A 72089-nucleotide genomic window follows, 5' to 3' on the forward strand; every position below is an offset into this window, starting at 1 on the left:
TGCATGGAGTGCGCTTATCGCACCTATTGATGATCAAAGGCGGAGGGTGGTCAGAAAGTTTGCTCGGCGAATAGAGTTGAATTGGAGAACACCTTACCTTGAGATCCATGAAAAATTCTTTTTAGATTTAGAAAAGGAAACTGGGAAGAAATTGATATAACCTTTTTGTTTACTTCCGGTGAAACCTTTGTTCATTTTATTCATTATTTCTTTCCTTTATTATTGTTATTGGAGTATTTTGGACTCCTATAATTCATTTAATTCAGTTATTGAATAGTCTTTGCTCTTGATTATCTTTATTTGTCTTAAATATTATTGATAGACTAAAACCTTGGATCTTGTGACGGATCGCACCCACGGGTTGTCGGGCGGGTAACCGAGACCGACGGGTGGGGTGTGACAGAGTGGTATCAGAGCCTTGGTTTTACAAAGTCAATAATATATAATACAAGTGTTAGATGAGCAATCTGAGTCATAGATCCAGAAGTGACTCAAAAGAATTAGAGTGAATAATTGAACATCTTTCGTTAGAAACAAAATGAGAAAGTAAGTGGATTATCTTTTGCATAACTTACTATAAGTCAAGTGAAATACATTCTCACTTTGTAATTATCAAGAAAGTGCATAAGAGACAATAATACAAGTGCAACAAACATAACTGTATTTCATTAATAAGATAAAGCTTTACATAATTTGGAGCGTACTCTACGCTTTACAAAATGGTAGGAAATGAACATGTGCTGAATAAAAACTACAATAAACATATCTAAACCTTAAAGTCAGTACTAAATCACATTGAATCAAAACCTAAGCCTATCTACTGCTGTGGTGGTGGTGGTGGAGCTAGTCTCATCTGGCAGAGTATGTCAAGGCACTCTGCTATCTGGCCCCTCATCTCTACCTGCCCCTGCTCGAACTAGTCCATTAGAGTGAATAGACCTCTAGCCCAAGGTGGTGTGACCTCCGAAGTATCCTGAGTCCCGGATGTGCCTCCTGTCTCGAACTGGGAAGGTGGTGGCGAGTCTGCATGATCCTCATCATCAACCTCTACATCCATGTCCTCCGGCTCAGCTGGCATCTCTGGTGAGTTTGGTCCGCCCAGTAAGTGCATCTGAGCGACAAACCTGTGACCTATTGTACAGCCATGCCCAACCGGGACAGCCTCCTCTCCCTCTAGGTCGACCCCAAAGTGCTCGAAGATCCGCGTCAAAAGTCGCCCGTATCCAAGGTTTGCTCCCCTCGGATGAGTCACTCGATAGATCATGGCATTTTGGATTATGTAAGCCAAGTCTATCTGGTAGCGAGTGTACACTGAGAAGGTCATCATAGCCTGCATGAGTGAAATCTCACTCTAATGACCTGCCGTAGGCAGCAAGTTCTGTGCTATGATCCGGGAGATGATCCTGCATGAGGGATACAGCTCGGTCACTGACTCTACCCCGCTGCACTCCTGTGGGTAAATGCTCGAGAAGACGAGAGCTTTATCCTCCCAGTGAATGACATCGTCTGACTCAGCCCCCGGCTCGAACCATCTCCTGTCGCCGTGGATGTATGGCACGTCTAGGATGTGTGCCAGCTCCTCTGTGGTGAAGCGTATGTCTGTAGTCTTCACCCGGCTCTCTATCACTAGCCTAGTGTCGTGCTCTCCATCCATCTCTCTGTGGAAGGTCAGGTTGCTGTAGAATAACCTGACTAGCTTGGGATAGGCATCCTCGTTCAAAAACAAGGTACCTCTCCAGCCCACAGCCTCAAATCTACTCTCGATCTGGAACTATGCTACCTCTGAAGTCACTACTGGTCGACCATGCTCGATCGGACGCTGACTGAAGTGGCCAAAGTACAGCTCTTGTGCCTCCAGCGATCTAAAGTAGTCTGGATGGACTGGGTCATGTGCGTCACCTCTACCTCGACCACGACCTCGGCCGCGAATGGGTACTCTCCTACCTCCGCGGGCAGCCATCTAGTGAGAAAATCTGTTTCTGGGCGAAAAGAATACAAAATGAGAAGCCATGAGATGTCCAATAATTACCTATTAGTGTAAAAATGCATAGTGAACAGTAGATCTATGCCTAGACATGTTATGGAAAGTAAAAGAAACATTTTTGCACAAAAGAAAACCTAAAAATAGTTGCACATTGTAATTCTTTGCATGCAAACCATAGAAATGAAGGGTTTTATGAGAAGATTACCTGTGTAGTGTGTAAGCGTCGCGTGGGAAGTAGATCCGAAGCCAACGGAGTCTCCAAAATACTTTCCTAACCCTTAGCACGAAATCCCCAGAGCCCAAAATGTGTTTTGAGAAGTGTAGAAGTGAAATGGGACCCAAAAACCGTATTTGAAACGTTGCTGTCACGCGTATTTTGGGGCGGTCGCTACTGGCGGTCGATTGATTTGAGCGACCGGCTCAAGCGACCGGTCCAGTTACTGTTGCACAAATTTTTGGATTTTGGCTCTGTTTTGTTGATTTTTGGAATTTGTGCATGTTGCTGCTCCTGTTTGTGAATGTTGGCCATGTTGTGGAGTTATTTTGACTTGTGAAATCTTTTCTGGACTTGATCATTGAGTGTTGCTAATTTCTGGAATTCTTTCGCAGAATGGTTCAATTAAGGAATCGTGCTGTTAATGGTCAAGATGGAGAAGAAGGTGGTGAGAATCAGAACCGTGTTGAGATACCTGTAGTAAACACTGGAACTGAGCCTCCCCGAGTTGAAATTCCTCCCACTGGTGGAAATCCTCTGCAGGCACCGCAAGTAGTCTCTATTCAGGATGTGATGAACATTCTGGGAAACATGATGCATCAGCAGCAGAATCAGTTTACTACTATGATGCAAGGTTTTACGACTACTCAGCAGAATGCCCAGTCAGCTCTTAACCCTAATGGAGTTGGTACTTCTGCAGCTGGTACTTTTGTGGACGATTTTGCCCCTGGTCCGCATGCAAGGTTGATGGAGCATTTCTTGAAGCTTCAGATCCCTGCTTTTACTGGTATTTCGTCGAATACATTGTTCCCTAACAAGTGGATCCGAGAGATGGAAAAATCTTTTCGCAACCTCTGTTGCAATGAAGCTCAGAAGATTCTATGTGCGAACCGAGATCGCAAAGCATGAAGGCCGATGCGTGGTGGAATGCTACCAGACCTATTTTGGAAGCTTCGCACCCGGTTCTTACTTGGGAAATTTTCAAGGAAGCATTTTGCAAGAATTACTTTCCTGAGTCTATGAGAGATGCTAAAGAAGCTGAGTTCATGGCACTCACACAAGGACCTGGTACTGTTCTGGAGTACCAGAAGAAGTTTGAAGAATTGTTCTACTTTGCCCCTGATGCTTTCAAAGGTGACCGTGAGAAGGCAAAGAAGTTCTTCAAAGGTTTGAGGCCGTCACTGAAGACTTACCTGGCAATTCATCCGATCGTGGATTATGCTGAGATGGTACAGAATGCGAAGAAGGTAGAAGATAATGAGAGAGAGAATTATCTGCTCCAGCGTTCTGTTTCGAACAAGAATCATTTGGGTGACCGTAACCGGAGATTCTCTAGGCCTGCTCCTTATACTGCCCCTTCGTTTCAGCCTAGAGGAGCTAGTTCCAATTATAGCTCTGCATCGAGCTATGGTTCTAGTGGTGCACTGGTGCGTCTTGTTGCAGGTAGTCAGGGTACTGGACCGATCTATGCTAACCCTCGTCCAGTGGTTAATAACCAGAGACATGCATATCCTTCTTCAACAGCTCCTGTGAGTGGTAGGGATTTGATCTGCTTTAACTGTGGAAAGCCGGGTCATTATTCTGGTAACTGCACTCAGAAGCCGAATTCTCAGGTGTCAGCTTTGAAGCCTGCTTCAAATGTTCCCACTGGAAAAGTGTTCAGTGTTGTTGGTTCAGAATCTGAGACAGATCACGATGTTGTGACAGGTATTATTTCAGTATCATCTACCTCTGCTTTCGTATTATTTGATACTGGTGCATCGCATTCATTCATAGCATCTTCTTTTGTGAGTCGTATTCCTATTACACTTGCGAAGTTGGAAAGGAGACTAGTTATTAGTACTCCTACCAGATCTGTTGTTAGATTAGATGAAGTGGTTGAATCTTGTTCCGTCGTTATTGCTGGTAGAACCCTTGAAGCCCGTTTGATCAAGTTAGACATGTCTGATTTTGATGTGATACTTGGAATGGATTGGTTATCTAAGTATGGCGCGGTTATCCTTTGCTCGGAAAGGAAGGTACTGTTTCATCCTAAGAATGATAGTCCGTTTGAGTATCAAAGTAGTCAAGGGAAGGTGAGCAAGAAGATAGTGGCTGCGACTGTGAAAGTCAGGCAGTGGACTAAGAATGTTGGACTTCTTTCCTCTTCTGTGGATGTCTCGGAAGGTGTGAAACGGTTGTCTGATATTGAAGTTGTCAGGGACTTTCCTGATGTTTTCCCTGATGATTTGTCTAGTTTGCCTCCAGAGAGGGAGTTAGAGTTTTCAATTGATCTAATTCCTAGAGCAGCTCCTGTGTCAAAAGCTCCTTATCGGATGGCTCCGACTGAGTTGAAGGAACTTCAGACTAAGTTAAATAATTTGTCAAGCAAAGGGTTTATCTAACCCAGTGTTTCGCCTTGGGGAGCCCCGGTGTTGTTTGTGAAGAAGAAGGACGGTAGTATGCGAATGTGCATAGACTATCGGGAATTGAACAAGTTGACGATTAAAAATAAATATCCTCTCCCTAGGATCGACGACTTGTTTGATCAGTTGAAAGGTGCCTCTGTGTTCTCGAAGATCGATCTGAGATCTAGGTATCATCAGTTAAGAATGAAGTCTAGTGATGTCTGCAGGACTGCATTTAGGACTAGATATGGGCATTACGAATTCCGAGTTATGCCTTTTTGTCTTACTAATGCACCGGCAGCGTTCATGGATTTGATGAACCGAGTATTTCAGGATGTCTTAGATAAGTTTATCATTGTATTTATTGATGACATTCTGATTTATTCAAAGAGCGAAGAAGAACATGTTGTGCATTTGAGTTTTTCTTTGCAGCGTTTGAGAGAGAAGAAGTTGTTTGCCAAGTTCAGCAAGTGTGACTTTTGGTTACATAAAGTTATGTTCTTAGGTCACATTGTTTCTGCTGATGGTATTAAGGTTGACCCTGCAAAGGTTCAAGCTGTGGCTGATTGGGACCAACCTAAGTCAGTCACTGAAATTCGAAGTTTTCTTGGTATGGCGGGTTATTATAGGCGCTTCATTGAGAATTTCTCTAGAATCTCAGCACCTATGACAAAGCTTACCAGAAAAGGAGTCAAGTTTGAGTGGAAGGAAGCCTGTGAAGAGAGTTTCCAAGAACTCAAGAAAAGGTTAACTAACGCTCCTGTGTTGACGATACCAGATGACTCTGGAGGTTTGACAGTGTATACCGATGCCTCTAAAGTTGGTTTGGGTTTCGTTTTGATGCAGCATGGGAAGGTGGTAGCTTATGCTTCTAGGCAATTGAAGAACTACGAGCATAATTATCCTACTCATGACTTGGAATTGGCAGCTGTGGTTTTTGCTCTGACGATTTGGCGTCACTATCTTTATGGTGAAAAGATATCGATTTTCACTGACCACAAGAGTCTCAAGTATTTCTTTACTCAAAAGGAGTTGAATATGAGACAGAGAAGATGGCTAGAACTGGTGAAGGACTATGATTGTGATATTCAGTATCATCCAGGAAAAGCTAATGTGGTTGCTGATGCCTTAAGTAGAAAGAGTAATCGAGGAAATTTGGCTTTGACATCTCTCAGTAAGCCCTTATTGTTCTCCGTTGTAAGATTTGGACTTGAGATTTTGTTAGAAAGTTCTGGTGCTATTTTGGCAGTTGTGTCAGTTCGACCGAGTTTGAGGGACCGAATTGTTGCTCTACAGTCGACTGATCCGAATTGAAGAGGAAGATTGACTTGATCACTTCAAAGACTAAGGACGTGGAAGATTTCTCCCTAGCCTTTGATGGTGCTCTTGTTTTTAGAGGAAGAGTTTGTGTTCCTGCTGTGGAAGACCTTAGAAGCGAAATCTTGACTGATGCTCATCAGTCCATCTTTACTATTCATCCCGGAAGTGTGAAGATGTACCATGATATGAAAGGGTATTTTTGGTGGTCTGGCATGAAGAATGATGTGGAAGATTTCATTGCTAAGTGTGGAACTTGTCAACGTGTGAAAGTTGTCCGGCAGCCTTCGTCTGGCCTTCTGCAACCTCTTCCAGTACCTAGTTGGAAGTGGGAAGACATTGCTATGGATTTTGTCACTGGTCTGCCCCGATCTGGAAAAGGGAATGACTCGGTGTGGGTGGTAGTGGACCGATTAACCAAATCGGCACACTTCATTTCTATGAAGATCACCTATTCTATGGATAAGTTGGCCCGACTCTATGTTGATAATGTGGTGAGACTACATGGTGTTCCTGTTAGCATTGTGTCAGATAGAGACCCGAGGTTTAAGTTGCATTTCTGGAATAGTTTGCAGAAAGCTCTGGCTACTCAGCTGAATTTGAGTACTGCTCATCATCCTCAAACTGATGGCCAATCGGAAAGGACCATACAGATTTTGGAAGATATGCTTAGAGCGTGTGTCATAGATATGAGTGGTAATTGGGATGACCATCTAGCCTTGGTGGAGTTTGCTTATAATAACAGTTATCAGTCTACTATTGAAATGGCCCTGTTTAAAGCTCTGTATGGAAAGACTTGTAGAACTCCTCTGTATTGGGATGAAGTTGGGGAAAGGCGTGTTCTTGGCCTTGATCTAATCGAAACCACCGGCACCATGGTGGATATGATTAGAGAAAGGATCAAAACTGCTCAGTCTCGACAGAAGTCCTATGCGGATAAAAGAAGGTCTGACCTTGAGTTTCAAGTTGGTGAGCGTGCATTTTTGAAAGTTTTGCCGATGAAAGGAGTCATGCGTTTTAATGTTAAAGGAAAGCTTAGCCCTAGGTATATTGGTCCCTTTGACATTATTGAAAAGGTTGGACCAGTAGCTTATCGGTTGGCTCTGCCTCCGTCTCTTGCTGGTGTGCATGATGTATTCCATGTATCTATGCTAAGGCAATGCTTGACAAGTGCAGAGCAGTTGCTCCAGCATGAACCGGAAGGTTTGAGTGCGGATTTGACGTATGATGAAGAACCGGCTGAGATTTTGGATCGGAAGGACAAGCAGTTGAGAAATCGGACTATACCTTTGGTGAAGATCAGATGGAAGAATCACTCCTTTGAGGAAGCATCTTGGGAGAAAGAAGATGAGATGCGGTCCAAGTATCCTCACCTTTTTGGACCTTCAAGTACGTTGTAATTTCGGGGACGAAATTTCTTTTAAGGAGGGAGGAATGTAACAACACCCATATTTCTAACCCGAGATTCGTATTCCAGGTCCGAGAACCCGAAGGTCTAGTCGGGTGAACTTGTGGAGTGTCCAGATTGAAGTCCATGATCCATACCCTGAACCCATGGGTCTGGATCCTTTATCTGAAGAGCCTGCCTTGGTTGGATTTTGGAATTCTGGAAGTCAAGTGTTGTTCGGAGATGTCCGGAATGAAGATAAGATCTCCCCCATCTCTTCTTTAGGGCTAGGTTGGCCTTGGGTATCAACCCCCTAGCAAAAGCACCCTTGTATGGCAAATTACATGGGGGCGGTTGCTAGTGGCGGTCGATCAAACCAAGCGACCGCCTGGAGCGACCGCCCAGTCTGTTTTCGGGAATTTTACCCTATTTTGCCCCCTGACTTCTATAAAAGGCAACCCTCGTCTAATTAACAAATACTTTATTCGTGGTTGCTTATTTGGGAGGTTAGACGGCTGCAGGGAAGATCCGAAAGAGACTCTGGAGTGCTAGCTGTGACTTGGAGATCAGTCCTTTCCTTCTCTGACTCACTCGCGTGAGGTAATGAATTAATCCTTTGTTCTTTACTCTCTTTATCCGTTAAATTAGTATTAACCCATCCCCTCGTCTTTGTGATTACCCCCTTGGATATTTTTAACTCTCTTTTTAATCTACTTGAGAGGAATTAACCGTAAAGGAAACCCTGTTTTCGTGAGAAGGTTAATCCGGTCGAGGGGAGAGTTATGGGTAATCTATTGATGGTAATGGTTAGTTTTCCCTCACCCTTTTGGCTTAGGGAGTGTTAGATTTGAGACTTAGATCAAGATTACTCGAAATCCGGATTGAAAATGAGTAATCAGAGGCCTGAGTTTCGGATTGAAACTCACTGTTTTTGGGGCGGTCGCTCAACCTAAGCGACCGGCCCAAGCGACCGGCTGGTAAACAGAGACCAAATGGTTTTTGGTTCTGATTCAAATTGATTCATTTAACTTATATGTTATTGTAACCCTGTATATAGGTAAATACTGTTTGAAAGAAAAGTCATATAATTGTTATCGGATTTCATTTTACGGACAATCTTATTATATGCAGGTAAGGACAATTCATCCTATCTCTTAAATAGACTTATAATATGTTAATCTAGTGTATATTTGAAGTCATATTTCTTTATATATGCTGCTGTTTATATGTCTTGTATAGAAATCATATTACTTTACTGTTGTTTGTCTTACTTATATACATATTGTGTTGATTATGGATGTTATGGATTGATGGTAGTTGGTATATGGTTTTGATGGATGAGGTATCTATTTTGGGATATCTTGGCTAGGGATATCAGAAGGCTATGGAATGGGACACATGCCTGCTAATGTCTCCAGCACTGTCTTTACTATTTGATGGCATTATTTAGGTAGAGTCTAGATTTGCATGGTTAGGTACCCCACATGCTACTACCCTTTCGGTAGGGGGATTGAAACCGAGTGACCCGTGATGACAGTGAGGTGACATTGTGGTCCACTGTTAGTCCTATAAATGGTAGGGTTGCATATGTTAGGGTTGGGCTCATGGATGTCCAAGGATCGGACCGGGTGTCGTGAGGAATCATGAGAGCATCCGCCCCAATAATATGTGGATGACCATAGGGTTAAGGAGTGGAGTTCAACAGCGGTAACCAGTCCGTGAGAATTCTTTCTCCTAGGTTGCGAAGGATACTGAACTGAGTTGGTTGGTGCCATAGGGGATGTATCTGGACTTCATGTAGACATGTAACCAGTATGACCTTGCATTGGATTAGAAACCTCGACATGCGCCAGTACTCATTACCAATGGTCGTGGTAAGAGAGTGTTGACTTAACCCCCAGCCATGGAATTGAGAGCCAGGTGTGGATTTTTCCTTTTTTCCCAGGATCCCTACAGAGGTAGCCAGTCCTTGCCGGATCAGAGTGATGAGACTTACCTAGAGGAGGGCTGGTGTATAACTTAAAGCATGTCAACTATTAGAGAGCTGCATAGTTAGAAATCATAGTATCATTCATGTTTTGCATTCATTCATATTATTCATGTATCTTGGCATTTTTGGATAATTGATGGGATTGTGATTGTTTCTTACTGAGTTCTCTAGAACTCACGTCTTTATTTTGTATTGTTTATTAGCCTGCACAGAAGAAGGAACTTTACAGGAAGATGGACTGGTTTCCTATGAAGGAACCATCCCGTATGAAGAAGATGTGGCACCGTCAGTGGGAGATGGAAATAGCATGTGCGGGAGCTCCTTTAGCTGCATGGAGTGCGCTTATCGCACCTATTGATGATCAAAGGCGGAGGGTGGTCAGAAAGTTTGCTTGGCGAATAGAGTTGAATTGGAGAACACCTTACCTTGAGATCCATGAAAAACACTTTTTAGATTTAGAAAAGGAAACTGGGAAGAAATTGATATAACCTTTTTGTTTACTTCCGCTGAAACCTTTGTTCATTTTATTCATTATTTCTTTCCTTTATTATTGTTATTGGAGTATTTTTGACTCCTGTAATTCATTTAATTAAGTTATTGAATAGTCTTTGCTCTTGATTATCTTTATTTGTCTTAAATATTATTGATAGACTAAAACCTTGGATCTTGTGACGGATCGCACCCACAGGTTGTTGGGCAGGTAACCGAGACCGACGGGTGGGGTGTGACAATTATGATTATTGAATGACATACCTAGGGAGTTTAGAATTGCATGGCTAGGTACCCCCACATACTACTACCCTTTTGGTAGGGGAATTGAAGCTGGATGACCCGTGACGATGGTGATGTGACTAAATCACCCTACAGTGGTAACCAGTCCTTGCGGAGATTTAGTGGTCCATTGTTGTACATGCAATGGTAGGATTGCATATGTAAGGGTTGGGCTCATGGACATCCAAGGAGTGGACCAGGAGTCGTGAGGAGTCATGAGAGCATTCCGCCCCAACAATATGTGGATGACCATAGATTAGGGAGTGGAGTCTAACAGCGGTAGCCAGTCCGTGAGATTTCTCATTCCTAGGTTGCGAAGGATACAGAACCGAGTTGGTTGGTGCCATAGGGGAAGTATCTGGACTTCATGTAGTGTGTTACTAGTATGACTTGCATTGGATTAGAAACCCGACATGCACCAGTACTCATTGCCAATGGTTGTGGTAAGAGAGTGTTAACTAAATCCCCAGCCATGGATGCCTGATGAGGACTTACCCCTTTACCCAGGATCCCAACAGAGGTAACCAGTCCGTGAGGGATCAAAGTGATTAGACCTACCCAGAGGAGGGTTGGTGTTATATCTTAAAGCATGTCAACTGTATAGAGACTTGCATAGTTAGATCTTAGTAGCATTCATACCATTGCATATCATTCATATCGTATATGTATTATTGATTGTTTTGACATGTGGATGAGAAATGTGTTATCCTTATTGAGTTCGTCAGAACTCATTCCTTTTTCTTGTATGTTATACTAACTGCATAGATTGTTTCACGTCATCGGAAATGGAAGATAATTCATATGAAAGAACCCTCTCGTATGAAGAAGATGTGGCACCGTCAGTGGGAGACAAAGATAGTGTGCACAAAGCCTCCTACAGTTGCTTGGAGTTGCGCTTATAGCACCCATTGATGGCCGAAGGAGGCAAATTGCCTAACATTTTGCAGATCTTATGGGGAAGAACTGGAGAACCCCCTTTCTTGCTATTCATGAAGCGCATTTCTTAGCTTTAGAAAAAGAAACTGGAAAGAAACTTATTTAATTTATTTTGATTGCTTTCGCTGAACTCATTATTCTTTTTGAAACATTGATTCTTTCTTTGATTATTTTATTGGAGTATTTGGACTCCTGTAATCTTTTTTTATTATTATTAATTATTGAACTTGCTCTTGCACTTGATTTATCTATACATGCATTTATTATTATTGATGGGTAAGACCATGGATCCTGTGACGGATAGCACCCATGGGTTATCAGGCAGGAAACCGAGACCGGCGGGTAGGGTGTGACATTAACCTCAATTAGTTTTGATGATAATAAACATAAAGTACTAATGTCTATACTGAACTATGATTGTCCATTTCAATATGAAATCAAGTGGACCTAATCCAACTTACTTGACCCAACTCACAAGATGTTCAAAGTCAGGTTAAGACAAGCCAAGCTTAAACAAGAAGTCTAAGTCAAAATGAACAAGAAGATTAAGCAAGAAGACTTAGAAAATTTAGGACTTAGGACACTTCCATGCACACCCATATGTAATTGTACTCAATTACACATGTATCATGTCATTAGAATGACCTAGTACATGTTAGGAGAGTGTATGAGGCTTAGGGTTGGTTAGATATCTCTAACCCCCCCCCCCCAAGTCCCTATATTTGGTTTACTAGGCATTTTATGCTATAGAAGGACAACCGTCTAGGCTAGACGGACGTCCATTTGGTCACAAAATGTTAGACTGAATTCTGTTTAAAATATGGCCATTAGAACGACCATATTTTAAAGGATACTTTTCAAACAGAGCTCTGTTTGAATCAAACAGATGTCCGTTTGGACTAAAATTTCACATAAATTTCTATCCGTTGGGAGGTTTGGCAAAGCATCTTGCCCTAGGATAAACTAAGATTGTAAAGGGTACTCTTGCCCTATTTAGAACAAAGATTATAAAGGGTGCTCTCGCCCTATTGAATATAGATTGCAAGAGTTTGATTTCTAGCCACCATATTGAAAGAGAATTAATAGTGGAATACTCTCTTAAGACCAAGAGAGGAGTGCACGTTGACCTATAAAGTCGAACCACTATAAAATCCTTTGTCTTGTGGTTGATTGCAATATCTTAATTTCATTTAAAGTTGTAATTTATCTTATATTTGCAATTAAACCAAAAAATTAGGCAAATCCACCAGTTGCAACCTATCACCCCTCTAGGTTGCTTTAACAATCAGTATCAGAGCGGGAGCTCAAATTGAGATTAAAATCAATCTCTAAAAGAGTAAAAGACCATGGCATCATCATCCAACCAATTCTCCTCAAAACCTAAAGGACTTAACACTTCTAAGCCTCCATACTTTGATGGAGAAGGGTTTGCATATTGGAAAACAAGTTTTGAGGACTTTGTATGTTCCTTTGATATTCATGTTTGGGATATAATTACTTGTGGACCAAATGAAATTATCAAGCTTGGCAAAGATGGTAATAAGATATCCAAACCCAAGACTGTATGGGATGCAACCAATAAGGCCAAAGCCCAAGCAAACCACAAGACCAAAATGTTTTTGCAATGTGCCTTAAGTGAAAAAGTCTATAATAGATGTGGCACTTGCAAAAATGCTAGAAAAATCTATGACAAGTTAGTTGCTATATATGAAGAGACCAACCAAATCAAAAAGATGAATTTGGATGTCTATATGCTTCAATATGAAAATTTTAAAGTGTTGGATGATGAAATATCACTTCTTTATTTAATAGATTCACTAACATTGTTAATAAGTTGCATAGTCTTGGTAAGGACTCTGTAAATGAAGATATGACACAAATAATTCTAAGAGCTCTTCCACCCTCATGGAGACCCAAGAAGACTGTCATACAAGAAGTGAGAAATTTGGATAATATCACACTTGATGAGCTTATGGGATCTCTACTTGCACATGACGTGGAACTTGAGGAGGACAAGAAATACGAAGAAGTCAATGAAAAGAGCCTAAGAAGAAGTCAACTGTTCTCAAGAGTTCGACCAAGAAAGATGACGAGAGTGAAAAGGAAGAAAGTGATTCTGATAGTGATATTGCATTTGTCACAAGAAAATTCAAAAAGTCCTTTAAAGATAGAAATTTAAAGTAGCCTCATAAGGGACAAGGATTCAAGGAATCAAAAGGAAAAAAATCCCTTAAAAAGTAGTACCTTATCTACTAACAATCAAGATGTCATTTGCTTTGAATGTAGGAGATTGGGTCACTTCAAATCCGAGTTCCCAAACCAAGAAAAGAAGAAAGCCTACAAAGCCGAAGTCTCTTACACTACAAGTGACAATGAGGAAGAAAACGAGGAATCCAATGAAGAGAAGATCAACTTAGCCTTGATGGCTAAATCGGATGAAGATCAAGACCTTAAGGTAAACTCTACAAGATTTGATTCTATTGATAATGAAAATGAAATAGATGAAATTAATGAGGAAGATTTTGTTAGTAGTTTTCAAACTTTGCATAATGTAAGTAAGAAGCTTGAAAGAAAAATAAGGTTTTGAAAGATGAAGAGTCTTCACTTAATGGTACTATAAATGATTTACGTGAATACATTAAGAATATAGAGAATGAAAATATTGACCTAAATAATGCCATTGTCACATTGACATATGGGCAAAAGAACTTAGATAACCTTCTAGGAACTCCCTAAAAGACTCCTCAAGATAAAGAAGGCCTTGAATTCAATGGTGAAACCACTACTCCTAGAAAGGGCAAGGAAGTTAGATTTGGAAAGGGATCATCTAGTAAAAATCCTTCACCAAACCCACAAATACTCAAGAAAATACTCAAAGTGGGAACAAGACTTACCCTCAAGCTAATAAAGGAAAAACTTGGAGAGGAAATTACTATTACCAAAAGAAAGGGCAAAATGAAAATCAAAGGAATGGTCCAAAGAATAACCAAGGAGCAAAAAGACCAAACTATTTTAGACAAGGTTATTCAAGTAGTAATGGGAGATACTAAAACTGTCACATCCCCCTAGCCGGTACCCTATCTGGAATACACGGAGGTGAGATCCACAGCCTGAAGATCAAGTTTAGGGCGATCATATACCCACATAACACAATAATATAATCAAGAGCAAGAAAAAATCATTGTATTAAAGTAGATTAAGAAACAATCAAGTATGGATCTCAGAAGGATCACAAAAGAATATCAGAGTGCGAAATTAAACAAAAATCAGAGTATAGAGTATAGTAGAAATAATCAACGCAGAAGGTAGATCGAATCTCTAAGTATTACAACTGAAAGAAATAAAGGAAACTAAGAATCGTTCTAAAACTAAACATAATGGGTACCTATGTCCATCAAACAATATCCAAACTCAAATGTCTCCGTCTCTAACACGGGACACTCTAGCTCCAAGATCTAGCTAAAACTAGTATGCTTCGTCATCGCATGGGTATGCTTCACCATAAAGCTCGTAGTTGCCAGTATCTTGAAAACCATACGAGTCACATGCCGTGGCTTTGTAGTTCGGGATCTCGCAATCATTAGTACCTGCAACACAATCTAAAGAAAACATGTTCCTTGAAGGGTGAGCTCAAAAAAATTCAGCAAGCAGTTCAAACACAATTAACAATTATAATAGTCACATTCTCAAAACAAGAACAACGCCTGAATGCAAGTGATATGAAACAGTATGCAAGTATGCTTCTAACTCTATATATGATGGTCTCTATTGGCAGACACATTAAGATAAATCACCATACTCCTTTGGGTAGTCTCAGTGTCACATCCAACCAGCCGGTACCCTATCTGGAATACCTGAGTGTGTGATCCACAACCTTGAAGATCAAGTTTAGGAACGATCATATCCACTTAGCACAATAATATAATCAAAAGCAAGAACCAATCATTGTATTCAAGTAAATTAATAATAATGTTCAAGAAAGGATCACAGAAGAATCACAAAAGAATATCAGAGTGCGGAAAATAAGATACCAAATCAAAAGATAACTGTAGAGTATAGCGGAAATATACCCCACAAACAAAGCAGAAGGTAGATTAGAAGTCTAAAAGCAAGATATAAAGCTATTACATATAAATTTTAAGTCTAGAAGATCAAGAGTAAACTAGTCAAAATCTTCCGTCGGCTCTTCTTCTTCAATCCTTGCCTCTTCTAGCTCATGATCCCATTGGAAAATAAGACGATGCCGGCTACCGTCAATAGGAGCCGTTAGTATAGTCCAAACCTATGTGCTGGTCACACCACTGGTCATGATCTTCTCGTTGATTTTCAAAATTGCACCATGTAGGGAAGGATCCTCCATACCGAAGCACGGGTTCTCTTCCGTTCTTGCAAAAGCATCTAAAAACATGTCCCCCGAAGAGTAAGCTCAAAAGAACCTAGCAAGTAGTTCAATCACAACAGCCATTTACACACAATTCAAAGCAAGTATAAATGCAATGATATAAGACAATGAATGCAAATATGCTTCTAACTCTATATATGTTGGTCTCTATTGATAGACACACTTTAAGTCATAGCACCATACTCCTCTAGGTAGGTCTCAAATCACTCTCCCTCAACCTTCCCAGTGTCTTGGGATCTCCGTTGGTAATTGGGTCCTGCATCCTTCCCGGACATTCTATGGCTGGGGTTTAGGTCACGACTCTCTAACATCACCATTGGTCTGAGTATTGGCGCGTGTTCAGGGTTAAACTTAGCCCAATGCAAGTCATCTACTGAGTCACATCTACTTAGGGTTAGAAGATAAGTTCATTCCTCGCTTCTCAAGATCCTTTCCGGTATTGTCACACCCCACCCAGCCGGATCTGGTTATACTCGAATGCCCGTGGGGGTGATACACCGCAAGACCTAGGTTCAGTGACAATTCCATACAACACATGATATAACATAATTAAAAGGACAAGAATAAATCAAGTTCAAATATAAAGTTATCAAATCTGAATTATCAAAAGGTTACAATCATCCATTATCTAAAGTTAATCAAAATGGACATCAGAGTTTGAAGGAAGCATAAATTGTTGCAGCGGAATTTAAAATAAATTGATCCCCTAATGGAATCCAACCCCATAAGAACAGTACTTGCACGGGCATGAAGTTCCATGTAAATCTACATCTTCTTCAGTCACTCCTTCAAGAAAGTCTGTTGGCGACGAATCCTCCATTTGGAAGGAGTCCTCATAACCTGCAGTATATTCTAATTAATAAAAAAATAAAAAAATAATAAAAAAAAAAAAAAATAAAAAAAAAAAAAAACAGACATATAAAAAGGAATGAGTTCAATAGAACTTAGTGAGATCAACTCAACATCATATCATGCTATCGCTCACAAGATTCCACATCATATCATGCATTTGTGCACAAGATCCTACACCACACATATAGCTTGAGTATCGATAATGTAATTAATGATAATGATATGATATGTGAATGATTATGATATTATGCTCCTAACTCTATCATGAGGTCTCTATGGTGGACACAGATTAAGTTTGTACATCAATCTCCTTTGGGAGGTCTCAATCACTCTCCCTTAACAAGAGACATTTATTAGGTTCTCCACGGTTGTTGGGTAAAGTCCTATCAAGCCATGGTTGGGGTATAGGTCACCATTCTCTCACATCACCGTTTGGTATGAGATTTGGCACGTGTCAAGGATAATCCTAGCCCAGTGCAAAGTCATACGGTCTTGTACTACATGTGGTATAGATACTTCCCCTATGGCACCAACCAACTCGGTTCAGTATCCAATATCTCCCCTCATGCCTAGTGCCCTTTTGGTTCGATACTTTCCCACCTAGAAATGGAATCCTCAACGGGAGGCATCTGTTGGATCCCATTCCTTAATCCAGTGGTCATCCACATATAATAGACAGGATGCTCTCCATGTCCTCTCACAGGTTGGTTACCGGTCTTGAGCGCCTAGGAACCCTTATCTATTATATGCAACCTACCTCTCTATGATAGTGGGCTTGCTTGACACTCAGGACCCAACCACTAACATCATGGGTTAACCGGCTTCAATACCCATGCCGGAAGAGTAGTAGTATTCATGAGGTCACCTAGCCAAACACTTTTAGACACTTAGCATTCATGTACTTAGCTCTAGATGCATATTCATGTAAGTTCACTAGGGTAATGGGCGAACCCACAACCCTAGTTTGAAACATAAAATAAAAAGAGTAATTTAATTCAACATCATCCATATATCTTCATATCAATAATTCAGGATTTGAAAATAAAAGAAAAACTCAATCCATTCAATCTCATCCATCTCATACATTCTCATATTATTTTCAAAAAATATTGAAAATGAAAGCAAACATACTTTCTTACCTTTCATTCATGCAAAGTCCCACATATAACACAAGATAATAAATATTAAAGCAAGGCAAGATATCAAAAATGAAATTTAATTAACATGATTAAACATGCAAGATAAGGTTAAGTATATTCCTCACCTTTCTAGTTAGCATAAGCTCTCCAAAGTTCCACAAAGTCACACTTACGAGTTGGTGATTATAATAAAAATAAACCTAATCATGTAAGAAGATCAATAGACATAAATTATAAGTTAACTGGGTTTTAAAAGAGTTCCTAAAATCACCCAACAAAAGCCTAATTTGGCCACTTGGTTCGAACCCACCGTTCTCAACCTAGTTTCAGCGAAAATCAATATTTCGCCATCGATTCGAAGTTGAATTGAAACAAAACTTTGGGAATGTCTAATTGGCAGCAACAGGGTCCTAAGGGTACCTTTAATTTGATCCAATTCGATCTCAATCAAAAAGCCCCAAATTTGGCTCTCACAAGTGCCCGCGGGCGCCTCTGAGAATCAAAACATAAAATCGTTTGCAACGATTCACACAGACCATTCACAGATTAAAGAGAAACATAAATAAAACTATTTGCAAGCATTCAATAGGCCTAACATGTAACAACTACCCAAATCCATCATTTATTGCAAAGAAAACCTCATAAAATCAAGCTCAAAGAAGAGGGTTTGAGGATTCTTACATTTTCTAACAATTCCGCAATGATTTGGGTGCCGACACGCTTCCGAATGGTTAGAAACTTTCCTCTCCTTTGGTTTCTCCTCCTCCTTTAGCCTCAGCCTCATAGTAGCCTTCTAAAATGCGAGTATGAGAGAATAGACACTCAAAATAGGGTTTTAAAGAGGAAAAACCCGATTTTGCCCCGAACTGGGCAGGGGGTGGTCGACCGGCCGTTCAACTGGCCCCATCCGGTCAGACCTCGTTGAGGGGCAAACCAAGGTCTGATTCTGGTGATTTTTGGCTTGTTAGAAAGGTCTTTTGACGCTCTTCGATTTGATACCTTATTCGTGTCAATCGGATTCTCCATCGTCGATCTACGAATGTTCCAAAATCACCCTTATTTACACCATCAGGATTAATCTTCCCTCTTCTCTTAAACTCTAGGAGAGTTGATGAGTCATAACAAGGGTCATCCACCAACGTTGGTTCCATTTCCAAACCTTTGGGCTCGACTTGAATGGCCCACAGTTGTCGCCAACTCGAGGCCCGATTTTCTCGGTCTTAAAGCTACGAGTTAAAGAGGTAGAAATCTGGGGGATTTCATAGGTATCCTTCCCCATAGAGTCACCGTCTCCTTCCCGACTACGTAGACTCAACCCTATTGGTCATCCACAAATAGTAAACGGGAAGCTCTCATGTCCTCTCATGGGTTGGTTACCGGTCTTGAGCGCCCATGAGCCCAAGTCTACTACTACAAACCTACCAATGAATGGCCCCCACAATGTGATTCACGTCCTCTCACGAGTTGGTTACCGGTCTTGAGTGCCCACAAATCCCCATTGCTACCACGGGGTCACTCAGTTTCAATTCCCCTTCCGATAGGGTCAGATATGACAGGGGTTTCCCTAGCCAAACACTTCTAGACCAATCCTAGTAGTCAAGGAAAGCGCCAAGGGGCACCATAAGAAAGCATCCCATACCACCTCCGTTGGTGTCCAAAGACAGAAACGCCAAAAGGGCAGTCCCCATTCAACAACTACAACTTAGTCATTCACATCATATCATGATTCCATACATATCACATTCACATCATAGTCCAAGTCTCATTCACATCATTCAATAATCAATTCCAATATGTAAATCATAATATGAACATGCTACTGTAATTACAGAAGTAATACAATGTTAAGAAAGTGAAACAATAGTAGTTAAATCATACATTCGAATCATAACACATCAAGCATGTAAATATGCATATTGTGAGTGAATGTACTCACCTCGAATTCCAAATCTATAACCTTCAAGTGAGAGATTAGAGAACAAATCCAAAATCACCTAAACAAGCTTAAAAAAAACATGTATAGGTCATAAGAAACAAATCCAAGAGATCGGAGTCGAAATGGAGTCAAAACAGGGAAAATTGTTGTTACTGACACTGTGGGCAGCTCAGCTGGGTCTGTCAATCTGATCGACCTAGGTGATCGACCCACAATGTTTTGTACGGATAGAAAACCCTAAATTGGTCATAACTTCTTCTTCGTTTGGTGTCCGATTACTTCGAAATTCAAAGGGGAGTTGAACAAAAACATACTAAGATTATCTATGATGATTCAAGCATCAAACATGGTCATTGGAATATAATTCTATCAAATCATAAAATAGGGTTTTTACAAAAATCGATCTGTGGATTTTACGGAGAGACTAGAGAGAAAGGGGTTTCACTCTAGGAAAGAAAGAACAATATTTCAAAATCAAGAATTGGCATTGGGAAGGGTATAACATGAAATAGAAATCAAGGTCTTCAAATGGATACCCATTCTTAAAAGTTACCCTAAAATTGCCCCTCAAAATCAACCCACAACAGATTCACAAAGTGCCCAGGTAACAAGTCTCCTGGCCAAGTCTAGTCGGTGCAATATTTTCTTCAAAGGAAAATTTGTCAGCACTGCTAAAGGATGTGATTGGAAATGTGGTCTAAGCTTTCGTGTTGCAATAATCAAGGCTAAGGCTTGTTTTTCCACCTCTGGATATCTTGTTTCTGCATTACTTCTACATGCCATCCAAGACCTTTTGGCAATTAGCACATGACTTATATAATAGACATGATTTTGTTGTTTTCCTTCTTCTTGTTCGAGCAGTGCACTGACTGCAACTGGCGATGTGGCTAATTATAGGTGTAGTTCTTTCCCAGTGGTCGGTCGGACGAGCAGAGGTGGATTGGACAACTTTTCTTTTAGCTGATCGAACACTTGCTGGCATTCTTCGTTCCATATTTGCACCTTCTGGTTAGATACGTTCTTCAAAGCCTTGAAGAAGGGCATGCATCTTTCACCTGATCAAGCAATAAACCTATTCAACGCTACTACCCGACCAGTGAGGCTTTGTACCTCCTTGATGCTTTTTGGTGGCTTCATCTCCTGAATTGCTTTGATTTTTTCAGGATTCACTTCAATTCCTCTTTGGGACACCATGAAATCTAGGAATTTTTCCGATGATACTCCGAAAGCACACTTCTCGGGGTTGAGCTTCATTTTGTATGTTCGGAGTACATCGAATATTTCTGCAAGGTCCTGAAGATGATTGATCCTAGCTGTGCTCTTGACTAGCATGTCATCGACATAAACTTCCATATTCCTACCAATTTTTTGTTCAAATATTTGGTTGACCGCTCTCTGATAAGTTGCCCCTACATTTTTTAGACCGAAAGGCATTACTTTATAGTAATAGCTATCTCTGTCGGTCATGAATGCTATATATTTTTCGTCGCTTGGATGCATTAGAATTTGGTTATACCCTGAATAGGCATCCATGAAACTCAACATTTGAAGTACTGCAGTTGCATCAATGAGGAGGTCTATCCTTGGTAACGAATAGCAATCTTTCTGACATGCTTTATTGAGGTCGATGTAATCCGTACACATCCTCCATTTTCCATTACCACATTAGCCAGCCAAGTTGGATGATTGATGGATTTAATAAACCCTGACTGTTTTAGCTTTTGCACCTCTGTTTGGATTGCCTCATGTTTTTCAAGGGAAAAATTCCTTCTTTTTTGGACAATCGGAATAGCTTGAGGATCAATGTTCAATCTGTGCTCGACCACTCGTCTATCGATACCGGGCATATCTTTTGCCGACCAGGCAAAGATGTTTGAATTCTCCTGCAGAAATTGAGTTAATCTAGCTTTGAATCTACCTCTTGTTCTGCTCCGATCATTGTTCCTTGACTTGGTTGTTCGGGATTCAGGTAGATTCTTTCCAATTTCTCCACAAGCTCGCTCTTTGCATAGCTTGTTCATCTCGATCATCTCTAATTTCAATTGACATAGTTGAATTGGTTTTTGCCTTTTTCTTATGTAGTTGACATAGCTCTGTCAGCTTCCTTTCTATTCAGCACTACATTCCCCTATCTCATTCTTGGTTGGGAATTTCATCTTCATATGAAGGGATGATACTACTGCTTCTAAGGCATAGAGAGTAGGTCGTCCCAAGATTACATTATAAGCTGATAAATCACAGACGACTATAAAATTTGATTGGACAATTTTATCCCTAGGATAGTCGCCAATGTGGATATCTAATCTGATAGTTCCCTCTGCTCGAGTTGAAGAACCAGTGAATCCATAAAGGTGTGCTTCACATGGGACGAGCATGCTTTCATCTAATTTTATCTTTTTAAAAGCCTCCAGTGATAGAATATCTGTTGAAGAACCCATATCTACCAACACTCTGTGGACCTCCATTCCTGCCAGGATGACCTTTATTACTAAAGCATCATCATGAGGGATTTTTACTCCTTGCATGTCTTTCAAAGAGAAAGTAATGGGTTCTGTTGTGTTTTTAACCCCAGGTTTTTCCAATTCGGCATTCCCTATATATCGAGCTTTCTTTTGGCTTGCCTAGCCGATTCTTCTGTTGGGCCACCAAATACTGTATATATTGGCAAACGCTTCCTACCGTCCTCTCCACCCTTTGTTTGGCTCTTGTTAGGATTTTGGTACCCTCTCTGCTTACCGACCTCAGTTTTTTTCTACTTCCTTCTGTTTGCTGCTGATTTCTTTGGTTTGTTCGAACATATTTCTTTAGTTGTCCTTGAGAAATTAACTTCTCAATTTCTCCCTTCAATTGTAGACAATCATCTGTCCAATGTCCGTGATCTTAGTGAAATTCACAATATTTGCTTTTATCACGATCTTCTGGTCGGGAATAAAGTTTGCTCGGCCATTTGAGTATTCCTTGATCTTTTACCTGCATTAAGATTTCTGACCTTCTGAGGTTTAATGGAGTATTTGCTTCTATTAGTTTTGCATGATCCAGTCGACCTCCTTTGATCGGATTGGTGGTCGGATTCCTGCTTGGTTGGGATTTTTCTTTATTCATCTTCATTTCTGAGGCCGATTGTTCCTTCTTTCGGGACTCTATTGCTTCTGATATTTCTACTTGCTTATGGCATCGTTCAAGGAATTCTGCACATGTTTCTAGCATATCTAGCAAGAGACGCTCGAGTAATCCTTGTGTGTGAGCCCTTGGTACAGTGCATGAAAGGCTGTCTTTTCATCTAGATTCTCAATTTGGATTGTTAGGTAATTGAACCTTCGAAGATAGCTCCTTACAGATTCCGCCTGACCTTGCTTGATGGAGAACAAAGTATCCTCTCTTTTTTTGTGCTCACCCCACTTTGGAAACATGATAAGAAAACTCGACCAAGATGGTCGAAATTCTTTATTAATCCGTTTTGAAGTCCCAAAAATCATTTTGATGCGGCTCCGATCAAAGAAGCCAGGAAAATTCTGCACATGGCAACTTCACTATGTCTGAATGAGGACATTACTGACTTATAGTGCATGATATGATGCCTTGGACATCTTGTTCCATCGAACATAGTTAAGGTTGGACACTTAAAATTCTTCGGCATCTCTGCTCCTGAAATAGCTCGAACGAAAGGATTACAGAATAAAGCGCATCTTTCCTTGAATCTTTCAATTTCTTCAGCTTTTCATCCAGTTCTTCGAATTGCTTATTGACATAATCAGCATGTTCGGCATGAACTCCTTTATTAACTTCTCCATGCTGGTCATCACCTACGTGATGAGTACTGTTGTGTCGATCCTCTTGCTCATAACCGGGAGGAGGGTCCTTAGACGCTGCCCCTCTCGGTGCTCATTCCATTTCTCCAACTTTCTCCTTTCCCTTGTTTGGGTTTCTCAGGGTCGGTCGGTCTTGCTGAGTGGTCGGGCAATGATCCAGGAACTTCTTTCTGCCTTTGTTGGTGGCTTTCTCTGATTTCATCAGGGTTGATTAAATTAACCTATTGTCCTGCTCCTAGGGCAACCTATTGGCAAATACTTATTCGAACCAGTTCGTTCAAGCTCAAGAGTTGTTTCTGGAGCTCATTGAACTGATTTATAGTAACGAATTGATTAGGTTGCTCTGGAGCAGTATCACGATGAGGAACCTTGGTAACCTTGGGGGGTAAATTCCCAGTATTAATTTCTTGTTCGCCTTCACTGGACTCCTCTTCGGTTATTCTTGCTGACCTAGTTTGCACCATGACTTCTTGATGCATTTCCCACAGATGGCCCCAATTGTAGTTGCGTAATTCTGCTTGCCCAATCAACCAAGTGTACCTGCAAGAATGTGCTCGATCGGGGTGGTCGAGTAGCACCTCCGATGATTACATTAGACGAGTTCTCTTGAATGAAAATTTGCAGAAATGCAACAACAATAAAACAATAAGAGTAATAGCTCTTCTCAACCTACCTTCTTTCCTTGCCTGTTTGTCCTTTTATAGAATTCTTTAAATCTTTGAGTGTGAGTTTATCTCGAACTCAAACCTCCTCTAGTTAGATTCCCACTTGGACTTCTTTACTTGAGTTCTCCTTAAATTCGATAAGGTCAATCCAAGTTACTCTTTGATCGGGAATCTCTCCTATAGGATAAGCTTTATCATATAAGGAAGCACATATAAAGGCGCTTTTTTCGGTATAGCATCTGGGCCGACCATGGCATAGTCGGTGGCTTTTCACTAGGTCAGACCGATTGGGTTTCTAACTTATAATTTCATTATCACCAACAATCTAAAGATGTGCAGGTTACATCAATAACTCAAATGTTTTGCAAAATAAAGAAATAAAATATTACCAGAAACTGAAATTGCAGACCAACAGCATGAAAAAGAAAGCCGACTCGCCTGTTTCTCCAAGTTCAGGATTTGGAATTCCCCCGAATTAAAATTACAGTATTTACTGGATTTTATACCTATGGCCGTAGATTTGACCGAAAGTTTTGTTCCAGTTTATGCCCTAAATTTTTTGTCCAAACCACCGTTTACAAAACCATGGATTTCCGGAATACACCTCAGCTAAGATATTCCAAAAATCCCAACAAAAAACTAAGTAAAAGGGAATTAACGCATTCCGTGTCTACATGTGAATAGGCTTATCATAAGTCGCCATGCAAGCTTCCTTCAAGGCCTCACTCATTGTAGGATGAGCATGGCATGTTCGTGCAATGTCTTCACTCGATGCCCCATACTGCATTGCAAGAACTGCCTCATGGATAAGCTCACCCGCATTAGGTGACATGATGTGAACCCCCAATATCTTGTCTGTATCCTTTTCTGCAAGTACCTTTACCACCCCTTCAGCATCATCAATTGCCTTGGCCCTGCTGTTTGCAAGAAAAGGGAATTTGCCCACACGATAATCAGCCCCAAGTGCCTTCACCTGTTCCTCAGTCTTTCCAACAGACGCAACCTCTGGGTGTGTATACACAACCCCGGGTACCATATCATAGTCCACATGCCCTTCTTTACCTGCTATGAACTCAACACAGGCTACACCATCCTCTTCTGCCTTGTGGGCAAGCATGGGTCCTGGAATAGCATCCCCAATGGCAAATACACCAGGAACATTAGTTGCAAACCTCTCATTGACTGTTATTCGGCCCATCTTATCTGTATTGACACCAATCTTTTCTAGGTCAAGCCCAGCTGTGAATGGTACTCTGCCAGCGGAAACAAGAACAACATCTGTTTCGAGAGTACTCTGCTCGCCACCAGCGGCTGGTTCAAGAGTCAGCTTCACACCTTCCCCAGAAGTGTCGACCCCCGTCACCTTGGTCTTAAGCATGAACTTCATTCCTTGCTTCTCCAATGAACGCTGGAATTGTTTTCTGATCTCACCATCCATGGTAGGAACAATGTCCGGAGCAAATTCAACAACAATAACTTCAGACCCAAGCCGACCCCAAACTGAGCCCATCTCAAGGCCAATGTAGCCGGCCCCAATGACAATGAGTTTCTTAGGGACCTCTGACAAATAAAGAGCTCCAGTTGATGATACAATCTTCTTCTCATCAATGGTGACACCTGGGAGGGACTTGACATCAGAGCCAGTTGCAATTATGATATTCTTGCCTTTGACAATGGTACTTCCACCATCAAGCGTGTCCACAGAGACTTCTGAAGGGGAGATGAACTTTCCATAGCCTTTGACATAGTTAACCTTATTTTTTTTGAAAAGCCCTTCAATACCCTTTGTCAAATTAGAAACAGCTTTATCTTTCTGGGCCATCATGGCTGGCAGATCAACTTCAACAGAAGAGAACTTCACACCATGGCTGGGAAAAGAATGCTTAGCTTCATGGAACATGTGGGAGGAATGAAGAAGTGCCTGACAAAGAAGCGAGAAATAAATTACAAACAATTAATTAATTCAATAGATGGTATCCTAAAAAGGAAAAAAACAAGAGTCTATCATGAAAATGTCGTAGAAAGGAGAAAAGCTAGTTGCACTATTTTCCATTTTAACAAAATTTAATTCCAATAAGAACTTCAGAATCAATAACAAAAACGAAAAGAATAAAAACCTTGCTAAAGTATCTTTCTAATCGGTGACATTTTGAGGAAGGTTCTTCCTCACAAACTCAAGGAAGGAAAATAGTTGTTATTTCAGTTAGTCATGTGCTATAGTACTAGATTGAAAGAGGTCATCTAGAAGCCAATAAACCAGGTCCTCATATGAACAGTCAAATTCGGTAGGCTTAGGTTTGGATATTTTGCAGGTTAACACTTAATATTAGGTTTAGGCCAGTACATGGTGGGGATGATAACAGTAAAGGTTTAAGATTTTGCAGAATCTTAGTAGCAGTGGAGAGATCGACAAGTCGGGTTGAAGAACATGAACACACTCAGCTCATAATCAAGCACCACAAAATCATTACACCATACATGCATATGCATATGGTGAACGCAATGCACAAGGCTTCCGCAAGAGCAGCGTCTGGAAGGGTAACCATAACTATAAAGGACTTCTCAGGTCAGGGTACTAATCAGAATTTACAATCAATAACCTTGTTCTTTATCATTTGGGAGCAACACGTCCGAAATTCCTGTGATCCAGTTCAATTTTCGTACAAATATACACACTCCCACTTGTGCCTTATATCAAAATTACAGAGAAGATAGTTTGATGACCATGGGAACATATTCCCAAGAAATTTCTAGTTGTGAACTAGTTTAGGGTCCAGATCTTAGGACAGCAAGCCCAAAAAATACATCATTACGAATTAAATATAATATTAAATAAACATCTAACAAAAACATTTATTTGTTAATTGGGAAAAGGAATGCTGCCAAGCAGCATTGATGTAGTCTCAATTGAATGAAGACCAGTTCTTCCAAGATCTTTTAAGAGAACCAACTCATATGGGGTGGATTAGGGTTATGAACTTAATTGGATTTAAACTAGTAGCTATATTTCCCTGGTTGGATTAATTGGTATGGAAGAACATAGGAGTGTTAGTTTTGGAGAAATTTAAAATGGTGGAATCTCTGGTGGGATGGGGCAGGTTCTTGAGATATGGGATGAAAAGTTATGGGAATGGAGCAAATCTTGTAGGGAAAGTAAGTAATGCTATAAGGATATGGTCCCTTAAGTTTGGTTCGGTGTGGATCGATAAATTAGAAGATATAAGGGTTCTTATTTTTGGGGGTTCTAAGGAGTGCGAAAATTCAAGAAAAAAAATTGGATCTTGAAATCGGGTAGTCAAAATGGGGTCATATTGGAATCTAAGGTCACTAGGGCGGGGGATGATGAACCTATAATTTGGGACAGATCTATGGTTAGATTGGTGTAGATCTGACCTTGAACTTTAGGACCCTAGAAAAGTCCAAGAATTCAAGAAAAATAAAAAAGAGGGTGATATGAGAAGGGAAATGGAATTAAGTGCTGACTTGTTACTTACCTGTAACGGAAGCCTTGTAATGGGGTGTGATGGAGATGAAAAAGAGTGGAGGCAGGCTACAAGCACTGCCGAAGGAGAATCCTAAAATAGAAACCTAGGTTGCTTACTCGATTGCATGGAGGACCCTAGGACCCTAACCACTGATGAGAAGCTCTACTAACCTTGCTCTTAGGCAGCAAGACACTCCTTGCTAATTGAATTCTGAAATATGTATCTGTTACATGCCCAGGGCTTTATTTATATAGCCTTACATAAGAACTAGTGAAATTAGGACTTAGAAACTGACTCTCCTAGTTGTACTCAACACACTAATCCAAATTCAAATAGGAATCTTCGAACTAAACTTAAATGGACTCCTTATCATATTTTAGACTGCCTCAAACATTATTCACAATAAAATAAAACATGAAAAAGACTATTCTGCCTTATAACTTAAGTTGGACAGAATTTACATACTTAGACCAACTAAACTAAAATAAAAGCCTATTTTTGTACTCGACCTAAACACGAAATTTATAGGCCCATGACCACATGAACCCGCTGAACAAAGGCCCAACATCCATATATATTCAACCCTAATTTGATTTCAAAGAGAAGTTGGCCGATTTGGTGCTCGACCTGCATCAAGCATCTTCCTGCCCTCTTAGATGGGGCAGTGAAACGACAAACCTGCCACTGTCTATCCTACTGGAGAGCAGATAAAAGAAGTGATCCAAGCTTTTAGCTGCACTCACAAATCACTGATTTCTTTTTAAATACAATCACCTTCTTTGAACCATTTGAAATGAGCAAAAAGAATTCACTAACAGGTTCACATAAATCTATATTTACAGTAAAGGGACAACATTCAGCGGTTTCAAATGACAGGCTGACAACGGAAATAACTTGACAGCAATGGAACCTAAACTGTAGACCAGGAAATGACTAACGTTATGGCTATCCACTACTTCTGAAGCATCATTTCAAGCCATCCTGACATATGATCTGCTTCAATTGAAAGGAAGTAAATAATGTAGTGATGAGAGAAGGGAATGAGAGGTTTACAAGGAAAGAGATGGATCCTTTGGCCCTAATACCAAATTGGTGGAGGGCCACTTAGGAGAAGAGAACAGTTGAACAGGAAGAGAAAAGAGATTGCATGATCAGACACTCTCAAATAGTAAAAGTCAAACTTCTATTCAATTCATTGTGTCCATTGTTGACTCACATGCAAGTATTTTTTAGGAGAAAATTATGAGGCTCCACATAAAACTGAGATACAGCTTGCATTTCAATTTCTTAACTCCAACGAAGGTAAACTGAAACAAAATAAGATTTAAGGCAAAAGTTTTCCAGCACAGCTGTACATATGCATTATACTAGCATTCGATGAAGTCAGATTGGCATAAAAAAAAACTAAAAGTGAAATAAACATCCTTAACACTTTATTTGACCAAGTTGAGGGGAGAATCTCCATATATGAATACCTTCTGTATGATTTAAATAAATAACTAATTCTAACCTTGCTAAACCAAAAACCATTATACTGGTTCTTTTTGGATCTGAGTCTGCACAGCCAATCATGCCGATTCAACAACCAAGAAATATTGCACCAATTCTCCTCTTCTAAAATGAAATTGACTGTGTCTAGTGTGGAAAAGGGAGAAGGAGATTGTCTGAAGCTACAGTTGATGAAACTTGCTTGAGTCTAATCTTAAGGGGGCCCTTAAGGGAAGACACTTCATGGTCGTATTGTCATACTTAAATGATTGCACAATATTGCAAGTTCTTATCAAATAACATGGTGGACTAAGAAGCATATTTCATACCTTTGGAGGCAAGATGTCACATTGTACATTATCCGTAAATTCTACAATAGATTAGGTTAAAGAACACGTATCTGTAACCTCAAATAATTGTTGTTCACCAATCCAACTATAAGGATCACTGTTATCAATGCAGCCTCCTATGCACCTAGGCAGTTTTTTTTTTACCACCTCGGCATTGAGCCTCTTTTTGGACATGCAAGATTTCAGCCGCTTTATTGCCTAGATGCTGCCGCTTTGTTGCCTTATGCACCACATAGCCGCCTAGGCACTAAAGTGGTTACTTTTTTGACATTTTATACCTGAACTTTTTTTTCTTTTGATTTTTTTAAAAATATCAAATTTTTATTCTACAAAACCATATATGAATGCAGTAGTTATTCACTTTGAATTCAGAATAATGTGATCTATCAATTTATCGATTCAGTCAAAAAAACAGTACAAAAAAGCAGACAGATTAAATTTCAGTTCATATGCGAGAATTATTCTCTTACTTAAAATAGTTGGGTAAAAGAAACCAAATGCTTAAGTTGAACAACAAGCTAACAATTGTATATATTGTAGACCAATCATGCATACTTTTTCCCCATACAATAAAAAATGTTATCCCCAAACTTCCATTTCATATTTATAATTTTATATAGTTTGTTGGGAAATGTCATGTCAGCATTGCTACATTAACTTCCATTAGTTTTTATGATAACAAACATGAATTATTAATGGCTATACTGAGTTGTGTTTGTCTAGTTCAATATGAGAGCAAGTGGACCAAATCCAACTCAATGTCGAACGCCTAAGCCCAAGTCAAGGCCAAGACCAAGCCAAGATGGACATGACGTCTAGGTCAAGATGAGCATGAAGAATGGAGTACAAGAAGACTCAAGAACATCAATGATCATCAACTCAAGCTCAAGCAAGAAGACTTAGCAAATTAGGACTTAAGTCACTTCATGTACACTCACATGTAATTGCACTCAATTATACACATATCATGTCATTAGACTGACTTAGGGCATGTTAGGAGAGTGTATGAGGCTTAGGATTGGCTAGAAAACCCTAAAAACCCAATCAAGTCCCTGTTTGCATCTAACTGTGTTGTCTGTACTTCAAACAAAGGTTTGTTTGATCAGACGGTCGTCCGTCTGGTCACAGAGAAGCAAGCCAAACGAACGTCCGTCTAGTTCTTACTTAAGCCTCAACGGCTACTTTCCAGATGGAGCTCCGTCTGATTCAGACGGACGTCCGTCTAAACTGAAATTATGACTAAAATCTATCTGTTTCCCATCCATTGGGGGTTGAGCTAAGGCACTCAAAGGCCATCTATATAAGCCTAATTTACCCCATTTGAGACCAAGAACCTTGCCAATTGATCAACTACTCCCCAAGTACTCTCAAGTTCTTAAACTACAAGAAATCAATTGGGTTTTGCCTCTCATCCTCACTCAACCTTGAAGAACATACCAAGGTGTTAACCAAGCTTGTGGAAGCCAAGTTTGAGGTGATTGAAGGCGTTGGTGGTGCATTCATTTCCATTTGAGCATACACTCTCATTACATCATACTCCACACAAGAGGTAAAGTGTCACACGTCTTGTTAGGTGACATCCTTCTCTTGTATTTGCTCAATTCTAGTCTAGGTAGATTAGAATTGATTTTGGGTACTTTTGCCCATGAACAAAGATTGTTTGGGTACTCTTGCCTATGAACAAAGATTGTTTGGGTACTCTTGCCCGTGAACAAAGATTGAAGAGGGTGTTCTTGCCCTAGGATAAACAAAGATTGTAAAGGGTACTCTTGCCCTATTTAGAACAAATATTGTAAAGGGTGCTCTTGCCCTATTGAACATAGATTGTAAGGGTTTGATCTCTACCCATTATATTGAAAGAGAATTACTAGTGAAAATCTCTCTTGAGGCCAAGAGAGAAGTGGATGTAGACTTGTAAAGTTGAACCACTATAAATTCTTATGTTGTGGTTGTTTGTTATTGCTAAATTTCATTTGAATTTTCAATTTACCTTGAATTTTCAATCAAACCGAAAAATTGGGCAATTCCACTAGTTGCAACCTAATCACCCCCCCCCCCTCTAGGTTGCATATGTTATAATGTTATTACATTAAGTTAATGCAAAAAAAAAAAGGTTATTACATTATACTACTAATTGCTATTGTATATTTGTATTATGATGAGTAGAACTTATGTTATTTTTTAATAATAATATTTCATAATTATGATTCATTAATATTTGTTTAGCTTATAGTGAAACTATATCAATTTTGGTAAGTTATTTATGCCACAAAATAATTGTATAAAAAAAAATTGCCCCAACTGCTTTGGTAGCTGCATCGCTGCTTAGGCACCACTTTATTGCCTAGGTGCTTGAGTGGAGACCGAATCACCTTGGCCGCCTTGACAACCTTGATAAGGAGTTGAATGCAGCTTTCTCTATAATCTTGGTTTCCAAAATGCTTTCCCGAAGATGACATTTGAACAACTACTTCCATCAATGTCATCGTAGTTCAAGATCTCCTAGGATATCTCACTATTTTAGGAAGGGGAAGTAAGGTTCAAGGCCAAACAGAAACTACCCAATTCAAATGAGATCTCTGTTAAGTTGAGATCAAGCTTCACCCAAATCCAATCCAACTTGACATATAAAAGTGACCATATCATGATTGTGAGGACATATCTTGCTTTAGCTTGATTAAGTTTCTATATTTAACAGCTATAAGTTCACATCTTCAAGTTTTTGGTTGATTTTTGCTAGAAAATTCACTGCTCTTGGAACTATAGTGAATTGCTACTACATCTGGCCTACATGTGCAATAGCCTAGTTTCAAGCACATCCTAGACCATGGTGCCCCCACTTCGTATAAGAGATGCAATCATGACTCACAGAATTGTCACAACCTCAGGATAGGAGTATGAATGTCTTGGTTGAAAGTTTGGGAAGCACGAGCGTAGAGGCATTGGCGTACATCTCAGGGGTTGTATATTATTATGCTTATGGTGAGCAGAGTGGTGATTTTGACTATTCTGGCTATGGTTAGTTTGGGGTGCCACATACACAATCTAGTTATCCTACTGAATCACATATGCCTTCCAAATCGGATAGGGTGGATATCTTGACTTTATTGGGAAGGATTCTTCCAGATAATTACAATGGGATGGCTTGAGACAGCTAATTTTATGCAAGATGTGTTTTCGTGTTATCCAAAAGGGCTGGATCAGGCACTGCTTTCCCAGATACAAAATTTTAAATTCTGGTGTAATGTGCAAGAAGTACTTGATCTTCTTCCCAAACCCACACAAAAACCATGGCCTCTTTCCCTAACCCATCACTAATTGACATCCTATATAATATAGGCACGAATATGATTAGCCTGTTTAAGAATGATTTTTTGTTATCCTCATTTACTAACCTTGATAGACAAACTGTATATAAAAAGAGGCTAGTGAGTTGGTCAAATGTATGTATCCCTGACCTATGTACATCTCCTTAATCTGAGGAATATTGTACTTGTACTTTCTCATCTCCTCCCCCCCCCCCCCCCAAAAAAAAAAAAAAAAAAAAGAGGAGAAAATCTGATTATGAATGTAAACCAATTCCAAGCACTGGTTCAGGAGGTGTGTCGACTGACTAATTCAGATCCCCTTAACGGCCTATTCAATGCAACCCAGTTTGGTTACTGTTAGGACATCAATTTTGAGAAACGTGCACCTTAAGCGTAAAGTGCTAGGCAGCTGTAGGCATAGTACAAAATTCGGTCAAAACATGCACATTTTTGGAATGTCAAAACGAAAAACCAGTGGACCGAAAAAAAGTCCTAGGTTTCGATCGAAACTATCCAAACTTCGATAGTTTCGATCAAAACTGTCAAAATTTCGACCTTGAACCAGACTCGACCAGATGGGGAAATGCGGGAAACTTCAACCGTTTTGATCGAAACTCGAAATTGGGTTAAATAGTGAAGTGAACCGGCTGAACCAGCCCATTCACTTTCTTAAAAACTCATCTCTTTTGATCGAAACTCTGGGATCACAAAAACACTGCGGCAGCAGGGAGTTTCGACTCCATTTTTTACTTGTTTTTCATGGTTTGCATCATTTCGACCACTTTTGAGCACTCCTTTGTTGATTTCGGCCCTTCTTGGTGGATTATTTCATAGTTTTCAAGCTTTGTTGCAAGGTAACCTAAGTTCCCCCTATTTTTTTATTTTTTCCTTTACTTCATGGTCAAATGGTGTTGGAATGTTTTAAAATTTACTATGATGGTCTCTAGAAGCTAGATTAACAAGTGGTTGTTGTTGGATTTGATCGTTGTAGTGTTCTAGTTTTTTTTTTTTTTTCTGATTTCAAAAATACCTAAAAAATTCCATTTTTTTATTTGTTTCATATGCTCAAAGCATATTGTATTGAGTTGAAATTGTTATGTGTTGTCTCTAATAAGTAGATTTACATATGTAATTAATTGAATCTGATTTTTTAAGTGTTTTACTATGTTTTCTGATTTTTCTTGTATTTAATAATTATTATAAAAAAAATTTTAATTATAAAAATTATTTTTAATTAGGAACAAAATTTTCAAAATGTTTATGAATACCTTAGTTTACATAGGTAATTGATTGAATCTGTTTTTTGAAGTGTTTTACTATGTTTTCTGATTTTTCTTGTATTTAATAATTATTATAAAAAAATATTTTTAATTGGGAACAAAATTTCAAAATGTTTATGAATACCTTAGTTTACATATGTAATTGATTGAATCTGATTTTTGAAGTGTTTTACTATGTTTTCTGATTTTTCTTATTTTTAATAATTATTATGAAAAATATTTTAATTGTAAAAAAATATTTTTAATTAGGAACAAAAACTTCAAAATGTATATGAATACCTTAGTTTACACTTTACAAGTCGCACCAAAATGTGTTTTTAGACTTTAGTGTCGTTAAACTAAAATTAAAGTGTTGGGTTTCTATTTTAACGGTGATTATTATGTATGTTTGTATCAGGATTCAGGCACAAACTTTTGAGTTAGAGACTTAGAAACACGATGTCAGACATAGCTTGGGAGCATGGTAGGCCTCTGACGGATGACAAGAAGAAGTCAAAGTGTAAATATTGTTTGAAAAAAATTGGATCAAATGGGGCCACTCAACTATAGATTCATCTAGGGGGAGGGGACCCCAATGTGGTTGGATGCCCCAACGTCCCTTATAAGTTAAAGTGGCAATGGAAAAATATATGACAGGAGGGCAAGAGAAGAGGGCACAAAAGAAAGTAATGAAGAATTAGTTCCAAACAACATGCTTAAGGAAGTGGGAGAGCAAAATTTGGATCCAAATCCAGGAGATGCATCATCCCCAGAGGCAAAGATGGAGAGAGTACTCAGGATGAGTAGGGAGTTCCATAGACTCGATGAGATCAGGAGGACACAGAGGGCCATGGGTGCAGGGTCATCCAGAGATCTGGATGTTGAGAGGGCAAGCGGAGGCAGCTCCAACATGAGGAGGAGCCAGAGTGTCAAAGAGTCAACTCCATTACCATGGGCCCCACGACCACGACCTAGTGCCACATCTGCTGCACCTAAACCCAGTGCCACATCTGCTGCTTCTAGACCCATTGTGATAAATCCTGATGTGCAGATACTACACACTAATCCTGACTTGTTTGCGAGGTCACAGACAAAACAAAAGAAATTAAAGCATATATGGGGTAATGTAAAGGAGAAGGTGGGGATGGCCTTTTCTAAGTGGGCATTATATCACAATGTTCCTGCAAATGCTGCACAGGGGCCTTATTATAAAGGGAAGGTGGATGAGATTAGTGGTGTTGGACATGGGGTGGTTGGGCCAACCCCATATAAGATATATAATGTATATCTCCCACGGCATAAGGAAGACTTGAAGACCTACATTGATGGTCTTAAGCCAACGTGGAGGCACCATGGAGTGACAGTGATGTGTGATGGTTGGACTAGTCCCAGTAGACAGTCTATCATCAATTTAATGTTGAATGGTGATGGGAGGATAATGTTCCTCAAGTCTATTGATGCATCCAGTTACAAGAAGGATGCAAAATACATAATAGGTTGTTGAAGAGTGTGGTGAAAGAGGTTGGAGTCAAGCACATGGTGCAGATTATGATTGATAATGGCTCCAATTTCAAAAAGGCTGGGATGAAGCTGATGGAGAATCCTCGGTAGAGGCTCTTTTGGACTCCTTGATGTTGAAAGACATGAGGCAAATCAAATTTGTGAAGAACGTCGTTCAACGGGCTCAAAATGTGACCACATTCGTATACAACCATGGATATGCATTGGATATGTTGAGGAGGATATGTGGTGGTGACTTGGTGAGACCTGGGGTCACAAGATTTGCTACAAATTGGATTGCCTTGAAGAGTTTTGAGAAGAAGAAAACCCAACTACATGCAATGTTTGCATCTGAAGAGTAGTTTACTTGGCCCCAATCAGATACACCGGTAGGGAAAGCAGCACGGGTTACCATATCCAGTGATACCTTCAAGGGAAGTCTAAAAGTTGTTGTGAAGCTTCTAGACCCTGTGGTGACAGTCTTGAAGTTAGTAGATCAACAAACGAAACCAACGTTACCATATATATGGGTTGCAGTGGAGATGAAGGAGATGGTTAAGAAAGTATATCCTAAGGGCAATTAGAAATTCCTTGATATCATCTAGGAGAGGTGGGAAAGGCAATTTAAACATCCATTGCATTTGGCTGGTGAGTTGAAAGTTATTAAAATTTTAAAGTTTTTACTTAATTGTTAATAATTTAATACTTATTATGTTGTTCTGTAGTTTCTTACCATCTCATTTGTTGGTTTGTTTGATAGCCTATTATTTGAATCCCGTGTAACGCTACAATAAAGAACTTGGGATGAGGGTAGATTTGATCCAGGCAGTCCATCAAATTGTGGAAAGGTTGGAACCAGATCCGGCAAAACAAGCATTAATTAATAAAGAGGTAAGATTGTGACTTGTGACTTGTGAGATGACTAGTAGTCTAGTACTTAAGATATAACTACTTGTTTTTTATACTAACGTTGTAATTATTTATTGCAGTTAAAGGCTTTTAAAGATGCTACTGGTAGCTTTGGATCGCTCAATGGCTATTCAGGCTCAGGAGAACACCACTCCTAGTTAGGCACTTAGTTTAAGTCTTAGCAATTTGAGTTTTTGACACAATTTATTTTTACTGTTATTAATTTGGTTGATTATGTTTCTTGCAGTTGAGTGGTGGCTGCAATATGAATAGACTAGGAGTACTTGACTAATATTGCAGTTAGAGTGCTCTCACAGACATCTTTTGCCACCGGCTACGAGCGTAACTGGAGCACATTCAATCTGATACATTCTAAGAGGCAGAACCGTTTGGGGTTGAAGCAACTAGAGGATCTTGTATATGTTCACTCTAATATGAGGTTAAGAGAGAAGCACATTAAGTTAGGTCAAGATTGAGGTAATGGGGACAAGATTAAGTTGACTGACATCTTTGCCATGGATGATGAGGAGGACCCCCTATTTGAGTGGCTCAGAAAGCCATTGTTGGATGAGGGGGGAGGTATACCCAACAGTCAAATTGCATGGGAAATGGGAGCTAATGTGGATGAGTTCTTGGCCACAGATGGGAGAGTGCACACAAAGCCTAACCGTCCCTTTGTACCACACCCTGGTGCATCCAGTGTCAGTGAGGATAATAGTGTGGTCAAATGATGATGATGATGTTACTCAGCCACCCACTAGTCAGGCACAGGATGATGATGATGATGATGATGTTGGACTTGGTAGTGGGGATGACAGTGGGAGTGATGATGATGGGTCTGCTGATCAGGATTCAGCTGAACCACGGGAGAGACGACCAACACCACCACCACCAGAGCTAACAGTGACCCTAGTTGAGAATCAGGGATAGGGAGGGCCATTAAGGTTCACGGGGGAGACTTAGTTCACCCACGCTACCCAGGATGTCGACCACGGTGCAGGTCGGACTTCCACTTACAGCCGATAGGGGAAAGGGAAAGGGAAACAGCATAGACATGGGTATGAGGATGACACTTAATCGTATGGGTCTTACCATCCCACTGATGTGAATAGCTTGGCAGGCTCCATGGTATCTATGAATCTAGATGAGTTAAGAGGCTTGTGAAGCTTGAAACTGGATACCGGCAATAGCAGATTCCCACTTGTACAAGAGTGGTATAGAGAGTGCTGCATCTTCTTCTAGGGCTTACGGTTATACATCTTATGGTCAAGGGTTTCCTCAGGATTATGGGAGACAGAGACCAGTGGAACAAAATAGGATGTATTATCTAGCGTTTGACGGGAGGACGGTATATGTGCACAGGGGTGCAACTTATATGGATGCTAACTCGGGGGCATAGACGTTCGTGGAGCAGATCTTTAGTGTGCAACCCCAACCCCTACCTCCTAAGGCTGAATCAGGACTTCCCTATCTGTACTGTGTATTCCCTCAAATTGGATATCTTACACATGTTGACGACAAGACCTATAGAACTGTAGTTGTCGATTACCTCGACTACCATAGGCATCACATCTCATGGGATGTCTATGTTTGTTAGTTAGAGGAGAGGATGTCACAGGCACAGTACAACTCAAGTTATGGGATGGATCCACCGAGGCACTCCTCTTGGCACTGACTTAGTGAGTTGTACCTCCCATTTTATTTTTATTGTTAGTAACATTGTATTTGAATTTTGATGTTTCGAGTTTATTTGATGTTTTGAATTGAACTTAGAAGTCGTATATTGAATGTTATGTACTTAAGTATAGTTAATTTATTGTGTACCTCTCGGTCAACTCTACATTAATGTTATGTACTTTGAATGACATATCTACATTGAATTTTTTTAGCAGAATGTATGTGCCAACATGTTCTTTATACTTTAATTAGCTTAAATGCAGAATCCCACACCAAAATACTCTTTAAAACCTGTCAAAACTTTCACAAGCTTGCTTGCAGTGAGGGGAAGACCCGTAGGGCATTTTGAAAAGTATATTCAGATTTGGGGAGTCCTGTAATGGAGTCCAGTTGCAGAGTTTTAAACAAAATGAAAAAAATATGGTATTCCTTCAGATTTGGGGAGTCTTGTAATGGAGTCCAGTTGCTGAGTGTTTAAACACAATGTAAAAAATATAGTATTCCTTCCCTTGAATGTGCAAGAGGAAGATAGGAAAAGAGTGAAAAAGAGTCCAGTCCAAAAGAGTCTAATCCCCATCAAGAAGAGCCTAGTGTAATTCTAGCGCTAGTTACCAAGGCAAATACTCACCAAGAAGTTTGATGATCCTCAAGAAGAGCCTAGTGTAATTCTAACACTAGTTACCAAGGCAAAGACTCCTCAACAAGAAGAAGAGCCTCCACCCCAGATCCAGGAACTCCTCACCCAATTCTCAGACACTGCACCAACAGATCTCCCTATTGGACTACCCCCTCTAAAAGATATTCAGCATGCCATAGATCTAGTGCCTGGAGCTTCCCAACCTAACATGACAACCTAACCTAGCAGAAAATGAAGAGTTACAGAGACGAGTAGAAGAGCTTCTCAAGAAGGGCCATCTCACAGAATGCCTAAGTCCTGGTGTCGTGCCAACATTGTTGACTCCGTAGAAAGATGGTTCATGGAGAATGTGAGTCGACAACAGGCTATCAACAAAATTACAATTAAGTACAGATTCCCCAGCCCCAAATTGGATGACATGTTAGATATGTTTATTGGAGCTTCCATCTTCTCAAAGTTGGATCCCAAAAGTGGGTATCACCAGATTCGGATGAGACCAGGAGATGAGTAGAAGACTGCTTTTAAGACAAGAGGAGGATTGTTCGAATGGAAAGTTAGGCCTTTTGGGCTCACCAATGCCCCCAGCACTTTCATGCGAGTAATGACTCAGGTTTTCAAACCTTTTCTGGGAAAGTTCTTAGTTCTTTTGATGATATCTTGGTGTATGGTAAAGAGCCAGAAGAACATGTAATGCACCTAAGATTAGTCCTAAAGATCCTAAGGAAGGAGCAACTATACCTAAACTTGAAGAAGCGTACTTTCATGATGCCCAAAGTAATCTTTCTGGGATTCATAATATCCCTAAGGGAGTTGAAGCAAACCCAGAAAAGGTTCGTTGTATAGAAGAATGGCCCTTTCCCAGAAGCATCACAGAAGGTCGAAGTTTCAATGGTCTCGCTTCCTTCTATCGAAGGTTCATCAGAGATTTTAGTACCATCATGGCTCCCTTCACAAACAATACAAAAACCTCCAAAGGTATGTTCGAATGAATTTCAGCAACCACAAGGGCCTTCAACACCATAAAAAAAAAAAAGATGACTCTGAGACCCCGGTCCTGAAGTTACCAGATTTTGTTCCAAGTGTTTGAGGTTGAAACTGATGCCTCTCACGTAGCGATTGGAGGAGTTCCAATACAGCAAGGTCACCCTATAGCCTTCCACAGTGAGAAGCTAAAGGAAGCCAAACCCAAGTACTCCACTTATTATCTAGAGTTATATGCAGTTGTCCAAATCCTGAAAAACTGGTGGCAGTACCTAGTAGGAAGGGAATTCGTGCACTACTCTGATCATGAAGCCCTCAAGCATCTCTACACACAAAAGGCCACTAGTAATAAGCATGCAAAGTGGTTAGGTTGTCTACTAGAATTCACTTTCACCCAACAACATAAAGCAACAGAATAATACTGAGACTGATAGTGACGTCCCTTAAAGCCTCTGAGATTAAACAAGTAATTCAGGAATATCCAAGAGTGGAGACTTCACACCATCTAGTGATAAACTTAGAGAAAGTCGTTTGAGGTGGCACGGCCACGTTCAACGGAGACCTATAAATGCTCCTGTACGGAGAAGTGATATAATCCATATTGAGGGAATTAGAAGAGCTAGGGGTAGACCTAAGATAACCTTAAAAGAAGTGGTGAGAAAGGATATGTATAGCTTAGACCTTGTATCTAGCATGGCCTCTAACAAAACTGATTGAAGGGCAAGAATCCATGTAGCCGACCCCATTTAGTTGGGACAAGGCTTATTGTTGTTGTTGTTGTTGTTGTTGTTGTTGTATTATTGGGATAATCATGTAATCAAAGTTTTTATTTGGGTAGGATATCTAGGATAAGTTTTAGTTAGTTTTAAATTCCTAAGAGTCCTAGTAGGATCAGTCTTTTGTCAGTTTTAAATTACCAAGAGTCCTATTATAGTTGTTTTCGTATCAAGTATGTTTGTTTTGTTATTTAAACACTTGTAATCAGCTTATTGAGCATGGAATAGAAAAAATGAATTAAAGCTTGAGCTTTGTGCATTTGCAGCCCCCCCCCCTTCTTCTCCTCTTCTCTTCTTTTCTTCTTCTTATGAGTTTTCTTCTCCCTCTTCCCCTTCTTCAAGACTAATTCTTTTAAGATTTCCCTTCTTCCCCCTATCTTCTTTATCCTTCTTTCTTCTCTATTCTGTCCCCCATTACCTAACCCACGGTCTTAGACATCACAAAGTTTGCCTAGAACATTTTAGTCAATTGAACTATAGAGAGGACACCTTTTGAAGCCCTACTAGGTATCCAACTTCAGAAGCCCATTGATCTAACACCCCTACCAGCTAAGACTAGGGTAAGCATAAAAGTAGATGAATTTCTATGGCACATCACCGAAATACTTGCAGACGTCAGGAGAAAGATAGAACTCAGCACAGAGATATACAAAGCCCAAGCGAACAACACCGGGAGGGCCATAGAATTTAAGCCAGGAAATGGTAATGGTTGCATCCATCAAGAGACGTATCCAGCAAAAGCAAATACCAAGCTTCGCCCAAAGAAGATGGGACCCTACAAGGTACTCATCGTGTGGGGCCCAATGCCTACGTCCTGCACTTGCCTTCCAATATAGGTATCAGCAATATCTTTAATGTAGCAGACCTATACCTCTACATAGGGCACCATTCGAATGAAGGAGATACAAAGAATATGCTACGACTGCCCCCTACTCCTCCGGTACAAGAATCTACTGAACAAGTATTGGATGACATGCTCAAAACCACATGCAAGGGGCCTAGATACCATGCATTCTTAGTCAAGTGGAAGGACGAGTCCATCAATGAGCACAAGGATTCATGCAGATGATTTTAAGAAAATCCAATCCTGACTAGTACGAGAAATACATGGCCTTCTCCCATTCATCGAAGAAGAATGTTTCCAAGCCGGGGGAATTGATGTGAACAGCAAAAAGGGGCCCAGCAGAAGCTGCAAGAGGGCTTAGCATGCGCACCCCCTTATGGCTATTTTTGTCTCTTTAGGTCTTTTTCTCTTTTATTTAGTTGTGTGTTTTGGTTGGTTTTCTAATCTAATTATGGAATCCCAATTAGTTTCTTTTCAGTTGAAGTTGTCTACTCTAGTAAAGAGTCCAAGTCTAAGTAAGTTAGGTCTCTTTGAAGTTGGTTTTATTTTGGAGTCTTATATACTACAGAAGAAAACAGTTTTTGATGAATAAAATTATTGAGAATATGGCAGCCAAGGAGGTATTGGCAGCTTTCCTTTGAGGGGGACCCTGTGGTTGTCTAAGTTTCCATTATTCAAGCTTCTAAGTTCAGTTTTGCAATTCCAGCAAGCATCTTCAGCCTTCAACCAGCAATTCCAGCAGGCATCTTCAGCCTTCAACCAGCAATTCCAGCAAGCATCCTCAGCCTCCAGCCAGTAAATATCATCTTCAGATCTCTCCCAGGTAAGCCTGCCACTTCCCAACCCATTGCAGCTTCCCCACCCTCTTCTGCTCCTGTGCAACCCAGAATATCCACCTCCTGCTACCACAAACCCCCTAGATCCCCTTCCCTACCCTGTGCAGGCCTCTAAACCCCACTCCACTACGACACCTCTAGACATATTTCCCAGCCCCCACAACCCCTGTGATACCCCATTAAGAACCCCCCACCCAAAAAAAAAAAACACTCTTGTCCTCACTCATTCTTGTGGCAAAACTAGAAAAGAAGAAGAAACCAGAAAAAAGAAAAGAAAGGAAAAATATTTGGGAAGGCTAGAAAAGATCCATTCAAGAATTCCCATTTGACCGACCCTGTAACTATTTCCTTCTCACCCATTAGGTTTTGGAAAGATCCCTAATCTTCTTTGATCCCTTAGACCACCAACATTTAACCAATCGAAGATTCCCATGGCCAACTAAAACATCCAACCCAAGCCCAAACCCCTAAAAGTGCCCCAGACTGGAAAAATCTTAGACCTCATACATCCCATCCTCCTTGGTTTTCATCACTAGGTAGGGTCATAATGTATCTGGCCTCAACCCCGCTTTCATAGTAAATCTGTTTCCAGAACTTGGAGACTTGTGACCACTCGGGTCAAATTATGGTTCAAAGCATTGCCTAGGCATCAAAGCAGTTTTAAGGGGGTGGGTGGCCTAATGACTTCTAATAATGCAAAAAAACGTGTGCTTTTGCAGCCAAGTCGTCCCCTTGACCATGCTTTGACTGCCTTTCTGCACTTAGATGTTATCTCAGTCTCTTTTTTAAGCTCCCTTGAGAAGAAGAAAAAAAGGAATAAGAAATTAATTCAATTTAAGGCTCCATTGTTATCCTCTGATTTGTCATGTTTACAGGTCTCCTTAGACCTACATCACATGGGATCATCAGGTAAAAAAATGAAAATAAGGGAGAGAGACATCTAAAAATTGTGAAATTAGTTATCCTGAGATAACAGTGTCTTCGTTGCTTCCTCCTTCCAGTCTGCTTCTTCCAGCATCTGCAACTAGGTTAGGATCCCCTTCCCCCCCCCCCCTCTCCTCTTTCTTCTTCTCGGTTTCATTTGTTTCTCTTTCCCTACCTTTCCTCCAATCTTCAGCAACTGCAACCTCCAGCGTCTGCAACCAGCGACAACTGGAACCTCCAGCAACTGCAATCTCCAACAATTGAAAAACACCAGTGACTGCAACCATGCAACCTCCAGCATGTCCTTCCTTCTCCTTCCTCCTTCCAGAATGCAGTACTGGAGGACCCCCTCCCCTCTTTCTCTTTTCTTCTTCTCAGATTCACACTGTTAAAAAAATGAAAATAAAAAACAAAACAAAAAATAAATAAAAAAATATTACATCCTGTTCTCTAGGCTGCAGTGATACAAAGTTGGCATCTGCTACCTCATCTTTTTCTTCCTCACTCCCCTCCTTTCGGCATCAGCTACGGATGGTCAGTGTCCCCCCCCCCCCCTTCCCCCCTTCCCATGTCATCTTCTTCTCAATTTCACACCATAGTTGTCACAGCGTCTAAGCAAGCAAGGCATATGAGGTGTGGAAAGAATCAGAAGAACACCACTCAAAGGAATTATGCCTACGTGCCTCCAAAGCACCTGGATGCATAGGTAGCACCAAGGCAACACCTTGACAACTATGTTCCACACTGAGAATTTTTCCCTTCCTGTTCTCCAGGCAGTATCTAATAAAATTACATACACCAGCAACCTCTTTCCATCTTCTTCTTCCTGATCCTCCTTCAAACATAGACTAGATTGCTACCTCTGGTCAGTGTGTTTCTTTCTTTTTTTCCCCCTTTTCTCTTCTTGGTTTCACATTGTGACACATTTCCCCCATTCCTGCACGTTCTCTAGGCTGCACCATACAAAATTACGAACGCTTTGAGTAAATCTTCCCCCTTATTTGAACACACTCAGAATTTTTCTTTTCTGCTTCTTTTTAAATTTTGTTAATCTATTACTGTTATTCTGTTGACACTTGAAATGTTTTTACTTATTAGAACACTACATGTAGTATGAAGGATTGTAGCATGCAATTGTCACTCAATATTACTAATAATATGTTTGCACATAAATTGCCCCTGATTTATGTTTTTCTTCGCTATTATTTTTTTTATCTCAATTCATCACTGACGTATATATTTTTTATGTCATATTAATGACTATTTTTTGTATTGAATGAATCTGTTGATTGTGTTTAATAATCTATACTTCTATTTCATGATTCATCATTTTATTGTCTATTAAGCTTATACTATCACCAGAAAACATAACCGATATAAAGAAAAAAATAATACTAAACACCACTTAGGGGCTAGTAAATTACTTAAGCAGTGGCTTGAATGCTTTGAATGCCTAGACCCTTAACAACTATGGTCATAATGGAGCAACCTTTACTGCAGCACCAAGGCTCATATTACATGAAATGATTTTATCAAGTCTCTGCTATATCTTTTTCCCCTCTTCAAATTCAGGAAGAAATAAAGAACCCTACACACTTCGCATTAAATACTACAACCATTGCCTCAAAACAGTTCAGTCAAATTCACTCATGTTCCTAGACCCATTCCTTCCTCCAGCATGATGTGCCAGATTTCTAGAGTTACAACTAACCAAATTGCGGGAGTGAGAGGCTTCCTGATTTTTCAGCTCAAACAAACTGCATTCATAAAAGGCCAAGCAATATCAATCACGAAAAGGAACAGGGGCTTTCTGCAGCCAAACTTAGAATCCTTATCCAGACACCATCAATAACTTCCATTTAGCAGTTTGGCTGTCCCAATTGTTCATATCATCTAACCAAAGCTTAAGTTTAACAAGCCAACATCTCCATGAATTGGTATTGTTATATAGAAAAATGAATGAGCAATATTTGGAAAACAAGGAAAGTGGACACCACAAGAGAAACATAAAAACCAAGAGGGAAACCCCACACAAAGTCGACTATACAGAATGATATGACTTCCAAATTTAACAGGTGGCACTTCCATGTCCAATCCATCAAATGGTCAAAGTACCAAATTGTCATCTAAATTGGTAGAGAAGAATTTAACAGGTGGCACATTCCATGTCTGATCTATCAAATGTTTTTTTTTTTTTTTGGGTAAAATCTATCAAATGGTCAAAGTTCCAAATTGTCATCTAATTAGGTAAAGTAAAGGACATGTAGGCAAGGCGTTAAAATGAGGGTGAATCAGAACATTTTTCCCTAGATGCAATTATATCTTAGTTTCACATTAACCACTTCTCAACTACCATTTAGTCAAAAGTCACAAGACGCATGGTCAGGGCAAGCATCACTAAAGGATGACATACTGCTAACGATATCACTTCAGGTTGCAGAAGCTAGAGAGTTCATACAGGATATTTTGACTTTATAAATCCCCACTCATATAGCATCAATGGTCTGACCTGTGAATGGCACTAATGGATGATATATATGCAGCAATGATAGATTATGAAAAGCACATTCAATGTCCACACACCATTTTCTTCTTAACCTAGAAACTTTAACTGGTAGCATTGATGTAAAGGCATCTAATGGTTCTTTGAAATTTCATAAACGGCGATCTAAATATATGATTATTCATCTAAGTTCTGCAGAAAACTTCTTCAATGGCAATGTTGGATGGTTAATGGCTTTTATAAAGTTCCAGATAAGTTCTAACTTCTTGTAGCCCAAAGTTAATGGAAAGAAAGTCAGGACCTTCTTCAAAGAAGCTGACACAACATCAGAACCAATATAAGGATGCTTTTAACCTTGTGTGTATTACCTTTCCATCAAGTATTTGACATATGATAAGTCATATCTAAGCTTATGTGTAAGAAACTGCATTTAGGAAATTCACTGGAAAAAATAAAGGAGTGAGGAATACAGAATCCATCATGAATTTATGTCAGGAGAAGTATTCCCATGTGTGTGCTGGCTCTAACTACAGAATGTCTAGTACAGCATCCAAGCATTCCAGAGTCCTGGAATCACCATACATATCCTTTCCTACAAGGCCTACAAGACCATACAGAAGCTTTGTATCAGATTTTCCTGACAGGTGGTCAGGCAAGTATGAAGACCACCTGTTCCAGGCAGATACAGGTATAGAAAAGAAAAAGAATTGGCTCTTATTGGTTAGTAGAATTGAATAAAGCTCCTCAGTTGGGGGGGAGGGGGGGGGGGAAGGCTCAGATTCCTTAGAGAACTAAAAAGAAAATGCTACGTAAATGACAAAGCACTATCAATAAAACAATCATAAAAATTTCTAGCAAAGCAAGACGCCTACTAGAAATTCAGATTATTGAGAAAAAGCTGATGCTAAATGTAGCTAATGATGGTAAGAAAAAATTATACTTTGAATTTTGTGGAATATAAAATAGGCTTTTACATTAATACCTGTTGGTTTCAGTTAGAGCAAGTTTTAACCGGCTATTAATTTCAGAATAAAGAATGGCATGTTCCCCCCATGTAGCACTATCAATAAAACAATCATAAAAATTTCTAGCAAAGCAAGACGCCTACTAGAAATTCAGATTATTGAGAAAAAGCTGATGCTAAATGTAGCTAACGATGGTAAGAAAAAATTATACTTTGAATTTTGTGGAATATAAAATAGGCTTTTACATTAATACCTGTTGGTTTCAGTTAGAGCAAGTTTTAACCGGCTATTAATTTCAGAATAAAGAATGGCATGTTCCCCCCATGTAGCACTGCTGTTTGGCATCGAAACCCCAAAATAAAGCAGTACCTCTTGAACATTTCATTAATAATTATCACTTTTTTTGTTCATTTCAATCAAAAGAAAGAATCTCTTTTTCCAGAAACAGAAAAGACATGGATCTAAAACTAGGTATGCAGGCAAGCTCTATTACTTGCCTTTCTAGAAATGGTAACTGCATACAGCCAGGGTACACCACTCATTACTGGATTTAAATATAGTATGGCTCATGTTTTGAATTCTCTAGTTAACATAGCACTGCATTCACTATAGTCTCATAAGTAGAAGAACCATCAATCACTTCAGATGTTTTTCAGCACAGCAATAACATAGTTCATATTACACTTCCTTATAAATGTAGCAGTTAAATAATTAATTAACAAACTAGTACCACAGTGGAAGAACGAGATGATGAGTTAAATTTCATATACACGCTAAGATCAAGCAATCGAATATACTCGAAAACAAATCAGATTAGTATAAAAAATCATTTAAGCTACCAGGGTTAATATTTCGCAAGAATAACCATCCGGCAACAGAAAACAAAAATATTTATTTGCAGTGGGAAATATATCCCGCAGATGATAAAAATGTCATAATTCACTCCTCATCAACAATCATCAATAGTGACCGGAGAACAGAGAAAAGCTGAATCATTGTACGAACTGAAGTATGCTTTTTTTTGAAAATCCAATTAAAAAGGCCTACTGAAAGATGAACCTATACCGATTGCAAATCGAATACAAATACGTACCATACGGAACATCTCCAACTGACACACTGAAGAATACAGAAAATTCAACAAAATACCTTTGATGGGATACAACCGACGTTGAGGCAAGTACCACCGAGAGTCCCACGTTTCTCGACACATGTAGTCTTGAGACCCAACTGAGCAGCTTTAATGGCAGCGACATAGCCACCAGGTCCACCGCCGATCACCACGACATCATTGTCTTCGGATCCAGAAGAAGAAAAGTTTCTGGAGAAGGAGGACAAAGAGAGAGAATATCTCAGAGCATCTGAGGAGCTATAGATGTTCCTTGACAGCATATAAGCCTTTCGCCTAGCAAAGCTCGCCATGGCCATTTGTTTCCAACTCCAATTTTCTCTGGTTTCAGGCTTCTGCTCTGTTTCAGAATGAGAGAGCCAAGGGCGAGAGAAGAAAGAAACAATGTGAAATGTAATATTATTCGTGTAAGAGTCAAGATTTGTGCACTGCGCTCATGAAAACCGTCGGATTGGAATAAGTCAAATGTGGTTTTCAACGTTCTACCAGATCAAATGGTTCTCCACTCCTCGTGAGTCAATTAATTAAATTTTATAAGCCGCCCTCTGTTTCTGTTATTTCTTTTTTAATTTCTTTATTATCTTTTACATTATTGTTTTTTTAATATTTTCCATTGGGTTCTTCTTTAGGCTTTTAGTTAGGCAATTATTAAATGGTTTTTGGAACTTTTGACTTTTTCTTTCTCTCCTGTAATGGATTTACAAATTATAATCTATTAATGCATGCAACATAGAAAATTATAGAGAGGTTTAGGAGATTGTAGAAGCACGACTGTAGGCATGCCATCTCAAATCCTTCCTTTATGAAATTAAGAGAAAAAAGACAGGTTTGCATTTAATGCAAAAAATTATAAAGGGGTCTAGGAGATGGTAGAGGCACAACTGTAGGCATGTCATCTAAAATCCTTCATTTATGAAATTAATAGAAAAAAAATAAAAACAGATCGTTGATCTACATCTTTACCTTGCTAGTGTTCCCTTTTGGATTCTCGAAAAGATTATTGAAAACTAGAAAGTTGGGGAAGGAAATCTTACCATAAAAAAGCATTCTTTATTACACAAGAAAAATTACAAGCAAGCACACCCATTACAAGGAGAGCACCATTGTGAGTCTCTTTAGGGGTCTTCAAAGATATCTCTATATATAGTATTTCTTGAAACATAGGAATCCTTGGTGCCTTATTGTGTTAGTATAAAAGAGGATTTGATCTAGGGTTGTGATTTGTCCATTATCCTAGGAACCTTAGAAGGAACATATAGATTAGAAAACATTTGTAGGTGGTTTAGATGAAACATGGTTAGGCACCCTGTCATATCATTTCCTATCTGTCACATCCACCCAGCCGGTACCCAACCTGGCATACCCGAGTGTGTGATTTACAGCCCCGAAGATCAAGTATCGAGGAAATCATCCTCCCACATAAACAATAACATAATCATGAACATAAATAATCAATGTGCAAAGTATAAATGAGAGATCCACATAAGAAAGGAAATAAAATAATGTATCATCAAAGTACGAAAGGTAACAATAATGTCAAGATCATAAAGTAAAGTGAGGCGAGAAATCTCACTCTACCAACAGCGGAAAAGTAGTTCCAAAAAGAAAGGAAAAGAGATCAAAACTAATCTCAATAACAAGTGCAATGAGTAACTAAATCGTTTTCAATCTTATAGAGAACATCTCTATAAATGTAAATCTCAAAGATAGCACAAGGACGCTTCCACTCTATCGACAGACTAAGCATTGTAAGCAACATGACCAGCGCGTAATCTTCAATGTAATCGTCATAACCGCAATCACCTTCTTGAAGATATGCCTCCTTTTGTCACGCCCTCCCAGCCGGTACCCTATCTGGCATACCCGAGAGTGTGATCCACAGCCCGAAGATCAGGTATCGAGTGATCAACCTCCCACATAAACAATAACATAATCATGAACAATCATAACAAGAGTGCGGAAGATAAATCATAGATCCAATAAAGAAAGAATGAATCATAAATGAATCAGAATACTAAATATAATCAGAGTATCAAACAGATAAGTAAAGCGAGGCAAAAATCCCACTTTACAACCAGCAGAAAAGTAGCTCTAAAAGAATAAACTAGACAAAAATCTATTCCCAGTAACAAGTACATTGGGTAACTAAATTGTTCTCCACTTTATAGACAACATCCTTGTAAGTGTAAATCTCATAAATAGCACAAGGACGCTTCCACTCAATGGTCGGACTAAGCATCGTACGGAGCATAACCACTCGCGGGATCTTCAGAGTAATTGTGGTAACCGCAATCACCTTCCCCGGAGATATGCCTCTTCGCCTTGCGCTTCTTCATAGGGACCGTCATAACACTCAAGACTGCAGGATAGTCTAACAACATTGTACAATAAAGGAATGAGTTTCAAAGAAACTCGGTAAGGCGCTTAAAATCCATAATAACATAAATGGCAGGATTCCAGAACACTCATAAATGCAATATGATATGAGACAAACAATGAATGAATGAATCTAACTCTATGTATGCTGGTCTCTATTGGCAGACATGCTTTAAGTCATAGCACCGTACTTCTTTAGGAAAGTCCACTCACATCCTCAACCATTTAAGATATCTTGGATTCTCTCACGGATCATTTCACCGGTCTTGAGCAGCCGTTTGGTAATGGGTCCTTCATCCCTCAGGACAAACCATGGCAGGGGGTTAAGTCAACACACTCTCTCACAACCATTTGGTATAAGTACTTGGCGCATGTCGTGGTAAAACCTAGCCAAATGCAAGTCTTCTACTTGGTTACATCAAGTCGGATCCGAGATACTTCCATTCCTCGTCCCTGACGATCCTTTCCAGTATCCTTCACACTAGAGTCAGCGTATCCTATGGCACCGACCAACTCGGACTACGGACTCATCAACCCTATTGATCATCCACATATGGTAAACGGGAAGCTCTCACGTCCTCTCACGGGTTGGTTACCGGTCTTAAGCGCCCGTGAGCCCAAGTCTAACCATATGCAACCCTACCAATAAATGGCCCCCACAATGTGATTCCCGTCCTCTCACGGGTTGGTTACCGGTCTTGAGCGCCCATGAATCCCCATTGCTACCACGGGTCGTTCGGTCTCAATACCCCTCCGATTAGGGTCTGACATAACAGGACATCCTAGCCAAACACTACTAGACAATCCTAGATATGTCATCCAACAGTTTAGGAAGGTGTCCAGAGGGCATCTCCGGAAACATCCCATAATATTCCCGTAGTAGTCCAAGGACAGAAGTGTCGAAAGGACACCTCTCCTTTCCAAACCATACTTAAGCATACACATGCATCAATTCATATCATCACATATATGGTAACTTCATATATGGAAAGAAATCATTAATTACAATCACTTGTATAACATTGGTAAGTAAATCATACATGAATCAATCTAATATGAATAAGTAATGCTACTGTAATCAAAGTTATGCAACAGTAGTATATCATTGTAAGAATCTAATTTAGGAAACATATTAATGATATTCAAATATAGAAACTAGATTCATGCTATCTATGTAATTAAGGAAATAACCATCCTTACCTTTTATAACTCGCAAGAAATCCTAAGAAATCAAGTAAGATCTTGGCAAACTTGAGAAGAAGGTCCTAAACAAGTATATGCAACATATTAGGAAAGATCCCTAACTGAAAAGATATCAAAACATCCGAAACAGACCAAATTTGGAGTTGCTGTACTCATTGGTCGAGTGGATTGGTCGAGTGGTCCAACCGACCAATCGACCAATGCAAAAGAGCCTATAAAATCAGAGTTTTAAAATATGAAATCCGAATTTGGTGGTTCAAAAGGGTACTAATCAAGGGGTAGACTACATCAGTAGTATTCTAACAAATAGGGGACCTCAAAACACCAATCAAATCAAGATATCAAGATCCAAATTAGGAAACAAAAAGTTACCATAATTAACTCAACCATGGATCTTGATGAATTTGAAATAGAAAACAAAGATAAGAACAATAGGAGGATGGATCATTGCTTTCGGTAATGAAAACATGAAAACATACATAGTTCTTCATGGAATAAGGCTTAGAAGCATAAATCTAAATAAGGAAATAAAACCTACCATATATGTAACTATCATGCATCATGAAGAACACATAGTATGGTAGAAGAGAACAACTAGAAATCTATAGATTATGGATCATAGAAAGAAAACACAGTAATTAACCACTAACATGATCAACATAGAAGATCCAAAGAGATCAGAATTCAGATTAGAAGTTTAACAGAGATTAAATCATGGTTTGATCATGATTCCTTCAAAAGCTTGCAATGATCATGGTTAAGATCATTGTTCTAGCCTCAAATCCTTAGGATGATCATGAGAACATGTTCAGAGATGTTTGCAACAGAGAATGCAGCATCTCTTCTACTGTCTCAACTCAAAAAGGAAAGAAAAACAAAGATGGAGGAGAAGAAGAGAGAGTAGACATACCTTTTGATGCAAAAAGAAGAGTTTCGACGAAGATCCGTCAAGAAAACACCAAGGATGCAAGAGAGATGACTTGCAGAGGTCTTTGGTTCGTTCCAGAGGGTTTGGAGGCAGCAAATACGAAGTGGACTCGAGATTGAACTTAAATAGAGCAAGAACAACCTAATTGGCAAAGACAGCACTCATTGGTCGAGTGGATTGGTCGACTGGTCCAGTCGACCAATCAGTCGACCAATGCTTGAGCAACGAAGACCAAAACAGGGAATTGAAGGTCCAGATCAAATCCAATCCTAAAGGGGTTTTGCACACAAGTCAAGTGACTTACCTAATAGGTAGAAATGCCTTCAAACCAAGATAGAGAGCACTCCAAGTCCATCAACTAATTAGATCTTCATCAGGATTCAGTTTCCATAAATAGAATCTCATCATCAACTTTCATGGATTCAAAGCCAGACACCAAGTCCTCTACTGGGATGGCCCAAAGCTGACTTCTTACTTTACTTCGGGTCATCGGACCTACAAATAACAAGGTTTCGGGGTCAAGGTTAGGGCTGGGTTTTACACCTTTCCCTGCGCTTCTTCATACGAGCAGTCATAATACTCTGAGCCTGTAGAAAAATCTAACAATACATAGCACAAAAGGAGTGAGTTTCAAAAGAAACCCAGTAAGGCAGTTAAATCCATAATAACATAAATGGCAGGATTTCAAAGCAAAGTATGATGCAATGTAATATGAAACATATGATGCATTATGATTCTAACTCTATGTATGTTGGTCTCTATTGGCAGACATGCTTTAAGTCATAACACCGTACTTCTTTGGGAAGGTCTCATCACACAACGCCGTTTGGTAGTGGGTTCGGCATCCCTCCGAACATTCCATGGCTGGGGTTTAGGTCACCGCTCTCTCACATCACCATTAGTCTAAGTACTGGCGCATGTCAAGGTTAAAGCCTAGCCAAATGCGAGTCTTCTACTTAGTTACATCAACTCAGTTCCAGATACGTCCATTCCTCGCCCCTGGCGATCCTTTCCGGTATCCTTCACACTAGAGTCCTCATAGTCCCTGACTACGGACTCATCAACCCTATTGGTTATCCACATATGGTAAACGGGAAGCTCTCATGTCCCTTCACGGGTTGGTTACCGGTCTTGAGCGCCTATGAGCCCAAGTCTATCCATATGCAACCCTACCAATGAATGGCCTCTTTCGAGTATCCACAATGTGATCCATGTCCTCTCACGGGTTGGTTACCGGTCTTGAGCGCCCATGAGTCCCCATTGCTACCATGGGTCGTTCGGTCTCAATACCCTTCCGACTAGGGTCTGATATAACGGGACATCCTAACCAAACACTTCTAGACAGCCATAGGTATGACAACCAACAGTTTAGGAAGGTGTCAAAGGACATCTTCGGAAACATCCCATAATATTCCCGTTGATGTCCAAGGACAGAAGTGTCAAAAGGGTACCTCCCCTTTCCAAACCATACCTAATCATTCACAACCATAAATCAATCATATCACAAACATAGTAACTCCCCATATGGAAAGTAATCAAGAACATGATCCAACTTATATATAATTGGCAAGTAAAGTCATACATGAACTAATTAATATAAACAAGTAATGCTACTGTAATTAGAGTAGTTGCATCAGTAATACATCAATATAAGAATCTATTTATGGAAATAATCAGGAAGATTCAAATATGGAAACTAAATCATGCAATCTATGTAATTAAAGAAATAACTATCCTTACCTTAAATAACTCGCAAAGAATCTCGAGAATCAAGGAAGATCTTTTCTAAACTTGGAAGGGGATCCTAGACAGTGTACTTACCTTATTAGGGAAGATCTTCAGAAGATAGGAATCAAATCAACCAAAAATAAACCAAAACAGAGGCTACTGTCTTCATTGGTCGATTGATTGGTCTACTGACTCAGTCGACCAATCAGTCGACCAAGTCAGTCACAGACAAAATCAAAGATTTTTTATTCGAAATCCGAATTTTGTGATTCGAATCGTCACCAAACAAGAGGGAATATGCAATGATAGTGTATTGGTCTATAGAAGACTTCAAAACCCTAATAACATCAAGTCTTCAAGTCACAAAATAGGAAACAAAAACTTACCATAAATAGGTCACTCAAGGTTCTTGGAGAAATCATGGCAAATTCATGAGAAATTATAGAATGATGGATCACTAATTTGATAAAGAATTCATGGAAAACATGTATAGATCTTCTAGAAAAATAGATCTAAGATTGAAGAACTTTGAATTTAAAAAGGGAAAGAAGATGAAGACATGGTTTCCTTCAAAAGCAAGTGATGATCTTGATTAAGATCATCCATCAAGCCTTAAATCCTTAGGAAAAGAGAGAAGATGAGTAGAGTGATGGTTGCAACAGAGATGTAACATCAACTCCACTGTTCTCAAACAGAAAAGGAAAGAAAAACTATAGAAAACCAAAGATGGAGAAGAGAGGAGGATGATCACATACCTTATGATGCAAAAGCAAGAGATTTGACGTAGATCCGACAAGAAAACCACCAAGGATGCAAAGGAGAGCTCTGGTTCGTTCCAGGAAGTTTGGAGGCACAAAAGACCAATTAGACTCGAAGTTGGGCTTAAATAGAGCAGCCAAGACCTAATTCAGCAAAATAGATCTCATTGGTCGATTGATTGGTCGATTGGCCCAGTCGACCAAGCAATCGATCAATCAAGACAACAAGTCCAAAATAGGGGATTGAAGGCTTAGATCAAATCCAAACTTGAAGGGGTTTTGCACACACACCAAGTGGCTTACCTAGTATGTAGAAATGCCTTCGAACCAAGTGAAAAAGTAATCCAAGTCCATCAACTAATCCCATCTTCATCAGGGTGCAGTTTCCTTTTCAGTCCTGAACAAGTTTCCATAAATGGAACACTGTCATCAACTCCCATGGATTCTAAGGCAAACTCCAAGTCTTCCACTGAGATGGCCCATAGTTGACTTCTTGCTTTACTTCGGGTTGTCGGACCTACAAACAACAAGGTTTCTGGGTCAAGGTTAGGGCTGGGTTTCACACTATCAGCAGGAGCATTGAGGCCGAGTGACCCATGGCAGTTACATTATGTTGGTGGGCGCCTAAGAATGCGAGAAGCATGAGGGGACACAACATTGTCATGGGGGTCATTCATTGGTAGGGTCGCATGTAATAGGCTTGGGCTCGTGGGTGCTAAAGAAGGTGAAATGCATGAAGGGACATAAGAGTTTCCCCTATTATATGTGGATGACCAATCGGATTAAGGGAAGACGTAGTCCGAGTTGGCTAGAGCCCATAGGATACGTTGACACTAGGGAGGGATATTGAACCAAGAAAGCCAAATGCATGAGAGGAGGTATTTGGAACTAGAATTATATGACTGAGTAAATGACTTGCATTGGGTTAGGTTTTTCCCTGATATGCACCAATACCCATGTCAATGGTGATGAGAGAGAGTGGTTGTCACATCCTCCCAGCCGGTACCCTAACTGGCATACCCGAGAGTGTGATCCACAGCCCTAAAGATCAAGTTTAGGAACGATCATATCCATTTAGCACAATAACATAATCAAAAGCAAGAACAAATCATAATGTTCAAGTAATTTATAATAAAAGTCAAGAAAGGATCTCAGAAGGATCACTAAGAATATCAGAGTGCGGAAAACATGATACCAAATAAAAAGGCAACTGTAGAGTATAGCGGAAATATACTCCACAGACATATGCGGAAGGTAGATCGAATCTAAGTAAAGCTCTAAGCTAATACAAGTAAAAGATAAGTCTAGAAGAAACAAGAGAAATCTAATCCACATCTTCAGTCGGCTCTTCTTCATCTTCAGTCTTCATCTTCTTCACCTTGCCCTTCCTTATATGGACCGTCATCATATTTCAAACCTGCAGAGAAGTCTAACAAAAGATATGGTACAAAAGGAGTGAGTTTCGAAAGAAACCCAGTAAGGCAGTTAAATCCATAATAACATAAATAGCAGGATTTCAAAACAAACATAAATGCAATATGGTATGAGACAAACAATGAATGTATGAATCTAACTCTATATATGCTGGTCTCTATTGGCAGACATGCTTTAAGTCATAGCACCGTACTTCTTTAGGAAAGTCTCAATCACTCATCATCAGTTGGTAATGGGTCCGGCATCCCTCGGGACATTCCATGGCTGGGGGTATAGGTCACCACTCTCTCACATCACCATTGGTCTAAGTACCGGCGCATGTCAGGGTAAAGCCTAGCCAAATGCAAGTCTTCTACTTAGTTACATCAAGTCAGATCCAGATACGTCCATTCCTCGTCCCTAACGATCCTTTCCGGTATCCTTTGTCACGCCCTCCCAGCCGGTACCCTATCTGGCATACCCGAGAGTGTGATCCACAGCCCGAAGATCAGGTATCGAGTGATCAACCTCCCACATAAACAATAACATAATCATGAACAACCATAACAAGAGTGCGGAAGATAAATCATAGATTCAATAAAGAAAGAATGAATCATAAATGAATTAGAATAATAGATATAATCAGAGTGTCAAACAGATAAGTAAAGTGAAGCAAAAATCCCACTTTACATCCAATGAAAAAGTAGCTCTAAAGAATAAACTAGATAAAAGCTAATCCCGCCAAGGAGGGTACATTGGGTAACTAAATTATTCTCCACTTTGTAGACGACATCCTTGTAGGTATAGATCTCATAAATAGCACAAGGACGCTTCCACTCAATGGTCGGACTAAGCATCGTACGGAGCATAACCACCCGTGGGATCTTCAGTGGTAATTGTGGTAACCGCAATCACCTTCCCCGGAGATATGTCTCTTCGCCTTGCGCTTCCTCATAGGAACCGGTCATAGTACTCAAATCAAGCGATAGTCTAACAACATTGTACAATAAAGGAATGAGTTTCAAAGAAACTCCCATGAGGGCGATTAAAATCCATAATAACATAAATGGCAGATTCCGTAACAATCATAAATGCAATATGATATGAGACAAACAATGAATGAATGATTCTAACTCTATGTATGCTGGTCTCTAAATCCAAAATGCTTTAAGTCATAGCACCGTACTCTTTAGGAAAGTCCACTCACATCCTCAACCATTTAAGATATCTTGGATTCCCTCCATCCATTTAAGATATCTCCAAGGACCGTTTGGTAATGGGTCCTTCATCCCTCAGGACAAATGGCAGGGGTTAAGTCAACACACTCTCTCACAACCATTTGGTATAAGTACGGCGCATGTCGGGTAAAACCTAGCCAAATGCAAGTCTTCTACTTGGTTACATCAAGTCGATCCAGATACTTCCATTCCTCGTCCCCGACGATCCTTTCCGGTATCCTTCACACTAGAGTCCTCATAGTCCCTGACTACGGACTCACCAACCCTATTGATCATCCACATATGGTAAACGGGAAGCTCTCACGTCCTCTCACGGGTTGGTTACCGGTCTTAAGCGCCCGTGAGCCCAAGTCTAACCATATGCAACCCTACCAATAAATGGCCCCCACAATGTGATTCCCGTCCTCTCACGGATTGGTTACCGGTCTTGAGCGCCCATGAATCCCCATTGCTACCACGGGTCGTTCGGTCTCAATACCCCTCCGATTAGGGTCCGACATAACAGACATCCTAGCCAAACACTACTAGACAATCCTATATATGTCATCCAACAGTTTAGGAAGGTGTCCAGAGGGCATCTCCGGAAATATCCCATAATATTCCCGTAGTAGTCCAAGGACAGAAGTGTCAAAAGGACACCTCTCCTTTCCAAACCATACGTAAGCATACACATGCATCAATTCATATCATCACATATATGGTAACTCCATATATGGAAAGAAATCAATATTTACAATCACTTGTATAACATTGGTAAGTAAATCATACATGAATCAATTCAATATGAATAAGTAATGCTACCGTAATCAAAGTTATGCAACAAGTAGTATATCATTGTAAGAATCTAATTTTAGGAAACATATTAATGATATTCAAATATAGAAACTAGATTCATGCTATCTATGTAATTAAGGAAATAACCATCCTTACCTTTTATAACTCGCAAAGAATCCTAAGAAATCAAGTAAGATCTTGGCAAACTTGAGAAGAAGGTCCTAAACAAGTATATACAACATATTAGGAAAGATCCCTAACTGAAAAGATATCAAAACATCCGAAAGACCTCAATCTGGAGTTGCTGAACTCATTGGTCGAGTGGATTGGTCGAGTGGTCCAAATCGACCAATCAACGACCAATGGCAAGCTTATAAAATCCAGTTTTGAGATATGAAATCCGAATTTGGTGGTTCAAAAGGGTACTAATCAAGGGGTAGACTACATCAGTTGGATTCTAGCATATAGGGACCTCAAAACACTAATCAAATCAAGGTATCAAGATCCAAATTAGGAAACAAAAAGTTACCATAAATAAATCAAACATGGATCTTGATGAATTTTGAAATAGAAAACAAAGACAAGAACAATAGGAGGATGGATCATTGCTTTCGGTTATGAAAACATGAAAACATGCATAGGTCTTCATGGAATAAGGCTTAGAAGCATAAATCTAAATAAGGAAATAAAACCTACCATATATGTAACTATCATGCATCATGAAGAACACATAGTAATGGTAGAAGAGAACAACTAGAATTCTATGGATTATGGATCATGGGAAAGAAAACACAACCATTAACCACTAACATGATCAATGAAAGAAGATCCAAAGAGATCATGCAGATTAGGAAATTAACAAAGATTAAATCATGGTTTGATCATGAATCCTTCAAAAGCTTGCAATGATCATGGTTAAGATCATTGTTCTAGCCTTAAATCCTTAGGATGATCATGAGAACATTTCAGAGATGTTTAGCAACAGGAGTGCAGCATCTCTTCTGCTGTCTCAACTCAAAAAGGAAAGAAAAACAAAGATGTAGGAGAAGAAGAGAGAGAGGAGATAGACCTTTGATGCAAAAAGAAGAGTTCCAACGAAGATCCGTAACATTAAACTACCTTGGTTCACCCAAAATAGATAGGGTGTCAGTGCGCTAGGTTTGGGCTGGATTTCACACTGGTGACCTAAACCCCAACTATGGTTGATGATGTGGATTGTACATGAAATCCCTTAAAACCCTAACCCAAAAATCCATATTGTAGGTCCAAAAACCCGGAGTGCGAGGGAAGAGGGCATCCGTGGGCCATCCAAGTTGGAGACTATTGGATTGGTTTCTGAACCAATTGAAGTAGATGGAGATGATGCTAAGTTGGGAGTTCTTTTAGAATTTGGAAGAAGATCTTACTTGGAACATAGGTGACAAACTTGGTAGATGGATAAAGGAATACAATGATGACACTTGTAAAAGGTCCTCAAAATCGTGTAGGGAGTTTTCCATAGCATAGAAAGGACCCAAGGAAGAGATAGGACATTCAGGGCCTTAAATTCACTCCTAGAACAAAAGTACTAGGGGTGGGTTGCCAGCCTTGGTTACCCCAGGTGACCCACCTAATTTCAAGGAAAAAGGGTATTTTGGGAAAAAAAATGATTTTTGAAGCCCTATTTAATGATTTTTCGTTCTAAAACGTGTCATTATGTTCTAAAGCCATCAGAGAATGTCAGAGCCCCTCAAGAGAACCCTCCCCAAGGTGAAGGATGGTGTGGAGAGCATCCATCAAGGTTTCCAAACACCGCTTTGCTTTCTAAAGGTTAGTATTCATCTTCTTCATTCTAGTGCTCTTCTTTGATTGATTCCCCTTTCCTCCTACTGCCAAGACCTAGTTGAAGGCTCCTAGTTACTGTATCACCCTAATTCTTTTATCATCTTTGCTCTAGAGTGAATCTCACTCTAGCTCATCCGTGAATCTTGCGGTTAGATCTTGGAGAAGACCTAATATAGGATTCATTAGGTTATCATTCTTTTTGCTTTGTTTGATCTCTAAACCATGTTGAATCATGTTCCGACGCCTGATTTCAGATTTTCTAAATAATTTTAGAGTAGTATGAAACCAACAGAAGTTTTCTGTCAATTTGAGCCAAACCTATCCGTACACAACCTTGAATGACCCATCTGGGTGACCCACCCAAGCTTTGGCAGATTCATGGCCGGCAACCCACCCACTACCAAGTTGGTCGTTTGTTTCTCTTTTCAACATCATACCTCTAGGGTTATTTCTAACTTTAAACCAACATTTTAATAGGACTCTTTGTGAAGCGTGATACTCTTTGACCTATTTTTACAAGGTTACAAATCAATAGCAAGCGAGGATCGTTCACTTGCACATAACCGTTGTTACATTCTTGATTGCTATGAAACTTGCTTATATGATTAAATATTGTTGTTTAGGATTTAGGAATGATTATTATGACTCCAAAATCTTAGTATACACGTGATTAATAATGTTTATGATATATGGATCAACATGTGACTGTATGGACTTAGATTGACTAGTAAATTAAGAATGTGATTGAATCCATCTTGTAATGTGAATGTAAGTTGTGATTGTGAATTGGGGAATACCATTTAGGTGTTTGTGTTTAGGGACATTAGTGGAGGTGGTTGGGAAACAATCCTATGATGCCCCTTGATGCTTTTCACAATTACTAGATCTCATAACTAGGAAGTCTAGAGGAGTTTGGTTAGAAACTCCGTCATATCATCACCCTACCGGTGGGGTATTGATGCCGAGTGACCCGTGGCAGCGGTATTTGGTTGGTGGGCACCTAAGAATGCGAGAAGCATGAGGGGACACAACATTTCGGTGGGGGCCATCCGTTGGTAGGGTTGCATATAATAGGCTTGAGCTCGTGCATGCCCAAGAAGGCAAAAAAGCATGAGGGGACACAAGAGCTTCCCCGCCCATTATATGTGGATGACCAATAGGGTTAAGGGAAGGCATAGTCCAAGAAGGAAATGCTGACTCTAGATTGGGAAGGATACCTCAACCAAGAAGGCGAGAGGCATGAGGGGAGGTATTTGGACCTAGTATGATGTGACTAAGTAAATGACTTGCATTGGGTTAGGTTTATCCTCGACACGCGCCAGTTGTCACATCCTCCCAGCCGGGCCCTATCCGGCATACCCAGAGTGTGATCCACAGCCCAAGATCGTATCGAGTAATCAACCTCCCACATAAACAATAACATAATCATGAACAATAATAATAAAAGTGCGGAAGATAAACCATAGATCCAAATAAGGAAAGAATGAATCATATATAATCAGAGTACTAGATAAAATCAGAGTGTCTAAATCAGATAAGTAAAGTGAGGCGAAATCCCACTCTACAACCAGCGGAAAAGTAGTTCTAAAAGAGAATAAGCAAGATAAAATCTAATCCCAATAGCAGGTACAATGGGTAACTAAATTGTTCTCAACTTTATAGACAACATCCATATAAGTATAAATCTCATAAATAGCACAAGGGCGCTTCCACTCTATGGTCGGACTAAGCATCGTACGGAGCATAACCACTGGGGATCTTCGAGTGTAATTGTTGTAATCGCAATCACCTTCCCGGAGATATGCCTCTTCTCCTTGCGCTTCTTCATAGGGGCCGTCATGATATTCAGCACTGTGAGAATAGTCTAACAAACATTGTACTAATAAAGGAATGAGTTTCAAAGAAACTCAGTAAGGCAGTTAAATCCATAATAACATAAATGGCAGGATTTCAGAACAAACATAAATGCAATATGGTATGAGATAAACAATGAATGTATGAATCTAACTCTACATATGTTGGTCTCTATTGGCAGACATGCTTTAAGTCATAGCACCGTACTTCTTTAGGAAGGTCTCAATCACTCATCATCAGTTGGTAATGGGTCCGGCATCCCTCGGGACATTCCATGGCTGGGGGTATAGGTCACCGCTCTCTCACATCACCATTGGTCTAAGTACCGGAGATGTCGGGGTAAAGACTAGCCAAATGCAAGTCTTCTACTTAGTTACATCAAGTCGAATCCAGATACGTCCATTCCTCGTCCCCGACGATCCTTTCCGGTATCCTTCACACTAGAGTCCTCATAGTCCCTGACTACGGACTCATCAACCCTATTGGTCATCCACATATGGTAAATGGGAAGCTCTCACGTCCCCTCACGGATTGGTTACCGGTCTTGAGCGCCCGTGAGCCCAAGTCTATCCATATGCAACCCTCCAATAAATGGCCCCCACAATGTGATTCCTGTCCTCTCACGGGTTGGTTACCGGTCTTGAGCGCCCATGAATCCCCATTGCTACCACGGGTCGTTCGGGTCTCAATACCCCTCCGATTAGGGTCTCGACATAACAGACATCCTAGCCCAACACTACTAGACAATCCTAGATATGTCATCCAACAGTTTAGGAAGGTGTCCAGAGGGCATCTCCGGAAACATCCCATAATATTCCCCGTAGTTGTCCAAGGACAGAAGTGTCAAAAGGACACCTCTCCTTTCCAAACCATACTTAAGCATACACAAGCATCAATTCATATCATCACATATATGGTAACTTCATATATGGAAAGAAATCAATAAGTACAATTAACTTGTATATAACTGGTAAGTAAATCATACATGAGTCAATTCAATATAAATAAGTAATGCTACCGATATCAAGACAAGTACCACAGTAGTATAACATTATAAGAATCTAATTAAAGAAATAACTTAACAAGATTCAAATATAGAAACTAAGATATGCAATTTATGTTGTTAAAGAAGTAACCATCCTTACCTTTTATAACTCGCAAAGGAATCCTAAGAAATCAAGTAAGATCTTGGCAAACTTGAGAACAAGGTCCTAAACAAGTGTATACAACATATTAGGAAAGATCCCTAACAGAAAAAGATACCAAAACATCCAAAACAGACCAATTCTGGAGTTGTCGTACTCATTGGTCGACTATTGGGATCGTCCAATCGACCAATCAACACCAATGCAGACAAGAGCCTATAAAATTAGAGTTTTGAGATATAAAATCCGAATTTGGTGGTTCAAAAGGGTACTAATCAAGGGGTAAACTACATTAGTAGTATCCTAACATATAGGGGATCTCAAAACACTAATCAAATCAAGTCATCAAGATCCAAATTAGGAAACAAAAAGTTACCATAATTAGATCAATCATGGATCTTGAAGAATTCAAGATAGAAATCAAAGACAAGAACAATAGGAGAATGGATCATTGATTTAGGTAAAGGTATCATGAAAAGCATACCTAGATCTTCAAGAAAATAGACCTAAGAGCATAAATCTAAATAAGGAAACAAAACCTACCATATAAGTAACTATCATGCTTCATGAAGAAAACATGGTATGGTAGAGGAGAAACAACTAGAGATTGATAGATCATGGATCATGAAAAGAAAACACAGCAATTGACTACTAACATGATCAATATAGTAGATCCAAGGAGATCAGAATTCAAATCAAAAGATAAACACAGACTAGATCATGGTTTGATCATGATTCCTTCAAAAGCTTGCAATGATCATGGTTAAGATCATTGCTTTAGCCATTAATCCTTAGGAAGATCATGAGAGACAAGTCTAGAGATGTTTGCAACAGAGAATGCAGCATCTCCTCTACTGTCTCAACTCAAAAAGGAAAGAAAAACAGAGATGGAGGAGAAGAAGAGAGTGTAGACATACCTTTGATGCAAAAGGAAGAGTTTTGACGAAGATCCGTCAAGAAAATCACCAAGGATGCAAGGGAGATGACTTGCAGAGGTCTTTGGTCCGCTCCAAAGAGTTTGGAGGCAGCAAATACGAAGTAGACTCGAGATTGGACTTAAATAGAGCAAGCAAGACCTAATTGCCAAAGACAAGACTCATTGGTCGAGTGGATTGGTCGATCGGACCAGTCGACCAATCAGCCGACCAATGCGACATACAATTCCAAAACAGGGAATTGAAGACCCGATCAAATCCAATCCTAAAGGGGTTTTGCACACATATCAAGTGACTTACCTAATAGGTAGAAATGCCTTCAAACCATGATAGAGAGCACTCCAAGTCCATCAACTAATCCGATCTTCATCAAGATTCAGTTTCCATAAATAGAACTTCATCATCAACTCTCATGGATTCAAAGCCAGACACCAAGTCCTCCACTGGGATGGCCCAAAGCTGACTTCTTACTTTACTTCGGGTCACCGGACCTACAAATAACAAGGTTTCGGGTCAAGGTTAGGGCTGGGTTTTACACCGGCTTCTCATGCCAATTGTGTGGAAAGAGAGTGGTGACCTAAACCCTAGCCATAGTGATAGTCCAAGAAGGATGCCTTGACCCCTTACCCGGGATCTCAAGATCAGTAACCAATCCATGAGAGATCAGAGTGACGAGACCTACCCAGAGGAGGCTGGTGTTATATCTTAATGCGTGTCCCGCCATTAGAGACTAGCATCCGTTAGAGTATAGTTGCATACTTGCATTTTGCCTCATGTCATATTGCACCATGTGATGTATTGATTTGGATTGTAATATTGGTTATTTGTTTGTGAACTACTCGCTGAGTTCTTTTGAGCTCACCCTTCGAGGGAAATGTTGTTTTAGATGATTATGTAGGTGAAGAAGAGGTCCCGAGCTTTGGTTCGAAGACACTTCCCTTATATTATACAACTAAGGAAACAATGGGAGTTGGTTGTAGCTCGTGGTACGATCCCAAAATTGGTATGGAGCACTATTATGGCCCCGATCAACAATGATATGAGACACCTCATTCACCGTGGGACTACGAGCTGGAGATTGATCCTAAGTTGCAGTGTACAAGCAATTGGAGAAGAAGGCAAAACACTAGAATACTTAGGATAATTTTGACTTTACTTTATTCCTTTCCAATTGTATACTTTAGATTTGACATCACTTCCACACTCTTATTTTCTTTTGAGATCCTTAACATTTGATTTATTTTTTTATTAATATTATAATATTGATTTATTCTTGCTCATGATTGGACTATTGTGTGGGATGATTGGTGATTGTTTTAAGACCCGATCTGTGGGGCTGGGATCACACCCTTGAGTATTCGTGTGAATGGGTAACGGCTGGGGGATATGACAAGACCCCTTATCTAGTGTCCGAGAGGGACTAGAGTGATGAGACCTACCCGAGAGGAGGCTGGTGTTACATCTTAATACGTGTCTACCCGGATAGAGACTTGCATTGGTTAGAGTATAGGAACATCATTACATCGCATTGCATAATCATGTCACTTCATATGATGTTAGCGCATTATTGTTGTTGTTTTATGTTTGAATGAAGATATGCATATGTATATGAATTACTCGCTGATTTCTTCGAAACTCACCCACATAGTTATGTGGTATTGATTTTGTTGGAGATCAAGATGCTGAGACGATGCAAGATTATGAGATGTCAGTGATCGAGCTGTATGGCATACTGGATTATGGGAGTGACGATATACATGGTGGTTGATGTGCATGTCAAGATTGTGCTTACAGAGAGTAGTTACATTCCCCGGGAGGATTGAGATTACTCAGAAATCTGGGACTTTTGAGATTCATTTTTATCATTTAGTTAAAAATACTCTTTGATGTAATTCCTTAGGAAATAGGACTCGTCCCTTTTTAGTTTATCTTTCTTTTGAGAATTAAGCTTTTTATTAGATTTAACTTCGCTTCTGCTTATTTGTTTTGATATCTTTTTGAGTTCCTCTACTACCTTGATACTTTTATTCTTTTGATTTAAACACTTGATTTATTCTTGCTCATGATTGTGTTATTATGTGGAATGGTGTGGATTTGACTCGAAACTGGATCATACGATTGTGGATCACTCCCTCGGGTATTTGGTAAATGGACACCCGCGGCCGGGTGTGACAAATTCTACCATAGAGGTCCAGGAATCTTAATCTAGAAATGCACCTTTAGCCACCAATGATGGAAGAAGGCTCTGAGCATGGCCAAAATCTGGTGCCACAACTTTGATACCCTCACTAGTCATGAGTGTCATTTAAAACACACCGTAGAATGCTTGAAGCAAACTCGGGTGCTCCACTCGAGAACGTTTTTATTGTGCTCCATCCACAACCTATAAATCAAATAGTTAAAGCTGAAGCGTCGATTTGTCCCATCAAGGAGTCACCTCTAAAATGGTATGTAGCCTCGCCGTAATTATTCCTCCCAAGAATATGAAGGGGGTAAATGAATCCTGCTAATGTAACCTAGAAGGAGGTGAACGAATCCTACTAATGTAACCTAAAAGGGCGTGAATAGGTTACAACTAGTTGGTTAGCCTTAATTTTTCGGTTTACTACAAATTTAAAATTAAGTTAGTAAATAGAAATAAATTAAGCAATTTGCAATCAATTACAACACATGAATTTTATAGTGGTTCGACTTTGCAAGTCTACATCTACTTCTCTCTTGGCCTCAAAAGAGTATTCCACTAGTTATTTTTTTTCAATATAGTGGGTAGAGAATCAAATCCTTACAAATTTTTGTTCACTAGGGCAAGAGCACCTTGTTACAATTTTTTTTACTAGGGCAAGAACACCCTCTCAATTCTAATTCTACTTAGAACTAGAATTACAATAACAAGAATAAAAGATACAAAGGTAAGATTTTACTTATCAAGGAGTGTGACACCTACCCCTTGAGTGAGTGTAATGCAAGTGAGAATGAATGCCCAAATGACAATGATTTTTTTTTTTTTTGGATATGAGGTTCATCCGGGCCAGCTTGCGCACACCATGATTACATCCTCAAGGGAGCTTTTATATAATTAATGCCGCCGAATGGGTGTGAACCCAAGATCTCCCCTAGGGAGGTTGGGCCTTTAACCGCTTTACTAACCCATCATTGGCATGACAATGATCTTGCAACACTTAAGATGTGATGATCCCAATGAGCCTACTATCACCTTATCCTTCATCAGCAAATAGAAAGGCTTGATTACTTTGAATGAATATGCACACAAAAGTGAGAGGCTAGTACACATAGGTTTGAGTGAATGTGAGCTTTGATTGCTTTGGAGTGGAGGTTGTATGTAATTGGTTAAGTTCTTCAAATCAAGGGGTTTGGCTATTGATAAAGTCCTAAAAAAACCCCTTGGTTTAACTCTTAACGAGATAGAAAACAATCACTTTTTAATTGAAACGGTGTGCTTGATTCAGCATAACTAGCCATTGACAAATTGTCACATCCCCCATCCGGTACCTATTTACTCGAATACCCGTAGGTGTGATCCACAGCCCCAAAGATCAGGTCCTCGACAATCACCAACCATTCCACACGATAGTCCAATCATGAGCAAGAAAAAAATCAACGTTTTAGTATTAATAAATAATAAAATCAAGTGTTAAGGATCTCAAAATAAAATTAGAGTGCGGAAGTGATGTCAAATAATTAGAGTGCGGAAATGTCAAATCTAAAGTATACAACTGAAATAAAATAACGTAAAGTCAAAATTATCCTAAGTGTTCTAGTGTTTCGCTTTCTTCTCCAATTGCTTGTACACTTGCAACTTAGGATAAATCTCCACCTCGTAGTCCCACCAGCGAATGAGGCATCTCCTATCCTTGTTGATTGGGACCATAATAGTGCTTCATACTAGTACATGGATCGTACCACGAGCTATAATTAGCTCCCATTATTTCCTCATCCGCATAATATAAGGGAAGTGTCTCGCAACCGGAGCTCGGGATCTCTTCTTAACTCGCATAATCATCCAACATTGTCCCCAAAGGGTGAGCTTAAAAGAACTCAATGAGTAGTTCACAAACAAATAACCAATATCACTATCCAAATCAATACATTACATGATGCAGTATGATATGAGACAAAATGCAAGTATACAACTATACTCTAACAGATGCTAGTCTCTAATGGTAGACACACATTTAGATATAACACCATCATTCTCTGGGTAGGTCTCGTCACTCTGATCTCTCACGGGTTGGTTACTGATCTTCAGATACTGGGTAAGGGGTCAAAGCATCCTTTTCGGACTATCACCATGGTTGGGGTTTAGGTCTCCACTCTCTCACCACACCATTGGCATGAGAACTGACGTGTGTCAGGGATAAGCCTAACCCAATGCAAGTCATCTACTTAGTCACATCATACTAGGTTTAGATTCCTCCCCTCATGCTTCTCACCTTCTTGGTTCAGTATCCTTTCCTATCTAGAGTAAACATTTCCTTCTCGGACTATGCCTTCCCTTAATCCTATTGGTCATCCACATATAATGGGCGGGAAGCTCTTGTGTCCCCTCATGCTTCTCGCATTCTTAGGCACGCACGAGCCCAAGCCTTTTATACGCAATGTCATATCCCCCCAACCGATACCCTATCTGGAATACCCGAAGGTGTGATCCACAACCTTGAAGATCAAGTTTAGGGTGATCATATACCCACATAGCACAATAATATAATCAAGATCAAGAACAAATCATTGTATTAAAGTAAATTAAGAAACAATCAAGTATGGATCTCGGAAGGATCACAAAAGAATATCGTAGTGCGAAATAAAAAATACCAATCAAAGAGATAACTGTAGAGTATAGTGGAAAATAACTCTATAGACCAATGCGGAAGGTGGATCGAATTCTAATGTATTACAACTGAAAGAAATTAAGGAAACTAAAAATCGTTCTAAAACTAAACATAACGAGTATCTATGTCCATCAAACAATATCTAGACTCAGATGTCTTCGACTCCAACATGGGACACTCTCACTTCAAGATCCAACTAATTCTAGTATGCATCATCATCATACAGGTGTGCTCCATTGTATTGCTCGTAGTCGCCAATATCTTGGAAACCATACGAGTCACAAGCACCTCATAGTTCGGAATCTCGCAATCATCCGTACCTTGCAACACAATCCGAAGAAAACATGTTTTAGAAGAAACTTAGCAAGTAGTTCAAACACAATTAACGATTATAAACCATCACAATCTCAAGAACAAGAACAAGGCATGGATGCAAATGATATGAAATAGCATGCAAGTATGCTTCTAACTCTATATATGTTGTTGGTCTCTATTAGCAGACACACATTAAGATAAATCACCATACTCCTCTAGGTAGTCTTAGTCACTCTTCCCTCAACCTTCTCGGTCTCTTGGGTTTTCCACGGTAATTAGGTCAAGGCATCCTTCTCGGACATTCCATGGCTGGGGTTTAGGTCAACACTATCGCTCACCACCATTAGTATGAGTACTGGCGCATGTTAGGGTTATACCTAGCCTTGTGCAAGTCATCTACTGAGTCACATCTACTTTAGGGTTGGATACATCCATTCCTTGCTTCTCACGATCCTTTCCAGTACCTTTCCCCCTAGAGTCACCGTCTCCTTCTCGGCTATGTAGACTCTTAGCCCTATTGGTCATCCACATATAATAAATGGGAAGATGTTGTGTCCCCTCATGCTTCTCGCCTTCTTTGGCACCCACGAGCCCAAGCTTACTATATGCAACCCTACCAACAAATGGCACCCACAATGTGATTTGTGTCATTTCACGGGTTGGTTACCGATTTTGAGCACCCACCAATCCCCATTGTTGCCATGGGTCACTTGGCCTCAATACCCCTTCCGATAGGGTCAGATATGACAGGTTTTCCCTAGCCAAACACTTTTAGACAAAACCTAGGTATGTCAATCAGTAATTAAGGAAAGCGCCAAGGGGCACCATAGGAAAGCATTCCATACTGATCGTGTCGCTAACCAATCAAAAATAAAATCCTATACTAATCTAGCAAGCAGAAAGTACGGGGTCGAACTATGGGGAACTAAAAGGCTAAGTTACTAAGATTGAATTTAACACAACTAAATTTAAACTAAATCTATTAATTAATGCAAAAACTTAAACTATGAATATGTGAAGATCTTTGGGATTTCGAATCCCCAATGCTTTTCCCTAATCGATATAATTCTACACTTCAAAGCAAATTAGGAATGGTCTTCCTAGATATGCCCTATCTTCACAAGACTATCGTCCTTTGCGGAAGCTTGGCACGTTTAGTTTGCTGAGCTATAGAACATCTTTGGCCAATTTCAAACACAATCAACTAGAAGATACAGAACAATCAAATTAATGAAATAAGAATGGTTCATCTACATCCCAAAGAAAAGGAACTAGCTACTCATTATCACAAAGTTCATAAGAAAAATAAAGATGAAACATAGGGAGAGAGAGAGAGAGAGAGAGAGAGAGAGAGAGAGAGAGAGAGAGAGAGAGAGAGAGAGAGAGAGAGAGAGAGAGAGAGAGAGAGGAGATGTTCTTCTTCAGCAATGAGAGAGATGAGAGCCACATTCGCCGTCTTCTTTTCTTCTCTCGTGGTCGGCTTCTCTTTTATGTCTCCCGCACACAATGAATCCCTTCTCTTTACTGGTCGATTTGACCTTTATTATTTAGGATTTTGGAAAAACTCAAAACTGAAAATTTGTAGATATTTTCAATATAGTTCCATAGCATCTTGAATCACTGAAATCCAAGCTCATACGAGAGAGATATACCCAAAATACTGAAGGTAGGTCTGTTTACCCAATTTTTAGATTTATTACCAATTTTGATTTTTAGACCTCCACCTGTTTCCAATTTGACTAAGATCTCACTTTTCATGATTTCTTGGGCAGCAAGATTGAATGCCATGATTTAAAATCCACCAATATCTAATATATTTTCCAACTTTACTCCATATTATCTCTAATATCCAAAATCACCTTATTCCTGAAAAATACACAAAAATACTCAATTAGCTCTCTTCAATTAAATAAGTATGGGGAATTAAATCAAATAAATAATGGTAAATGCATGATTATCACATACCACCTCCACTACTTGTCCAATGACAGAACGCCAAAAGGGCATTCCCCAATCCACAACCACAACTTAGGCATTCACATCACATCATGATTCCATAATCATCATATAGAAGTCTTACTTACAAACACATCATTCATATTCCATACAAGTATGTAAATCATATCATTAATATCCTATTGTAATTGCGAAGTAAAACAACATATAAAAAGTTCTAAAACAATAGCTAACATATGCATACAATTCTAATCATAGTATAGCACATAATGATGTCAAATGTGAGTGAACGTACTCACCTTAGTAATTGATTCGAAAAATGAGGAGAAAAGATCAGAGGGTAGGTCCAAAGTTACCAAAGAAACCCTAAACAAACATAAGTTAAGTATTAGGAACAAACCCCAAAAGATTGGAGATGAAAGCTGACCAAAACAGTCAAAGTTGCTGTCATTGATTCCATTGGTTGCTTGACCATTGGTTGCTTAAAGCGACCAAGGTAAGTGACCAATGCTCTCTGTATGAACAGAAAACCCCAAAATTGGTCAAACTCTTCATTCGAGATCAGAACACTTCGAAATTAAAAGGGAAATTCTATAACAGTAATAGAAGACTATCTAGCATGATATAAGCATTTAACATGGTCATTGGAATAGAGATCTATAGGATCACATAATAGGCTTAAATCCATGGATCGATCCGTAGATTTCACGAAAATATTAGAATGAATGGGGATTCATTCTAGAGATAAGAAAATAGAAGATCATGGCAAAAAAATTCACTTAGGAATAGATTTAGAACATATCAGAGGACCAACAACACAAGTAGAATAAAATTATGAACATTATACTAGGTTTGATACCGAAGTCTCCCCGTGTTGTCCACAGGAAGGATAGAGTGTGTCACGTCCCTCTAGCCGGTACCCTATCCGAAATACCCGGAGGTGTGATCCACACCCCCCAAGATCAAGTTTAGGAATGATCATATCCATTTAGCACAATAACATATTCAAAAGCAAGAACAAATCATAGTATTCAAGTATTTTACTAATAAAAGTCAAGAAAGGATCTCGAAAGATCACAAAAGAATATCGATGTCACATCCACCCAAATGGTACCCTATCCGGCATACACGAGTGTGTGATCCACATCCACAAGATCCAATATCGAGTAAATCAACCTCCCACATTCACAATAATATAATCAAGAACAGGACTAAATCAATGTTAACAATATTATTCAAATGAATCAAAGTAAAGTAATGAGATAATCATCAGAGTGCGGAAATGATACCAATAGATAAATAGAATCAAATACGAGTGAGGCGGAATCTCACTCCACGAGTACAATGGAATGTAGATCGAAAGTCAAAAGAAATTACAAGCTGGTTCTAAAGACAAGAAAGAAAGATATAATCTAACTAAGCTAGAGTCTATTCT

The 72089-nt window shown here is 39.7% G+C and overlaps 2 protein-coding genes across 2 annotated transcripts; both read right to left on the reverse strand.

Moving 5' to 3' along the window:
- Positions 1 to 21423: 21423 nt before the first annotated feature.
- Positions 21424 to 21840, reverse strand: LOC149022192 (uncharacterized). The gene has a single exon (XM_089147567.1). The coding sequence runs from the start codon at positions 21838 to 21840 to the stop codon at positions 21424 to 21426; it is 417 nt and encodes a 138-aa protein (XP_089003693.1).
- Positions 21841 to 24126: 2286 nt separating this feature from the next.
- LOC149022193 (dihydrolipoyl dehydrogenase 1, mitochondrial) lies at positions 24127 to 47744 on the reverse strand. Its single transcript, XM_089150361.1, has 2 exons — positions 47381 to 47744; positions 24127 to 25710 (listed from the first exon to the last, which is right to left on the reverse strand). Exons 1-2 carry the CDS (start codon positions 47657 to 47659, stop codon positions 24460 to 24462), a joined length of 1530 nt encoding a protein of 509 aa, XP_089006487.1. The 5' UTR covers positions 47660 to 47744; the 3' UTR covers positions 24127 to 24459.
- Between the last annotated feature and the right edge of the window lie 24345 nt (positions 47745 to 72089).

This window comes from Hakea prostrata, chromosome 3, assembly GCF_041222555.1.
Source record: "Hakea prostrata isolate BN-2017 chromosome 3, UWA_Hpros_2, whole genome shotgun sequence".
NCBI lineage: Eukaryota > Viridiplantae > Streptophyta > Magnoliopsida > Proteales > Proteaceae > Hakea > Hakea prostrata.

What these genes read in the sequence shown, in the direction of transcription:
- LOC149022192 (XM_089147567.1), bottom strand. Translation starts at nt 21,840, where the DNA reads ATGCAAGGAGTAAAAATCCCTCATGATGATGCTTTAGTAATAAAGGTC.
- LOC149022193 (XM_089150361.1), bottom strand. Translation starts at nt 47,659, where the DNA reads ATGGCCATGGCGAGCTTTGCTAGGCGAAAGGCTTATATGCTGTCAAGG. An exon ending in TCGGTTGTATCCCATCAAAG is followed by an intron (nt 25,711 to 47,380) that starts GTATTTTGTTGA and finishes CTTCTTTGTCAG; the next exon opens with GCACTTCTTCATTCCTCCCA.